The 62351-nt window shown below is 34.4% G+C and overlaps 3 protein-coding genes, 1 long non-coding RNA gene and 1 other non-coding gene across 6 annotated transcripts in view; 3 read left to right on the forward strand and 2 right to left on the reverse strand.

The window, feature by feature from the left end:
• The window catches only part of LOC127869820 (PDZ and LIM domain protein Zasp-like), a 17062-nt gene extending 16234 nt beyond the window's left edge, over window positions 1–828 (reverse strand). The window contains exon 1 of the mRNA XM_052412478.1: window positions 810–828. Within this exon, the coding sequence (XP_052268438.1) occupies window positions 810–828 (19 nt within the window). The remainder of the gene's footprint in view (window positions 1–809) is intronic.
• A 15289-nt stretch (window positions 829–16117) lies between these two features.
• On the forward strand, window positions 16118–16337 carry LOC127870514 (small nucleolar RNA U3). Its single transcript, XR_008044861.1, has one exon. It is a non-coding gene; the product is annotated as a small nucleolar RNA U3 (small nucleolar RNA).
• A 3254-nt stretch (window positions 16338–19591) lies between these two features.
• LOC127867620 (uncharacterized) lies at window positions 19592–35333 on the forward strand. The gene is made up of 4 exons (XM_052408920.1): window positions 19592–19717; window positions 23789–24193; window positions 28997–29149; window positions 32689–35333. Exons 1-4 carry the CDS (start codon window positions 19655–19657, stop codon window positions 33160–33162), a joined length of 1095 nt encoding a protein of 364 aa, XP_052264880.1. The 5' UTR covers window positions 19592–19654; the 3' UTR covers window positions 33163–35333.
• Window positions 26167–27764, forward strand: LOC127867631 (uncharacterized). Its single transcript, XR_008043586.1, has 3 exons — window positions 26167–26428; window positions 26719–27435; window positions 27575–27764. It is a non-coding gene; the product is annotated as an uncharacterized LOC127867631 (long non-coding RNA).
• Window positions 35334–39427: 4094 nt separating the features above from the next.
• LOC127867630 (cytochrome c oxidase assembly protein COX19-like) lies at window positions 39428–46205 on the reverse strand. 2 transcript variants are annotated; one of them, XM_052408937.1, is made up of 4 exons: window positions 46085–46205; window positions 42137–42248; window positions 40612–40732; window positions 39428–40085 (listed from the first exon to the last, which is right to left on the reverse strand). In XM_052408937.1, the coding sequence occupies exons 1-3, from the start codon at window positions 46152–46154 to the stop codon at window positions 40654–40656; spliced, it is 261 nt and encodes an 86-aa protein (XP_052264897.1). In that variant the 5' UTR covers window positions 46155–46205; the 3' UTR covers window positions 39428–40085; window positions 40612–40653. The 2 variants fall into 2 exon arrangements, with proteins under 2 accessions (XP_052264897.1, XP_052264896.1); XM_052408936.1 differs by having other exon boundaries at window positions 39428–40732.
• Between the last annotated feature and the right edge of the window lie 16146 nt (window positions 46206–62351).

Here is a 62351-nt window from a genome sequence, read left to right on the forward strand (position 1 = left end):
TACTGTATTTGATTAGGTTAGACACGGTGCCTCTATGATAACGAATGAGTCAATTTGCTTGTGTAAAAAGTTATACTTTTTATGCAAGTAATGTGTCATGGACGGATTTAAGTAAATGAAAAGTGATGCATTTGCTTCCAGGAGCAATCACATAATAGACTTTAGAATTAGCATTAATCTGGAGACGATTTAGCTTTTTTGTCATGACATAGAACATTAATCAGCTGACGGATAATAAAAATCAATTTAACCAATACAATAAAAGACCTCATGATTGCGTACTAGAACGATGCAAATTTTCTTTCGAAGAATGTGAAAAAATAAGCTTTATCAAGGTGAATGGAAGCGTATAGCCTATAAAGCAAGATGAACCAAACACGATGCAGAACCACCGAATAAATTTTCGTTCACTAGTCTGACAAAATATAACTTTCCTCAGACCATTTCTAATCTGCTATCTCAGGAACCACCTAATGTAAATGAGAAATTCAAAATGTTGAGTGTAGAAAAGAAACACCAGTTTTAATCTGGTTGTTAAAAAAAGAAAAAGGAACAACAACGAAACGCTGCTCTTGTAAGACATGATTGTAGCATTTGATGTTGGACATATTATATATATTAATTCTTAAAGACATTCGCATTCATGCCTTGCTTTTTGGGGATTGACCGTCAAGTTGTTTTTTGTAATTGATAATTGGTAGATTCTGCAGCGATACTTACATCTAAGTTGAGCTGAATAGTTGGATTTTATTGCAGGTTAGAATGGAAATCTCAATATGTGAAAGGTAGCATATATATGCTTAGCTCACCTGACCACAGCATGTTCATGTTGAGCTTGTTTGTTGCTCTAAAAAGCACATTTATTGCACAAACTTTAAGATAATTGGTAGGAATATTTTTCCAATGTAATATTGGCAATGTTCACAACTGGGACTTGTGGCGGTCAAACACATTTGTTCTCCTGAAATATCAGCTGAATTTGAAAATGATTCCGTTCAATTGAAAAACATAAGGTAGTGCATTTTGCTTAACATGTTTATTACGGAATGAACGCTCTAGACATCATATTATTTGTCGTATCTTCTAGAAACTGTTTCAGAAATGTGTTGTTAAGTCATCTCTTACAAGTGTTGTCTGTTAACAAAAATACGGCTGTTACAGGATGTGGCAGATTAGATTGAATGTTGCCAATTTGCAACGTCTTTTAACACTTGTTGATGTAGCTTTTTTCTGAATATAAGTAATACAATTAAGCTATATTTATGTTATAGTGATGTTTTAGTTGTTGTAATCCAATAATCTTCACATAAAATTTTAGTTTTTTAATTTACAAACATGACGATTAAATTAGAAATTCAACCATTGCAGGATTACTAATCTGACATGGTTCCTTTTCAACTGCGGCTTTGCTCAAATTAAAATCTATATAGCAACCATTCAGGCTTCATGTGCCACAAATCCTTTTTATTGTAATCTTAAGTGTGTCATGACAACTGAGCCAGGTCGCGCGGACTGGATAAAAATCCGCCAGGTGTGCGCCATTTGCCCCGCTGGCATCCTCAATCCAGCATGTTTTTACTATTGTGTAGGTTTCCTACACGTGGTTTTTATCCGTCCCTTTTTAATAAACAGTGTATCTAAGAAAATGCTATTCGGTGCAGGGACAATAATTCAATATTATATGCCTTACAAGATTTTAATTGTTGACAAATATCACATCACAATAGCCGTAAAAAACGCCCATTTAACCAATATATATATATTCTTTCTAGTCAAATAATACTATCGAGGCATGTTAAACCGAAATATGACTTTTGCAAACGAATATTAGACAAGGAAATACATTCGTAATTTTGCACGCAATAGTTTCTTCTAAAACCAAGACCTACTGAGGGGTTTGAACAGAGATTGTTTTCACGGTAAATTGATATTGAAAACATATGCATATAATTTGCTATTTTGTGACACTACCCTATTGGAAAAAGAAAAGCCTGTTGCGCTAAATAATATAATGCTATGTTCTTCACGTGATCGTATACAAATGACGTCATACCCGTAGCCAGGGGGGGGGGGGTGCGTTGGGTGCGTTTGCACCCAATCTTTTTTACAAGTAAAAAAAAAAGTACTATAAGTTGCACCCAACTTTATTTTACGCACAAACGATTATTTATTTTTCCAGGAACCCAGTGAGTTTTCGTATTTAAGCGTTAAAACAATGTATTCAATATGCAACCGACAGGTCACCATATAATTCCTATCTCAATTAAGTCATTTCCAAGATAGCGCATGATTTTTATTTACAATTTTTAACCGTAGAATTGTTAAAATCAACAAAAGTTTTGACAACAAAATTAGAGCAGATCTAAGAAGCCGGTCCGCGCAAAATGGAATTTGAATCTTTGTTATAAATTGATATTTGTTTTCTGTATAATGAAAAATTATTAACCTAGAACCCTAATCCGTTTAAAATCGATACTTATTTATGGATATTTGATACTGAATTATTGCTTTTTTTTAACTTTTGTCATCGTTAATAATGTCTATTAAAGCTATAACTTTAATAGATATCATAACAAAATGAAGAAGCCTACTTATGTGGGTTGAAATCCCAGTCCAATAACCTTTTTCGCCAATAATCTAAATGGCTTGAAAAACAATTTGATTTACTTGAATAAATAATCTTATGAAAATGAAAATACATTTAAGATGATTATTAACGGACTGTTATGTCAGCTTCCGAAAATGACTGAAATCAAAGGACACCCTTCGACTATTCGACTTATTAATTGATTCTCAATTTGGAAATTATCAGGTGCGCGAAACACCAAATGTTTGTTTCCGTCGAGATAATATTTCAGATGCCCCCATTGCGCGCCGAAATGCACACTAATGAAATGTGTTAAGTGCGCGAGTTGCGAAGGCAAACATAGAGCGGTGTACAATAACTGCCCGATTAACATAAAATCCATCTAAAAAATCCGGTAAAAAACATTGAAGACACTAATTAATGTATGAATACTATACCCGCGCTTCTAACCGCGGCGACCCGTGTTTTATTCCCGTTCCCGGCTAACACGATGTTGGGTTTTGGCCACAATGGGGTTTTCTCCGGGCACTCTGGTTTCCTCTACAGCAAAAGACCAAAACAAAATCGAATACATGTCAATTAAAACTAAAAAGCTAGAAATTGAAGCTACATTCCAAACGTCGTCCCTATTTTCGTGAGTTTAGTAAGAAAATGCAGTGTGAGCGTCCTTTAAACATCACCCTACTACATTTCCATTAAGCCCCTCCTTTTGTGAAATTATCCTATGAATGACCTTCCGATACCACATCTGTGGGACGTCATACAGAAAAATAACCATATGTGGGTTATTAACTCTGGGTGCCAAGGTAATTCAGCTAGAAAAATCCTAACCACAATTTGGCTCTAAGAAAGACACTTGCTAGCTCATACAGAAAGGCAGTATACATGCGTTTTATTCCTTACCCTAATACACATTGTTTTTTTTATTTAGTGTAAGAGTCAATCGCGTCGCGCTACGCCCTTGCAACAATAATAATACATTGTGCAGAAGTTTATTTATAGATCGCTACTGAGACGAGTTCATGTGCATTATAACTATGTTGACTGAATGTGTTGCCGACGCACTGGTATACATGAAAAAGCAGCATCAAATCAAAGATTAAACTGGATCTAAACAATTCCGAACTTCCTCAGATCTTGGGTTTATTTTTGGGCGTAGCTGTTTAACGTCACTTTTGACCTTACCCGACCTTTGTACGTGACCAATAAAATTCAAATAAAATTTCCCGCGGCTACACACGACTGAATACACTTCATTTATTCAATTGGCTGATTTGAGCATGCCACCAGAACATTGGAAACATGACCGCGTCTTTGTAACACTGTTTTACTGCGTGTTCAGCATGAAACAATTTTAACTCTAATGAAAAAGGCTTGATAGATAGAACAGTTTTACACTCAACTCTTGACATCATAACAGTTTGTGCGTGCACCTTTAATTTCCAGAGGATTGCCAGCGCCAGAGCGTTTGTACTTAAATGCTATGTTCTCATATTTAGTTATTACTTCCATATTCCTGTCTGTGCACTATTATATTTAAGTTCATAAAAGTATCGTTTTCCCTATCCTAATATTCGTTTCGGCCAAACCATTTTAAATTGTTTTCAATATTGAACATTAAACATGTAAAAGTATAAAGTTGTAAACAAGCCGTCGTTCCAGCAGTGGACGCGTGGCCTCACTTTAATGCATTGCATTCTAACCCGCAAAGTATCGGGGTCAGTTCGCGGCCAGTAAAATAATCGTTTTATAATACAGACGCTATCGCGTGAACTAGGTGCACTGGAATTTTCTTAAGACCAGAAATATGTTTAATGAAGATATTCAGCGATATAATTATGGTATGTCAATAATAGATTCTTAATGGGTTTTCAACAATACCATAATAAATATTATTTTTGATTAATTAAACAAGAATTATTCCACCATAGTGACTAATGTATTAAGCATGAGCGCGATGATTCTCGATACTGTTAATAATCAAATAAAAAAAATGCCCGACAAACCACTTAAACAGGTTTATTCGAAGAACGTGCGTATAAATATTTAAAATATGTACGGTAACTACACGTGTGGCCGGTTGACTCATATGTTCTTATTTCACTTCCATTCTTCTTTTGGTTTTCTGTTTTGTATCTATAGGTTTATGACCTGAAATATGTAATAATGTAAAATAAGCCGCGCAAACTCGCGTAACATCCCGTACTGCGTGTGATGCAGCTAAGAACTGCACAGACAAAGACATTCGCCATCTTTGATCTCATTCAATGAACTCTTTACCTTTCACCAACTCCGGCCACAATCAACGTCGTATATCTTAAAAAAAAAGATATTTCTGGTTAAAATTATTGCAATTAGGTTGTTTTTACTGTGCACTTAAGTATTTTATAAAGATTTTTGGCCAAGTGTGGTGTTCGGAGCTCCTATAAACCGGTTTTAATCCCCAGTGCTGTGGCATTTATCATTCCAAGGCGGTGGTCCCAGTTTTAGCCATGATTTTCGTTAATTATATACGTTTTGTCTTGTCTAGTGCATGTGTTTTTGTCTCACTGTTACACAATTGTTTAATTGCCATAAATATAGGACTGAATTGTGCTGCAACATAAGTTTTCACACTATGTGTATTTGACTCGTGACATACGAATAAAAAAATCGTATTGTGTCATTTTCCGACACAACAACAGCTTTGATTGATAAATAATATTTAACCACAAGCCTTCGAATCGATAAGTTTATCGTTGCAAGAACGAGTAAACTATTCATGTTCTCTGGTTACCTAACTCGTTTAATGAAATGTTCGACATCAACTCTCCGCAAACGTTTCGAACTTAAACCAGTTATAAGAGCCCCAGCCAGATTTGTGCAAGTCGGTTTTAGTCGTTAAACACCCGCACATCACAGCACGTTTGTAAATTCAGACAATAACATGCTTCGACGTAGACCGCATCACGTGCGGATGCATAATTTATATACCATACCGCATGAAATTTTGACACACAATATGGCGGGTAGGTAGTAATATTTATTTCCGGTCTGTGGACATCGAATTTTTCATAAATTTTAAACACTTTTCTTACGAAGAAATGGCTACGGAACAAACTGATCGCTTAAATGAACCAGCAAATGAAGACTTTCGAAAACACGAGCGCGCTGATCTTGTTTTTTAGAAGGGCAAAACTGAGTTGTATTAAGATAGACCAAATTACTTAATTGTTTGCACACATTCTGCGAAGCTTGCCTACAGACCCCATGGAGGCCCAAAGGCATGAGACGAAGATTCAAAACAAAAAAAAATCCAGCGACGTACAATAAAACGTGAGTTAAAGAAATGACATCCAACCAGGAAACGTTGACTAAAAACAAGAAAGAAGTAAACGAAAAAGACAAACATGACAAAGAAGCAAGGCCAAACTGAAAAGGATCCTCATAACTTAAATAAATTAAGTGAAGAAAAACTAGAGGGAAATTGTGTTTTGTCATCATCGCTATTAACATCTAGTCCTAGAGTGAATCAACCCGAGACTACTGAGCAAAAATCAATTAAGAACATAGAGTCTTATGTTTATTTAGTTACATCTTCAACTGCACATCTTAAATTATTGCATATCATAATCATTGTGTTTATGTCGGAGGATTGGAATTGCTGCCGTTTTTAAGTTATTAAAATAACGCATGTGCGAAATTGTAAACACTCTTTATACACGAAAAACGACCCTTTGTAAATTGTTTGGACACTCGCAAAATACCAGGCTGATTCGCTCCGTTTTTCATTGAGTTAGTCCTTTATATAAAGATGCCTTACCTTATTTAATCTGTTGGACTAATGATCAGAATTGTATGATATTCGGTACTTCATATGCAAGCATCCCAATTAGGAGAACAAGGTAATATTTTGAGGTTGTTCTGCTAACATTTTAGAGTATTACTTTTGCTTTGATTACTTACGTCTTTTATGCATTGCTCCAGCTAGGATTTGAAAAAAGTTGGTATTTCTTCAAAATGGCACTTGAATGCACATGTATATAATTGTCATGGAAGGCTGTCAATATAACATGTTTTTAAATATTATATATTTCATTCATATTTTAAAACATTGTTTCTGTAACTCATAAAATTAGTTCAATGAATAAATTTATATTAAGTAAAATGTTATCAGATCAAAAGAGCAATTTCCCAAACAAGCACTGAAACTGAACATTTCCCAAAATAAGGCGAGAAAAAGAATATTTGATTGAGTTTGTGCATGAACACGACCAACCAAATACCAATATGAAGATGTTAATGCGCTCATTTTCCCAACATAATAACCGGTATCAATTGTTTGAACTTTTTTCCCACTTGGGCCCAGCTTCCGGTACTTTTCCCAAATTGGGCTAACAAATTACTATACAGGGTTCCGAGACGGATCTTTTGGTGGCATGGTGCTGCGCTCTTCTATTTAGGTCTGGAACTCTAATGAGATTTTTTTTGTTATTTTGTTTTATTCTATGTCAGATCAGTGGAACTAATTAGACAGTGTTCTTTTCATCATTTTGGCCAGGGGGTCAGGTTCCTTTGCCTGTTTGAATTAGGAATAGTAACGTCATTTTGACTAAAATTGGGAAATAAGAGTTGTTTTTGTACTCCAAAAACATTAATATTGATGATATTGTGTTCAAAAGTATGGTTGTTTAGTTTCAACTTTTAGAGCTAGATGGGGGTGCACTTTATTATTTATATATATTTAGAAACCTTCAATTGGGAGTTGTTAGGTCCCATTTGGAAAAAAAAACGTTTTCCATCGGGAATGGTTCCCTATAAATCTCCCAAAATTGAACAAAAACACTGAATTGTTTTAACCGTGTATGCATTTTTTAGTAATTCCACTCGAATTTTAAGGTCCTTTAAGTGCTTATTTGCTAACACACAATATCCTTTAACACTACAAAATCCTCATTGGAAAAACATTGTATGGAATATCTCTACAGAGTGGACTACTGGATATGTCTGGATATGTCTTTGTCAATTAATTGTTAAAGATGTTTCACGGAGTCGTTTACTTAAATTTATAAAAAGGTGTTTGCGAAGCGAGATTTATGTGCGCTAATCGTATAGGATGTATATACGCACTTGTCTACAAAGGTTCAACTCGTCATAAAATGTTTGATAATATATTCATAAAATAATCTTATGATCAGTCGCATTGACGTTTGAAATAGGGTATTTTGAATCTTTGAATATCATTTCCTATTTAAATATGTAATTGTACTTATTTATTCACACTTACATACATTTGTTAAAAGAATGATAATGATGGTAGTTTGAGTGAATCATATGACTTAAACTGTCGAATTAAGTATTGTTTATTATATGAAATGGTAGGAACGGATTAAACAAAATGATAAAATTATTGAACGACATAAAAGATACAATCGCAGCGTCTTAATTAAATTCAATTATTTCCCTCATAAGTTTTATAGTTGAAAACACAACGTGATTATATAACAAGTAACATATTTCTTTATGTATTTGTAAAATAAAATCGTTTTTATCCCATTTTTCATTAAACAATACGATGAGCAGAAGACGCCTCAAACAATCAATTCTCAAATTATCGGACAGCTCTTAATAAAAAGGGTTTATAAACCGTACCATTCCTCGCTGTGGCATCGGACTCTTAGTGATAATTTCATATTTAAGCGTCGCGAAGTCATCAGGTGGATATGACGGAATCGAACACCACGAGGACGAGACAGTGCATCCCCTGCTGAGCGACGCAATACGACTCGGCCTCTGTCATTAATGAACGTTCTTATTCAACCTAAGAGAGGATTTGGTCTTCAACCTAAGAGAGGATTTGATCTTCAACCTAAGAGAGGATTTGGAGTCGCTTCCGATTGGAATTATTTCCTTGATCAAATTTAAAACAAAAAGCAACTATAATTAATTCTGAAATAAAAAAAAAAATAACTATCTGTTGTTTGCTAACTTAAAGCGGGTATATACGATTTTTTATATGTGTTTAATTGTAATATATTTATAAAATATGTTACAATAACACAAAATAGGCAAGAAAAATTATACATTAAAGCCGAATTTCATAAAATGCAGCAAAGACAAATTAGCGCCCCGAGCCGATTGTGACGTACATATTTTCCTACAATAACCGAAGCATTCGTCTTTGTATTAGCATCGGAGTTAGTGTTCGTGTGTCGTATGAATAGATATCGTTGCAGGAATTCAAATAAACCGTTAAACTAAGTTTAGATTCACATCGTACATGTACGGTATACATGCTGGCGAATTTGGCTGTACAGCCGTTTTCAATTTCAGAATTGAATATCTGGCTTATTTCACATTTTTCGACACATGTTCTTTTCAACTTTTATTTCAATTTATATTGAAATATATATATATTAGTTTTTTTACACATTTTATATAAATTCATAAATATTTGACAAAATCGTATATACCCGCTTTAAGAATGATCTTTCGTTGACGAGCCTGTGAACGTAATTTCTCATTCATTACTTCGATACGAATTATTGTTCTGTACTCGGTATGTTCGAGCACGTCATTTAAGTGCTAAACGACATTGTATATGTTACGTACAACCAAATTACACCGTGTAGAAGGATATCGGTCGCCTTTCTGTAAAAATGATGCCTATTTGTTCATTCTTCGCTGCCTCTCTGTCTTGAACAAGACACATGGATGCTCGGAATTCACAAAACAGGTAGGAAAATTTAAAATTAAAACCCGTAAACACATTTGTGCATAAAAAGAGGTGATCCATGAGTTGACGCATATATCCAGCTACAGGTACACAGTATTCCGCAGGTCCAAACACTTATCACAAACTCTATCGAACACGGAATGATGACGAGGGTGATGAAACAATCGTGCATACACGCCACTTTGATGACCTTTTAACATAGCTTTTCCGTAATATGTCAAATGTTTAATGTCATTAATATCATCGTTATGATAAAATCTTTACGTTCAATGTACGCTATATAGTAATTTTCATAAATTTAATATAAAGATGCCTACTTTCGCTTTAGTTGTTGCACGGAAAGCCTCTCGATCGGCTCACTTTTCTGGCACGGGAAGCCTAGTCGTCGAACTAAACCGCTTGATATATCAAAGTTCTCTTATCGAGTGGATATGACTTATTATAGGCTAGACTTTTTGAAAATTGAATCTTGTTTGTGTGCCCTTTTTTAGCTGTAAATGTTTCATGTTTAAATATTTCTGCACACCAATTTGTTTTTTTGAAAATTGGCGAAAATTGAAAGATAAAAATTGCTATCAAATAAAGACATGTTGATACCAGGCTCAGTGAACCAGGAAGCAACTAGTCCGAGTCAATGGACAGGGACGGAATGGTTCATCTACTTTTAAAAAGCCATTTAAAAGGACCAAATATAAAATGGGCCTTTTTGATAATCTGGGCCTAGCCGGCGAGAAATTACTTGGCTTGCACGAGAAAATCCACGAACTCGTTGGCAGTTTACCAAATCTTTGGTTTTTGCATTAAATACTATAAACACGTTTTCACCAATATGTGTTCATTATTTCTGCAATTTATCAACGCGATCTTCATTACTGGCGGATTTATATATATACCTTAAGATACTTCAAATATGTAGCCGATAGCGTAAGTCTAAATAATTACGTTAAAAGTCCCTTTTCGCCTTTGATATTTACATCCAATTTTAATATTCTGACATTTTAAATTTTTACTATCAATACTTTTAACAAGTGTTAAACTCATTTTACTGAGAAAAATAAAAATATCAATCGACGACTAGGCTTCCCGTGCCAAAAAAGTGAGCCGATCGAGAGGCTTTCCGTGCAACAACGAAAGCGAAAGAAGGCATTATTTATGTAAAATTGATGAAAATTACTATATTGCGTACAATGAACGTAGAGATTTGATCATAAATATGATATCAATGACACTAGATATTTGACATATTACGGAAAAGCTACGTTAAAAAGTCACAAAAGTGGCATGTATGCACGATTGTTCTACCACCCTCGTCATCATTCCATCTTCGATAGAATTTGTGATTAGTCTTAAAGAATTAACAGATAGGCAGCATTTTGGCAGAAAGGCGACCAATATGCATCTACAGCGTGAATTAATCGCTTTAACTCAAATCCAATGATGATCATCATTACGGGCGTATAAATCCTGCTAATGAATAATCACATTCGTGGGTGTCCGAGCCCAATACTCGTGGCACACACGTTTCCAACCTAAATGTCTGCCTTCTTATAACTTAACTACTTTTCATGACTTAAAATGGCTATTGGCTTTTTTTGCTTATGTTGCCTATATTTTCGTTTCGCATAGGTAGCAAGCAAGGGCTAATTCTCATGAAATCGATACATATATGCAGGGCTCCAAATAATTTTTCGGGCAGGGAGGTTTTTCACCCCTTGGTTTTTTTATAGCTGGGGGTATTTTACCCCTTAAGAATTTGTGTGGGGGTATTTCAAAATTTGAAAGGGTAATGAGAGGTACCGGCTTAAAAAAAGTCCAAACACAAGCTTTGTTACTCGAATCAATGCAATTAACAATCAATTTGTGTACCCAAAATAAAATGGCAAATTTGTGATGAAGTTATGAATTCATCTCTTTTAACTTAATTCGTGCTACTAGGAGCTGAGACTATGAGTATATTTCCCAATGTGTTGTCCATTTTTGCTTCAGTTTCGACGCCATATTTTTTTATGAATGGCACTGATTGCAATATTCCACAAGTTCCGTGTTTTCGCTTGACGCATTTTTATAGAGTTAAATGCGTAACCGATATTTTCAAGGCGTTTCGGTACGCTCTGGAAATATTTTTAAAGCGTTTTTCGGGAAAACTGATGCGTATTTACGCAAATACGCCCCTTATCTGGAGCCCTGCATATATGAGAATGAGTATAATTTATATGCAGTTAAGGACAGCTACATGTAAGATAGCCTAATATACGAAAACGAGTCTAGTACGTATTGTTCTATTACTTTTAAACATGTATAAACATAGTCTCGAAGCATATGCCACGTGAAACGTAATTTTGTTACTCCTTTCCTGATTAGTAAAACGTATTATGATTATTACAATTGTAATGTGAAGACCCAATATTTGAACAATACAGTTTATTTGATTTTTTTTATTTAATATGACCTACCCAATTACATATTGATAGTCATTAGTAAAAAAATACGTATATTTAGTCGTACACGCATGTATTGTTAAAGCGAGATTATACGATTGTTATATGTGTTAAATTGTAACATATTGATAAAAAATATGTTACAATAAAACAAAATAGGCAAGACAAATGATACTTTGAAGACGAATTTCATAAAATGCAGCAAATACAAATTAGCGCCCCGAGCCGATTGTGACGAAGATATTTCGTACATATTTTCCTACAATAACTTAAGTCTTCGTCTTGTTATAAGAATCAGCGTAAGTGTTCGTGTGTCGTATGAATATACATCGTTGCAGGATTTTAAAATGAACCGTTAAACTTAATTTAGATGCACATAGTACATGCATGATTTATCCCATTTTCAACGCGACATTGACGGTATAACACCTTATGGAATATACTAGCCTGTATTCAACCTTGTGGGATATACCTGTCGCGTGCACGGACTACTTTTTACTTTACCACTGAATGATTTTTCATAAGAAATAAAGTCGAGAAAACTTTAGCTTCAAAATTTTACGACCTTCAACCTTTAAATCTAGTCATATGACATAATTGTTCGCCATCCGTATACTGAATCCGCTGATTGATGGCGTCTTAAAATGACATACTTATTGCGTCATTTTCCCCATTTTTTTTTAAAGATTTATTTTAATAAACGCGACTTATTCCACATGTACATGTACTGTATATCGACATATTTGAATTGTCAATTTATCACACTTTCCTTATTTCGTGTAATCTGCATTGTTTATAATCCATGCATATACTTTTGGCATTTAAGAATGTACCAGCCATACAAATATCGCACAATTAATAAATTATCTGCTTTCCGATTTAATTCACGTTAGGCATAGAGCTGTGTAAAGTATAAGATGGTAAAAAAAGCACCACACTGGAATTCGGAACGTCCTATTTTGTAAACGGGTATTATCCACTCATTTATCTGTTGTGTAATGGAATGTTTTCCATTCTTTGTGTATTTATATATTAAATTATTTTCTTGTACAATAAGGGCATTTACCATAGACAAATAAAACATTGTGCACGTTTAAACATAATTATGTTTGTATGCAGAAATCTGCAAATGCAACCGAGTTTACCAACGGCTATTATTTGATAAACTGTCCCGGTTCATTTTAACAGCAGTAATGTACATAGAGTAGGCTACATGACGTAGCGTGTGACGAAGAAGAAAGTTTATTGAGTTCATAAACTCATTTGAATATAGTGATAGAATGGCATAAGGGTCTTTATTTAACTATGCTAAAATATTTATTAAAGACCCTAGATGCAAAATCGTCAATTATTGAGTTAAATGGATTATTAGATGGATTTTAAAGGATAATTAAAAGTAAGATACTAGTTCGAACGTGTTGTGGTTTTGTTTGTACTTTTGTCGTTCCCTGTTCTCGGGGAAATGATTTTAACATGGTCGCCATTGATGCATCGCATCACACACGGCATACCCATAACGTTATATAAAAACACGTTCTGCGCGTCCTTAAATTCGTCGTCCGAAGTCGGAGAACGTATTGCCCTGTATATTAAGTCAAATAAAGTGTCAGTCGCTGCAATTGTCTGTTTACTCGTCGAAATTGTCAAGGTCGTCGATGGTGTACATGTATGTTGACATCGACATCATTGTGTCAGGAGCAATCGCCATATTGGATTTTATCATTTTCTTTCGAAAATAAAATGCATTATCGCAGTCGTAATGTGTTACAATTCGCATACTGCGTAAAATTGAATCGAGGCATATGGTGATATTTTTACTTGTTTTACAGTTTGTGTGTGAATTCTTTTAAGACTATTTTGCGTACCAGAACAAATACATTTATATCACTACGCATTGTTACATTCGTAAGATTTTAAGCGCTTTTAAGACTGAATTAAAATTATTGTTCCCGGCGGTCTAAGCCTCGCAACACAAACTTCTCTGTATTCAACGCTAACCTAGTATTTTCTATATACATGCTGGCGAAATCGACAGTATAGACATTTTCGATTTCAGATTTAAATATCTGGCTCATTTCGCTTTTTTCGACACATGTTCTCCTTAACTTTTATTTTAATTGATATTGAAATATATGTATAATAAGTTTTTTACACATTTTATATAAATTTATAAATATTTGACAAAATGAGTCCATGGGGCATTATAGTCTGAAATAAACTTTTGTACATGTGACAACAATAAAGAATACCATTTATACAAAACATGTGGGACATTCAAACCTCCTTCCTTGAAAGGTAAGTATAATGTTTTCCTATTTACAGGTTCAAAAGTAGAAGACCAAATAAATTTAAAACATAGTTTTTGAAACAAATTGATATACACATCTGGGAAATGTCAAGCACATATATAATACAATATTTTTGAAAAGGCTAAATAATTCAGAATTGTACTTTTTCCTTTATATTATTGTTTAAAGGATCCGCATAAATTAATAACTTTTGTAAACTTTAAAAATAAGTTAGACCATATTTCATTATAGTCAATATCATAACCAAAATAATAACCTAAAACTTTGCAATGTTTTACCCACGATATATCAAAAGGGTGATCCGATCTAGTTTTCCACTTTCCCATAAATACTGCATTAGATTTAGCAGTCTGCAAAACTAAGTTTCTTGTCTTTATAGACAATGTGGCTATGAAACTTTGAAAATGCCATAGCCAGAGGAAAGTGTTCATAGCCAGAAAAAATCATGTACAGTGTCATTATCATGAAAAAACGACAACAGTCGATATATATAAATTGCAATTGGGGGGTAAGAGTGTAAACAAATCAGTATTCCAGGTTTCAAAGTTGAAACTTTTATTCCATCACATCTGACACTGAGAGGTTTTTTACAATATTTTGCAATGTTATTTTCATTATTAATCATATGAATGATTCACTGTTATGGTTATTTCGTAATTTCACGGTATTAATAAAGACATTCAACCGGTTTACTTAATTTATAAAAACCCTCGCACTATTATTTCATTTATCGGCGTAGAATGCAAGTTCAGTTTACCAAAAGTATTAGGACAATTTTAAATCCGCGAGCCAGACTGTACACTCTCTATAAAATCTAAGGGAGATCACTAATGATAGAAAACTAAGGGAAGTAATCAAGCGTTGTCACTAAGAATTTACACCTGAAATGCGTAAATTGATTTATTGGTTTATTTGCTCTGATTTTTTTCATCGCAATTCAGGCAATCTTTTTCAATTTTTCTATCGCCAGAGCCGAGATTTCATCGCATTGGCGATCAGGCTATGGGTTAATTTTGCAGACTGTATTTAGTATAATTTACCTTTGAGCCACTAATTAATTCAAAAAGTTTAATATCTTGAGAAATGAGAAATAGAAACATCATCTATTAAAATTTCTGTATTGTCATCTGCATAAGCTGACATTTTTATTTCCAAAGGTGAGCCTGGCACTTGTATGCCTTTGATATTAATATTATATTGGTTTTTTTAAATAAATGGTTCTAAACATAAAACATACAATAAAGGACTCAATGAACAACCTTGTCTCACAGATCCTGATAAAGGAAAAGGTTTAGATATATGATTATTAACAATAATTGATGATTCAGTATCTGTATATAAAACTTTTTATAAAATCAATAAACTTTGGTGCAAAATTAAAAGAATGCAAAACATTAAACATATATTCCCATTACACTCTGTCAAAGGTTTTTCTTGATCTAAATTAATAAAACATGCAGAGATTTCTTTTTGATATCTATTCATACGACACACGAACACTAACTCCGATCCTTATAAAAAGACGAATGCTTCGGTTAGCGTAGGAAGATGTGTACGAAATATCTTCGTCACAATCGTCTCGGGGCGCTAATTTGTCTTTGCTGCATTTTATGAAATTCGTCTTCAACGTATATTTTTTCTTGCCTATTGTGTGTTATTGTAACATATTTTTTATCAATATTTTACAATTGCACACAAATAAACAACTTGCATACCCAACTAAACATGCGACCTTTAAATTATTGTATATGTATGAAACTCTTAAGATAGACAACTCATAAACACCGCCGCCTTTCAAATTGTTTCCCCTATGACAGCCATGGTTTATTCCCTCCACGAGTAATCCTCTATTTTACAATAAAGCTTGAGGTAAATCATAATTTTAAAGATATATGTAAAATGCATTATATTTAATGCTTTACGTCTTTTAAAATCATGGTGTTTTATATCATTTTAAATTTAAAATGTATGATAACAAAGAACTCTCAAACATTGAGAATTAAAATTTATCCTCACGCGCTGGATAAAACAAATAAGTATAAATACTACAAATTTGATTATAAATATTAAGACCTTACTCTTAGGGATCATTTCTATAGTAAGTGTCGCCAGGACGTCAGGTAAAACTGACGGGACCGAACACCACGAGGACGAGACAAAGCGCCCCCTTCTGAGCGCGAAGCGGGCAGAGGCTGTTGCTAATCAGAGCGACTCGGCCTCTGTCATTGATGAACGTTCCTCTCCTCCCTAAGCGGGGAGTTGGAGGAAGGGGGCGCATTCTGAGTGGCGTTCGTTTCAAACAAATAACATAAAACTGGTGTTCATGTAACAAGTATGTCACAATAAATGATTAGTTGTTAACGAATTAAAAATATATTTTGGTTACTAAAATGTAACAAGAGCTGATTCATCACGTCCATGTGAGATATAGAGAATAACAGGTTACTGTCCCATCGTTTTGTAATATATCAGATGAGGCTTAGAATAATATAACGGCGAGACTTGTCGAGCCGTTATTTTATTCGTGCCGAGCCTGATATATTACAAAACGATGGGACAGTAACCTGTTTTTCTGTTTATCATACCACATTTTTCCTAAAAATCTGCAAAGCAATCAATTTTTTATAATTAAAATGTACGGATCACCGCTGATTTTGCTGATCCGGCTTTTACACGTTGACATACATGTAGCAACGGCGTTCGAAAAGACGACACGAATAATCGCTTATTTTTAACATCGTATAGAGAAAAAAATTGTTTGCATTACGAATGGAAAGAGTACACCCGCTTTAATTATAAACGTCTTAAATTTGAGATCAGGAATGGACTGCAGCGACAAATTTAATCGAAGAACAAACTTCACCGAATAGTTTGGAGATGCCATTTTGGAGATGTGTATTGAAATTGACATTTTGATTATGGTGTCAATATTGACATAAGCGTGTTAAATCGTTTGTTTAAATAGTTGAAGATTCGCATACAGTTATCATTTGTCTTGACTTTCTGTGCAACAATTGCGAGTACAATGACTTTATCGCTACTCAAGATTTATTGCCCCATTGATGACGTCATTAAACTTCTATAGTGCGGGCTTTGATTTTTTTTAAATAAACGTTTTTGTGATTTATGACTTTAAACTAATATAAAAATATGTACGTTCTTGGTATCAAATTGTTTGTTTTGTTGAACCTGTTTTATGTTGATAGAAACTGTTGACTTAATTGCAAATCCCACGTAATTCTAATCATTGACTGATATAAATACTTCCTGTTGACCATGATATAAAATAATATATCAGGCAACGTTATATCAGGCAGATATCAATGCGATGGTATGATAAAACGTTTTAACTCGCTTTGTTCGAAAAGTGTTCGACAACAATTTATATGTCAAGTATAGCCTTATCTTTCAAAAGCCATTGCTTGGTTACATAAAGGTGAAACAATTATTTTTAAAAATCCAGTTTGAAAGAGTTAGCTTACAAAAGGTTTGAATAAAAAGAAACAGCATTTATTAAGTGACTTACCTACCGCACTATTTGTCAATACCTACCGCACTATTTTTCAATAAAATGATCATCAGAGTATACTTTAACAAAACCCTTTTAAAAAATAAATTTTACCGCTGGAAGTTTTCGAACTGAATTTCCTTAACTCCATCCATTTAAAGAATTAAATACGTTCACTTACCGAAATTTATACAGGTAAAGTCTAATTTATCCGCTCGAAAAGTAAAATCGTATGCCAACATTGTTTGTCGACCATGACATTTTCGTTTCACAAGAATTGGAGAAAGTTGTTTTGTTTCTCAAAAAAAGAGAGAGTGCCTCTTTAACTTAGTCCACTTATCGAAATGTATACCGGTAAAGGCTAATTTATCCGCACGAAAAGTAAAATCGTATGCCAGCATTATTTGTCGACCATGACATTTTTGTATCGCAAGTATTTGAGAAAGTTGTTTTGCTTACCAAACGAAAAAAGAGAAAGTGATAATCGAATGACTAAAGCTTAACCTATTTTTGAATGAATACTGCATACATATGGCAAAAAACAAAATTCTATACCGAAAATTCAACACCTCAAGATTTTGCAAATTTATATTGCATGGCAATATTAAAGAAACATTATTTGGAAAGTCTTATGGATGGAGAAAATGAATTGTGAAATAAACTTCTGCGTCCGCCCCAAAACCAATATATTTAACACAAGTTTTATTTGAAATAAATTATTTGTCTTGTCCAGACTGTGTTTGAGTTTAATAAATATATCATGTTCTGTTTAAGGATGAAACTCTTAAGATAGACAACTCGTTAACACCGCCGTCTTTTTCAATTGTTTCTCCTATGCTTACCGTTGTTTAGTCACTCCTCATTTAAACATTATTTTACAAATAAATTTCACATTATAGATCTACACATGTTTTAACATATATCTACATGGAACAGATTAAATATAATACTTAATGTTTACTAAAATGGTGTTTTGTTTATTTTTTTATTTTAAACATATGTTAGAAAGATGGTTTTGAACACTGAACATTAGCATTCGTCACCACGAACTTTATAAAACAAATACTTATTCAAACCATATCACTTCACTCATTGCTTAAAGTATGTGATGATGTTATCATGATTTAACCATGATGTTTTCTATGTTGAATGAAAAATAATCGTTTATACTTACTTAAACTTGAACAAATCCGCTGATTCGAAAAGAGTGAAAGTTTTATATTAGTTCTGTGCGTGCACGTAATTCCAGTTTTAAACGACAATATGTGTTTGACTGGAATCTCTTCCGTCAGTTTAGCCTTAACGGACTTACAGTATATATTTAATCAGGCAAGTTTGGGATCATTTTGAATTAAATATCTTGTTGATATTAAACAATATGTTTTGTTTTGAAATTCGATTTTTGACACAATCCGTTGTTTAAACATCGAGAAACTATGAAAATAAGTTATGCGTTGAAAGCATGTATACTTTTTCTCCGTTGGGACAATTTGAAAAAGCCCAAATGTTTATCTATGTATATTTTCTGTTATTGAATGCTTCGAAAACGGTCACATTTATAATATGCTATGTGTGTTGCTTTCATTTTATCTTTTAATTAATTCCTTTAGGTGTATTACACAGCAATATTCACGACTCAATATGCATCTTGTTTCAGTTTGTTAAAATCAACATATTTAACCCACAATCAAAACGTCATCTTTAAGTTAACTAAATTTTATCAATCACATTCGCTGTACGTGCTATTTAACTGAATTATTAACTATGTTTAAATGGGTATGTACTTGTTGTAATTGCTAATAGAAGTGTGTGTCTGTCTGTCTAAAGATGCAAAGTCAGTTAATAGATTTCTGTCGAGCCTATTCGCTAAGAGATGCAGCCTTCTTTGAGATTTTTTAGCACTCTCTTACACTGCGGTTCATTAGATTCGTGTATGTTGAGGCACGAACAACAACTCTGCTAGGAGAATGCTTTTTTAGGTCTGATTGAGATTTTTTTAAAGGCGTCATCGTTTTAGTGGTAAGTAGCCAATGCGCGGATTTCACAAGCAGGTTATATTTTACGACGACAGAATATAAAAACAACAAAAGTTAAAACATGTTTTGTTTTAAGTTTCGACAAATCTCCTGTTGCAGAGAAAACCTTACAACTTATATAAATGTAAATTAACTGTAATAATAAATATATTATCTTTAGTATATTATTAATAAGATTATACATAATACGATGTAAATCCAAGGACATAGTTCTATCAAATTTACATAAAAGTTCGGTTGTGTATTTCGGATACAGTTGGGGATTGTTTTTTCTTTTATACTTTTATGTAGAACTTTCTTTCTTTTTATTATTATCAAGACTATCAATAAATGTACATTTATAGTAAAACTTTTCAGATCTTGAGTTGGTTTTGTAATGAATGAAGTCAGCGATTTTCCTCCTTCTTTATAAAGTACCGGTAAACGGTACTTTCCCAATCAAGCAAAAATTCCCAAATTCCCAAATCGGCATCTGAAAAAATCCCAATCGACGTCCGAATTTTTTCTCAAAACGACCGAAATTTTCGTAACAAAACCCAACTTTCGGCGAGCGAACAAAGAAAATCGTTTAGTTGTGTGTAACCACGCGCTCGATTCATTTGGGGTTTTATTATTCAGCGCGTGCAATCAATAGTGTCGTTACTGTTTCCGGTTCTTTTTTGTCAGGCAGCCAGCGTACTGTTTTATGTCGGTTTGTAACCTTGCCTCTGTGGAAAGGGTGTTCAGTCTAATGAACAATCTTTGCACAAACAATCGGGACCGTCTATCACACGACACATTGACAGCACTAATGATGCTGTGCAGAGAGGTATGCCAGCAACTGATAGATGATCAAACATCAAAGATTGTTGAAATTTTCAAAAAAATGAAAGACAGAGACATTGCTTAACAAGAGATTAAAACAACTTGTAATTGATTTTGTGTGTTCTTTATAATATTTTGTTATTTATTTCAACTTAATTACTTAATGGTCATTAAGGCATGCCTGCAAATGATTCTTTTAATGGGTATGTTCAATTAAGTATGAACTGTATGATGTATTCAATAAGACCCAAACTTCACGACGCGATTTTCCCAATTTAAGGATTTCACGACTCGATTTTTTCCCAATTTTGAGGTTTTCACGACTCAATTTTTCCCAATTGGACCGGTACGGGTACTTTTCCCAAATGGACAAGGAAAATCGCTGGAAGTTCAGGACGGTCAAGATCCCGGATGAGCAAGACCATAACAGCCAAGACCATGACTGCACAATTAAAATAATTATAACAAATAGAAACATTGACATCGATTGCACTATTATCCCCACGCTTTTTGAAACGCCTAGGGATATTATGGTTATCTCCGCCGTCTGTCCTGGCCACTATCTCCTACACTATTAGCACTAGAACCTTGAAACTTACACACATGGTAGCTATGAGCATATGTGCGACCGTGCACTATTTGGAATTTTGATCTGACCCCTGGGTCAAAAGTAATGTGGGTTGGGGTGGGGCCTGGTAAAAAAGTTTCACTCATTTTTATGCTCCCCCTAAAAATTTTGGGGGGAGCATATAGTCGCCGCTTCGTCTGTCCCTCCGTGTGTCCGTCCGTCTGTGCACAATTTTTGTCCGGGCTATTTCTCAGCAATTAATGACCGGAATTCAATGAAACTTTATGGGAAGCTTCACTACCAAGAGGAGATGTGCATATTATCAGCAGGTCCTGGTCAGATGATTTTTCACAGAGTTATGTCCCTTTGAAATTTTCAATAAAAAAATTCTTGTCCCCCCCAACTACTGTGCCCTCAAGACGTTTCTTTTGGGCAGCATCACCAGTCTCCTACGGTTTCTTGTTCAGGACTTTTTCTTACATTTTTGGGAAAAAGTACCTAGCAAAATTGGGATTTTTTGAGTCACGAAATCTTCCAAATTGGGAAAAAAATCTACAAAAGCATTATTTGGGCAGGGGGTTTTCCAGCCATTTTGGATAAAAATCATAAAAATTATGGTTATATAATTTTATAGGTTGTTAAAAAAAATAACATTGAGATTCTAATAAATATAAGTCTTAAGACACTTCTTTAACAAAAAATAAAAAAAATAATTAAGAATTGGGAAACAATATGCATATTTGGCATTGGGAATGGGTCCGACCCGATAGAAAGGCAAAAAAGGCCTGTTGTTTAATGTTATTTTGCATTAACTTTTTCATTTTTACACCGATTTACTTCAAATTGATACTGAACATCTCTTATGACAATATGGTCAACTTTGCATGGCCCCATTACCAACTCTGGGGCGCCCCCTGGGTCAAACATGCGGCATGGGGATACGCGTCAGCCTCAGCCGCGCCATTTCTAGTTACTAAGTTGAGTCAACTTTTCAATCCAACATCAGTAATACCAGGATCTTGATAAATGGTTGTTTTGGGAAGGTCTTATGTTAATGTGATACTTTTAACTGATAAACTGCTTTGAAAAATGTTCATTTTCATTAGGTCAATTGATGATACAATTGACAGATCTACAATAAGATATATGTGTTGCCATCAGTAACTTGTGTAAGGCCGTGTGAGCCAGGGATAAAATATGCACAATCTGCAAAATTAAAAAACAGAATTGTAGTTTGTATAGACAATCCCAAAAATTGATAACTCCCGGATTACCGCCCCTGAATACTCGCGCGCAAAACGGTACTGAAGAAAAACACAGGGACATATAATGTTTGTATAGGTCCCTGAACAAAACAAAAGGCGAAACGATTTTATCGAATATATTTGAAGATTTAAATAGTCTTTGTTACCGATCTGATAATCAAATAATAGTTCGTGTTTTTTTTAAGATAAGTTATTACGTAATTAGTAGAAATAAGGTTTGTCTGCATTCATTTAAGAGTAATAAAACTCAGCATGAACAGGGACCTATTTGTAAAGTTCCCTGGCAAGAATAAGGTCTTGATTGTCATTTAACATGTTATTTAAAGGCAACACGTGATATGTTATCTTAATTACGGTATATACACATGTGCAGACATATGGTGTCACAGGCATACCAATAAACGCTTTTAATCCACACTTAAGAGATCGCCTCCCATTTAGGGGATTCGTTCGCTCTTTTATCGCTGATGTGGTTTTTTTTCAAGACCTGTATCTTACTGAAATTAATCATGCGTTATAAACGAAGCACAATCACTTATTTTTTTTAGTGTTTTTATTTTTTTAATCGTAAATTTAGACTTTATTACAAAAATTAAATAAAGGTCCAAGTTTTGGAAATCTAAAGAACACAATTGGAACTATTCAAGTTTATTTAGGGCTCCATATTTTACATGTTGAACATGTTTATCGTGAATTTAAATGTTATTAAATTTATAAGAAATAATACAGGCTTAAACAAAGGCAGATATCTAGCTTTCAATAAATTTTTCTACCTCGAACTGAAATCTTTCAAAGTTTTGCCAACTAATATTTTCGGCACTATTTAAGCTAAGATCACAACGTCTACTTCAGACTTTAAATATTTCTTATTTTCATTCAATAATTTTATTCCATAAATAAATTATTAAATTTTATATTAAAAAAAAGCAAACTTGGCATTAAACATTACGTGTTTTCACTGAATATTGTTGCAGAGAGACATATTTTATAAATCTATCGTGTATATTTCTTATTTAACTTATATTGATTAACGATGTTTAACAAATCGACACTTGGTTTCATGCTTCAATTGTTTTCAATCCTACTGTGCGAAGTCATTAAGTACTGTTTATTGGAATAAAGCGGGTGTACACTATGATTACGCTGTCATTTGCCAAATTCTTCAGTACCGTTTTCAGTAGCTGGTCATGTGATACTAATAGCCAATATGGCGGCGGTCAATTTATCGATTCAGGGATTGTCTATATATAAAAGTGTACAATTAATATTAATCACTTTCATCCAGAATATTTAACAATTTAATGTAAGGTCCTATTTGTTTAAATGAAAATAAGGGTACACGTTGATAACTTGATATAAAGGTGTCCTGAGAAATCATACAATGTGAATGATATGTCACAAATAAGAATGCCATAAATAAAAATAAATATATTTTTGTTAAATAATAAATGTCATTTGAAAAAGTAAAATTGAATTGTTATATAATTTATATGTTTTTACGTTCACAGACTTTGATGTTTATTTTTGAAGTTAAGACTTGCATTTTTTCTATTGACAGAACTATGGGATACATCGTTGCATGGCAACCAAGTCTGAGACAAGAAAAAAGAAAAAAGAAGAAGAAGTTGCTGAAGCCACTGCAAGTCCGCAACAAAAAAGTGCAGTTCTGGACTTTTTCAACAGATGCGACATTATTACACTGAACAGACTTCTCATGTTTCGGCTAAAGGGCTGTACCAGTTTGATACATAACATCATCCCTGAGAATATCATCCGAGATAAGCTTTTCACAAAGGGATGTAAGCGGTTTGAAAATATAGAGGCGTTGTATCAAACAACCCATTTTGATGATTCCGATGTAGTGAAGCTTGCAAAATTCATATCTGAGTTCAAAAAGAAAGAACAAAATTCAGTATTGATAAAGTCCATGGTTCCGGAATTTGAAGATGCGGCAGAAAATCAGGTATCTTTTAATTTGAAATAAAACTGTTTTCAAGAGGTTAAGAACAGCATAAACCTCCTAAGTAATTTAGTATACACAAGATTTTGATTGTGTACTGTAAAAAAGATCTATTACAGTACATGTAGCTTATTGTTGAACTTATTAATAATGTGCGATTACATCAATATCATTATCATAATAGTTTTCATAATGATGATTCAGCGAATGTGTATGCGTTTGTCCAAGATTGTCAGGCCTGTCACTAATCATTCATTATCTATTAAAAAATTACTAACTTCAAATGTGCACAATGTGGAGACAACTTGTTGAATGAAAACCCACATCTCTTGCTCTGTTTTTAGCTCTACTATAATACACATGTATGAAATATATATAGTGGAGCTATCCTACTCACCCCGGAGTCGGCATGAGCGTCTGCATTAGCGTTAGTGTCTGCGTTAGCGTGCAAATGTGAAAGTTTTTGTACTACCCCAAATATTTTGTTTGTCCCTTGACATATTGCTTTCATATTTTGCATACTTGTTCACCAACATGACCCCAACCTATAAACAATAGCAGACAACTCTATCAAGCATTTTGTCATAATTATGGCCCCTTTTCCACTTAGAATATGCAGCAAATGATAAAGTTTGCATACTGCCCCAACTATTTTCAATGTCCCTTGACATATTGCTTTCATATTTTGCATACTTGTTACCCAACATGACCCCAACCTATAAACAAGAGCAGACAACTCTATCAAGCATTTTGTCATAATTATGGCCCCTTTTCCACTTAGAATATGCAGCAAATGTTAAAGTTTTCGTACTACCCCATTTATTTTCATTGTCCCTTGACATATTGCTTTCATATTTTGCATACTTGTTTACCAACATCACCCCAACCTATCAAGAGCAGACAACTCTATCAAGCATTTTGTCATAATTATTGCCCCTTTTATACTTAGAATATGCATATTATTGATAAATCTATGTTAAAGTTTGCATACTACCCCAAATATTTCCTATATCCTTTGACATATTGCTTTTATATGTTGCATACTTGTTTACCAACATGACCTCAGCCTATAAACAAGAGCAGACCACTGTACCAAGCATTTTGACATAATTATGGCCCCTTTTACACTTAGATAATTGAAAATTTTGCTTAAATTGCCATATCTTCTTTATTTATGATCACATTTTATTTTTATTACTTTGACCACACAACACTTACCTGAATTCCACAATTGTTTCCACCCAAACAATACCCCACGCCCCTACCCAGAATCCCTCCCCCCCCCCCAACCTCCCCCCTCCCGATTTTTTTTTTAAACATCTAATAAATTACCACACCCCTCATTATACCCTCCTCTCACCCCCCCTACCCCCCCCCCCCCCAATAAAATAATATTTTTTTCCTTTTTTTATTTTGCAAAGATCGTCTAATAAATTATTGAATATGAACAATTTCCCCATGATGGCTTACGTTATACTGTCAAGCACTCGAATAGTCAAGCGCGCTGTCCTCTGACAGCTCTTGTTCACTGTTACACTTAGAGGACAAGGGCTAATTTAATGAGACCAGATATAGCTTTTCCAAATAAGTTGTCATAGTATTTTTGATTTTCGAGTCTTAATACTAATTGGTTTGAACAGTCTGAAAACTGGCATTTGGTCCATCCACTTTAAGCTAGGCTGAGAACCAAGTGCTCATATTGAGCTATCTTGGTAAGTCTATGTCCTTTGTTCATCATTCTGTGTTGTGTGTTTTCAACTGTTAGCTCTGTATCACTCTACTTCCTACATTTTTTAACCAATTTTGATAAAACTTATTACTTGGCCAGAATTTCTGTTCCTAGACTGAATTCAAATCTGTGTCATCTGCATAAAAAACTAGGTCATGAGCAGGCCAAGTTTATATAAAAGCCTTGTTACCACCCAGTATTCATGACATACAGAAATGGCGGAAGATCTTCAGCCTGTAGGACTTAGCCGACAATAATTTAAATAGGTCGGCAGTGAAATGCGAGCTCACTAGACTTACTGTCTGGTAATTTTTATGCCCCCCTTCGAAGAAGAGGGGGTATATTGCTTTGCTCATGTCGGTCGGTCGGTCGGTAGGTCGGTCGGTCCGTCCGTCCACCAGGTGGTTGTCGTATGATAACTCAAGAACGCATACGCCTAGGATCATGAAACTTCATAGGTAGATTGATCATGACTCGCAGATGACCCCTATTAATTTTGAGGTCACTAGGTCAAAGGTCAAGGTCACGGTGAACTGAAATAGTAAAATGGTTTTCGGATGATAACTCAAGAACGCATACGCTTAGGATCATGAAACTTCATAGGTAGATTGATCATGACTCGCAGATGACCCCTATTGATTTTGAGGTCACTAGGTCAAAGGTCAAGGTCACGGTGACCCAAAATAGTAATATGGTTTTCGGATGATAACTCAAGAAGGCATACGCCTAGGATCATGAAACTTCATGGGTAGATTGATCATGACTCGCAGATGACCCCTATCAATTTTGACGTCACTAGGTCAAAGGTCAAGGTCACGGTGACCCGAAATAGTAAAATGGTTTCCGGATCATAACTCAAGAACGCATACGCTTAGGATCATGAAACTTCATGGGTAGATTGATCATGACTCGCAGATGACCCCTATTGATTTTGAGGTCACTAGGTCAAAGGTCAAGGTCACGGTGACCCGAAATAGTAAAATGGTTTTCGGATGATAACTCAAGAACGCATACGCCTAGGATCATGAAACTTCATGGGTAGATTGATCATGACTCGCAGATGACCCCTATTAATTTTGACGTCACTAGGTCAAAGGTCAAGGTCACGGTGACCCGAAATAGTAAAATGGTTTCCGGATCATAACTCAAGAAGGCATACGCCTAGGATCATGAAACTTCATGGGTAGATTGATCATGACTCGCAGATGACCCCTATCAATTTTGAGGTCACTAGGTCAAAGGTCAAGGTCACAGTGACCCGAAATAGTAAAATGGTTTCCGGATGATAACTCAAGAACGCATACGCCTAGGATCATGAAACTTCATAGGTAGATTGATCATGACTTGCAGATGACCCCTATCGTTTTTGAGGTCACTAGGTCAAAGGTCAAGGTCACAGTGACCTGAAATAGTAAAATGGTTTTCGGATGCTAACTCAAGAACGCTTTTGCCTAGGATCATGAAACTTCATAGGTAGATTGATCATGACTCGCAGATGACCCCTATTGATTTTGAGGTCACAAGGTCAAAGGTCACGGTGACCCGAAATAGTAAAATGATTTTCGGATGATAACTCAAGAACGCTTTTGCCTAGGATCATGACACTTCATAGGTAAATTGATCGTGACTCGCAGATGACCCCTATTGATTTTCAGGTCACTAGGTCAAAGGTCAAGGTCACAGTGACAAAAATCGTGCTCACACAATGGCTGCCACTACAATGGACAGCCCATATGGGGGGCATGCATGTTTTACAAACAGCCCTTGTTACTTTCAGTTTGTATATCTCTTACAGTTTTTACAACATTTGTTGTAGTCATGATTTGTGGACATATCATTTGCATCATTCTTAGTGTGTTATATTTTATTTTGCTATTGTTACAGAAATAAGAGAAAACTGATTTCTGGAACTTGAGTCAAATCAAAAAAATTTAAGCTAGGTTATGAAACTTTGTATTGTGGTTGCGATGGCTACAGGAATAATTGCAAACAAAAATCTTGGTCATGCTCTACCTTAAAAGTACTTAAGCAAGGTTGATGAAACTGGGTGCGTGTTGAGATGGCCATATAATAAAATTGCATGTTGTTTCAGCTTTTGGTCAGACCAAATTGTGGTTGCTATGGTTACATAAATAAGTTGTAACCAGAATAGAAAATGTAATTTTGTTCTTAACATAACTAAAAAGTAATTATGTTGAGTTCATGAAACCTATGGAGATCCTGTTCTTACCCTTAAAAATATTAACTAAGTATGAAAATGCAGTTTTGTCTTTGATAAAGCCATATATTTTTTTTTAATTAAAAAAAATGTTTCACTGTGCCGTTTTTGCAACAATGCACAAGTGGCAGGGGATCACTGTCTTTGACGGCTTCTTATAAATAGTATGCATTGGTCTAATACTTCTGCAATCTATTCCATTGTCAGTGGTTGAAATGTACACAATTCTTCTTTTTTGTCTTACTAGTCAGTCAGAGTAACTTGTGTTTGCATTGGTGTCCTTTTTGCTAGTCTGGATCATAATTGTGATGCCAAAAATATTTCTATGCACAGTAATACTCATGTTCACAGCACTTTCATTTACTGAATTCTGTGTAGTATGTATGAATTTTCATCATAGACTATGAAAGCTTTCAACATGAACATTCATTCATTGTACATAGATATCATAGAAAAGTGATGGGAAGAAGAATCATTACTCTGCCTCACTGTTCACATACTTTTGGAGTTTATGCCCTTTGTTTTTATGATACACTATTCAAGATCTGTGTGTGTGCATCACAATCTGACCATAAAGAACAAAATAAAATATTACTCAATGATATAGATGTGCATTTTGATAAAGCCACTCATAATTTAAGTAATTACATGTAAGATGGGCTCAGTTGAGATATCCAATGTCCCGAATTCTCTTAAGTATCATAACAAGCAGCTTTTCCTGCTGGTGTAATAACACAAATTAGAATTTTGGCATTGCTAGACTGACAATGAAGCAAGGAACATCAGCTAATATTCCTGTCAATCTTAATATTTGCTGTCATGTTTTAATGCCATACACTCTATCTTGTACAATTTTCAGAGTATCAACAAGGTCGTGTGTATAGACTTATACATGAATGAGATTGCATGGACAGAACAGGATGTGGACCGGCGAGAGATAACAGACTGTGGGTCTGAGAGGTTATTTGAGGGTCAAGTCCCCAAGTATTGCCACATAAGTAATGCAACCACTGTGAGTATATCATTATGAGCCAATCTCTGGGTAAAACGCACATTCTGCACTGGCTAATTTTCAATAATGTCCCTCTGCCTATAATGCTCTAAAGGGCGCTTGGCAGTATACACAGATAGATTCTGCACTGGCTAATTTGGGGCAACACTTTACGCGCATGCATGAAGCGGGGTTCTCTCAGATCTTTGCTGTAAATATCTTTTATTAAATTGTACATGGTTAGAATAAACTCTAATTTTAAGTCCCTAACTGCAAAGAAATCCATAGAATTTGAGACTCAAAAGTCTGATTCATGGGAAGAACCAGTTCTGTTTGTTATTTAGAGAGATCTTCAGGATGTTGTTAGATCGAAGAATGTCATTGGTTGGATGGTTGAGTTTGCAAGTTTAAACTGTGATTTCTTCAAAATTACTACAGAACAAGTTGAAATATTTGAATGAAACTTTAAGAAGTAAAGATATTTTTATAGAAACTTTATATAGAGGACCTAATTTTATATCAGGACCTTGTCTAGGGTTTGATTGGCGGGTTCAAGCTCACTTGAAATAGAAATAAATAGTTCCAGTGTAACTACATAACAACAAATGAAGTCTTTGTAATGAAACTTAATATATGTAAATAAATGCCTAAAATCAAGACCTTGATTGCGATTCATTTAAATGGGTTGGTTGGTGTCCCAGTTTACATTGATTTTAATAAAAGTAGAGCCAAATGGTTTGTGCTAAATAACTCCTGAATAAATTGAGCTATTGTAATTAATTTCACAATGTGAATTAGTTCAAATTCAGGGATCTGATTGATGATCAAGGTCAAATTACCTAATACAGAAAAAAATACAATTAATATAAGCTACGTGTTTTGTACTAACTTTGAGACTTCGGCTGGAATTTCATGTTGAACAGTCAGAATTGTCACGGTAACTGTTAAACAACTATTGGTTTAATAATGGAAAAAAATGAACCATAAGACGAATTGTGTTTTTGGTTTAAATTGCATTTTATTTTCATATATGTTCAGGACTGCAAATTTAAATGCTTAAATGCTTGGATTTTAAAGTCATTTACTTTAATTTAAAAGTGTTGCAGGTATTTTAATGAATCTCAAAATATGAATGAATTGAAAAAGTTACAGGTGTCAAGTTTCATGATATACTATAACACGGACTTGCAATCATTTCATGATTTGCAATATTTGCAAAACACATTAGATCGGCAGGGTTTAACTCCCCTTTTGCTTAACAAATTAATCTACTTAATTACCAGAAGAAGTGCATACTAGTATATTAGTTGCACTGTTTCTCAGTGGTTGAATGGTTGGATGGGTATTTGTTTGGGTGGTTTGGTTGGTCAGGGTGCAGGATCACGTGACTTTTTGGGTTTTCCCAATGAAACGTTACTGGATTAAACGGACTGGTAAGTGATGCTTTTTTCCCAATAACTTTTAAAAACAATTATTCTTAAGAATGTCAAGTAGTGCATAAAAGACAGATGTTTATGCTGCGTATGGCAATGCGAAATACACCAGAATTACTTCATCTAATAAGCATGTGTTGTTGTTCAAAAATTCTATTTTTACTGGGATTATTATGTATACGGCTATGCATCAGACAAGGTCAAATTTTGTAACCGATTTCAGACGTAATTAAGGTTTTATTCTTATACCTTAAGATACTGACACAAACTGCAAGAAAAACTGTCTTTTATGCAGCAGCACTAAAGATTTTTGCAAATGTATTTCAATAACTTGAGATGTTTGCAAAAATAAAGTTCTTAACAGTGTGTTTACATTCTGTCCAGCTCATGTGTAAGCCCCTGAAAACCCCGTTGATTCTGCACCCTGTAGTAGTTCTTTCAATCTTTTCATATTTTATTTATGCTCTTTAAATTTCCAGTGAAGATTTAAATGTAACTAGCAGTTAATATGCCTCATGACAAGGTGAGGTGTTGCCTGCAATTCCTATGCTCCTTGGTGAAAGGTCAAGGTGACAATTAAAGGTCATTGGTCATGATCATTCTCATAGCTCTTTAACTTTAAGATATATGGAGGATTGCCATGTATATAATATTGAGATTATTATGTTACATTACTAGAGGATGTAAGCATTAAATTTATCATGCTCCAGTGTAAAAGTAAAAAGTAACAATTCAAAGGTCTTTAATTTTTAAAACTCTTTAATGCCTTATAGGATGTTTATTTTATATTGGATTATTATTCTCCGTGACCATTGATGTGTTGCACACACTACTTATCACTCCTCAGTGAAAGTTTAGTGTTTTTTTTTCACCCTTTTGGGGTTGGGTCAGGTCCCTTTGGATTGGGAAAAACGCATTGTTAAGACTAAACTTGGGAAATAGGTGTTGTTGATTTTCTCGAACACATACTAAAATAAGAAACCGTCAGAGACGGGTGATGCTCCCCAAAGTTTTTTTTTGTCACAATATTGCACTATATATTCAGATAAGGGAAACGTCTTGAGGGCACAGTAGTTGGGGGACAAGAATTTTTTAAATAGAAAATTTCAAAGGGCCATAACTCTGTGAAAAATCATCCGACCAGAACCCACTGATAATATGCACATCTCCTCTTGGTAGTGAAGCTTCCCATAAAGTTTCATTGAATTCCGGTCATTAGTTGCTGAGAAATAGCCCGGACAAAAATTGTGCACGGACGGACAGACAGACGCACACACGAACAGACGAAGCGGCGACTATATGCTCCCCCCCCCCAAAATAAATTTCAATATTATATTCACTAAGGTTCAACTTATAGAGCTTTATTTGAGACTTATATATATTTTTGGTGCTATATATATTTGTTGTGCTGAAACCTTAAATTGGAAATGTCTAGGTCCTATTCGGGAAAAAATTTATACTTTTTCATTGGGAATGGGTCCTCCTACCGGACCCAAATATGAATGACAAAACACACAAATGTCCAAGGTCACAATTGAAGCTAAAGTGTTATTAATTTTAAGTTTTAAGTCTTGGAGGATATTTATATTTTTTACAAGAACACCGAATAATGGGTGCCAAGCTCGGCTGCGGGTGCAGTTTTGAATAAATGAAAGCTTGTAAGAATTTTTTTTTTAGGTCACAGTGACCTTAACCTTGGACCTAGTGACCCAAAAATGGGTGTGACATGTAGAACTCATCAAGAGGCAGCTACATATGAAGTTTCAAAGTTGTAGGTTGAAGCACTTTGATTTTAGAGCCAATGTTCAAAACCTTAAAAAATGTTAAGGTTTTAGCATGACGCGGACGGCGGATGACGAGCTGGCTATGGCAATAGCTGTATTTCTTTGAAAACAGCCGAGCTAATAAAATTATTCCCATAATTATCATAGAATGTTTCATATTAAATACTTATGCCCTTTTGATGAAAAGGTCAAGGTCATTTATTTTACATTTCTGCCTTGTTACTGATTTTACCAAAAATAAACATACTAATTCATATTGGAAAATAAAATACAATTTTGGTCTTACTGTTGGAAAAAAATAGCAGAATGCATAATCTTATCGTTGTTGCATTTGATGTTTCAGTTACAAAGAGTGATGCAGTCCATTCCAAGTGCTCCAGTGTACTTGTTCCATTCTCAGACTGCCAATTATCCTGAGACCAAATCATTTGATGTCGCAAAATACCAGACCATTCAAGAAGCCACATTCATGTCACACTTGTGCTTAAAAGCCTCTCAGTTCTCTCAGAGACCACTGGATAAAAGTGTGTACATGTTCAAGAAATCCACGTTGCATGAATTCTATACTATAAAATTTGGTCAGCAGTTTGTGCCGCTGCATCCGCTGTTGAAAAGCTGGTACAAGTTGGAAGAAAGTCCACTAGATGGACTTCAAATGCTGCCAAGGATTGAACAAGCAGTGCTCTCAAAGGAAAATGAAATGTTTGCAATCTGTATTTTGATGTCAGATATTTTCAGTAGGTGTCTAAGAAGAAGAGCATTTTCATTTCCCAGATACTTCTCAGTACATGATACTGGTACAGTTGATGCTGAATAATATCATGCTGAAGCCCTGATTTTTGTTGAGTTATTGGATACTTGATTGGTTAAATACTTTAATAATTTAATTACGGTCTCAACGGTTCCAATATTAAGGATAACTTGTTTCTTTGCTTAGAACAGTTAGTCTCCCTGATAATTGTCCCGTCTTTTAGAAGGTCCCTTTAAAATTAAAAGACTGCTGGCTCTGATGTCTTGTGAGACATTTTTGGTCATGTTCCTTCTTGTAAGCTTCAGATTTAGGAGTGCCCAGTGAAATGGAGTTTTGAAAGGAATTGCAACAGCTTGTAAAAGTAGATTCAAATACAACAGATGCTGCCCATCATAATAGGTAGCACTTTGTAATTAATGTTTTAAAGCAGAAAAAGGAGCATACATTTAGAAATGTGTAATGTTGAATATTAAAGATGCACATGCGCAGCTCATTATCAAGAGATTCAATGGATGCAATTTAAAATATTGTAAATAGTACATTATAGTACAGTGTATGAGTATATTGTCAAACACAAGTTTTTGTCTATGAACAAACAGACTGATGGTCATCCATTGTGTATACTGTAACCTCTCTCTACTTTGTTTATAATTAGTTATTATCAGACCATGTACATGTAACTGTTAATTTGATGAGCCTGGTGTTACCTTATTCTAGTGATAATGTTATCATCTTTATGCCCTTCTCCAGGAATTTATTAATGCATATCTGCACACAATTGGCGATAGTTACGAATTTTTTCTTGAATTTAGGTGTCCTATAGTTTAATTTCTATGTTACTCTAGAGCTCAGACAAGAACACACAGATAAGAAATGGAAATTTAGTTACAGTGGTGGTCCTGAATTGAAAATTCAGACACAGAGATACCTTTTTTATTGAAATTTCGGTTTTGGGGTACCTCTAATTTGGAAATTAAGACACAGGGTTGCCACTCAGCCTTCGGGAAAAGCCTGATCTTCAGCAAAAACAACCCCCCCCCCCAAGCAGACAGTTATTACAGTCAATGACGTCCTAAAACGACCGTATTTTAGGGGAAAACCAGGTTCCCAGATTTGTTGACCTAAAGTTAACACACAACAAAACAATGTCATAGTCAGCTTCAATTTTCAGGTTTTTATCTGCAACATATTTTGTATTTATAGTCTTCAAAATATAATATTTGAGTATATATTTGTGCATTTATATGTACTGGTAGGTACTTATTTTTCGAATGCAACAGAAAATCAGGCTTTAGTATTGATCACCTGGCATTGTATAGTTTTGATTAAAACTTATAATTCAGCCCAAGCTTTAAAATATATTGGTAGCTGTCAAGTTACAGAAAAAGAATGACTACTTTGTTATGCACCTCTTCGAAGAAGAGGGGGTATATTGTTTTGCACATGTCGGTCGGTCAGTCCGTCCACCAGATGGTTTCCGGATGATAACTCAAGAACACTAAGGCCTAGGATCATGAAACTTCATAGGTACATTGATCATGACTGGCAGATGGCCCCTATTGATTTTCAGGTCACTAGGTCAAAGGTCAAGGTCACAGTGACTCGAAACAGTAAAATGGTTTCCGGATTATAACTCAAGAATGCTTACGCCTAGGATCATCAAACTTCATAGGTACATTGATCATGACTGGCAGATGACCCCTATTGTTTTTCAGGTCACTAGGTCAAACGTCACAGTGACTCGAAACAGTAAAATGGTTTCCTGATGATAACTCAAGAATAATTAGGCCAAGGATCATAAAACTTCATAGGTACATTGATCATGACTGGCAGATGACCCCTATTGATTTTCAGGTCACTAGGTCAAAGGTCAAGGTGACAAAAAACGTATTCACACACTGGCTGCCACTACAACTGACGGCCCATATGGGGGGCATGCATGTTTTACAAACAGCCCTTGTTTAAGTGATAATTACCAAAAATGCCTTTTAGGTAAAAAGCATGCTTAATGTGGGAATTTATGATCTCAATAATAAAAGTACATGTACACTTTATGTACACAGAAATATAAATGACATTTATAATATATAAACATTTTATCTACCAAAGTTTCAATGTTTTAAAATGAACACCAGGATAAATATATTGGTAGTGCTAGGCTGTTACTGACAATTTTTCTCATATTTGTTGAAGACACAAGTTTTAGTGGTGTGAATTTTTATATGACTGTCTTTTAAGTCTTTTATTCTCAGTTTTTATTCCCCCGAGGTGGGCATATAGTGATCGCACTGTCCGTCTGTCTGTCCGTCACACTTTTGCGTTTAGGTTTGAAAAATGCTCATAACTTTTATGTCGCTTCAGATGTAACCTTCATATTAGGTATGCATGTGTATATGGACAAGGCCTTTCCATAGGCACACAAATTTTGACCTTGACCTTAAACCTAGGGTCCGCGTTGATGATTGAAATCTGCGTTTAGGTTTCGAAAAAGCGTTTTTCGGGGGAATATGTATTCCAATGGAGACAGCTCTTGTGTTATTTACTATGTATTTTTTCCTTTATTTTCTATGCTTTATTTGTGGGTACATAATACATATTTATCAATTTTAGTAACCAATGAGTAAAAAACAGTAAAAGATAAATGTTAACTACATGGTAACAATTGTTTTTTCCACAAAACCTGTTAAGTATAGAGCTACTTGTATAGGTTTTAAATAAAACTAGAAATGGCGGGGCAGAGGCCGACGCGTATCCCTACGCCGCATGTTTGACCCTGGGGGACCCCAGGGTTGGTAATTGGGGCCATGCATAGTTGAGATTGACCGTATTGTCATAAGAGATGTTCAGTATAAAGAAGTTAATGTAAAATAACCTAAACAAGAGCTGTCAGAGGAAAGCGTGCTCGACTATTCGACTGCTTGACATTACAACGTAAGCCATCATGGGGAAATTGTTCATATTCAATAATTTATTAGATGATCTTTCAAAAATAAAAAAAGGAAAAAAAATAATTTTTTTTGGGGGGGGGGGGGGGTTGAGAGGGGGTATAATGTAGTGTGTGGTCATTTATTAGACGATCTTTCAAAAATAAAAGGAGAAAAAAAAAATTGGGGGGGGGGGTGGTGAGAGGGGGGTATAATGTGGGGTGTGGTAATTTATTAGATGATGTTTAAAAAAAAAAAAAAATTGGGGGGGGGGGTGGTAGGGGGGGGGGGGGGTGGTGAGAGGGGGGTATAATGTGGGGTGGGGTAATTTATTAGATGTTTAAAAAAAAAAAAATTGGACGGGAGGGAGGTTGGGGGGGATTCTGGGTAGGGGCGTGGGGTATTGTTTGGGTGGAATCCATTGTGGTATTCAGGTAAGTGTTGTTTTGTCAAAGTAATAATAAAATGTGATCATAAATAAAGAAGCTATGGCAATTTAAGCAAAATGTTCAATTATCTAAGTGTAAAAGGCGCAATAATTCTGTCAAAATGCTTGATACAGTGGTCTGCTCTTGTTTATAGGTTGGGGTCATGTTGGTAAACAAGTATGCAAAATATAAAAGCAATATGTCAAAGGATATAGGAAATATTTGGGGTAGTACGCAAACTTTAACATAGATTCATCAATTATATGCATATTCTAAGTATAAAAGGGGCAATAATTATGACAAAATGCTTGATAGAGTTGTCTGCTCTTGTTTATAGGTTGGGGTCATGATGGTTAACAAGTATGCAAAATATGAAAGCAATATGTCAAGGGACATTGAAAGTAGTTGGGGTAGTACGCAAACTTTAACATTTGCTGCATACTCTAAGTGGAAAAGGGGCCATAATTATGACAAAATGCTTGATAGAGTTGTCTGCTCTTGTTTATAGGTTAGGGTCATGTTGGAAAAGAAGTATGCAAAATATGAAAGCAATATGTCAAGGGACAAAGAAAATATTTGGGGAGGTACGAAAACATTTGCATGCTAACGCAGACGCTAATGCCAACGCCGGGGTGATTAGGATAGCTCCACTATATATATATTTTATATATAATAGTCGAGCTAAAAATGAGTGAAAATCTATACCCTAATTTCTCCTCCTCATCCTGCTCTCCTAACAAATTTAATACTGAATCAAATTCACTGATGACCATTATGTACATGTCATCCTCATTGGAATGACTTATGAGATGGCTGAAGATGCTCTCTTATAGCCAATCTTCTTGCTTCTGTTTTGGAAAAGTTATGTTTTGAGGTTAAATGGTTGACTTAATAGAAGCGTCTCAGAAATTTTCTATCGCAATATTGTACATAACAATGAAAATGTTGAATTTCATGTCTGTCTTTACTGTGCCTTTTCAAAGTCCATCTTGCTTTAAATTGTTTCTCACATTTTTCCCACTTGAACATTTTGACAGATTTTCAGTAATGAGTCTAAAAGTGTAATTGAACAAACTGAAAGTTTCAGCCCTTTTATAGATTCTTGAGGCTCTAGTCCAGGAGTTTCTCATGCTTTTTATGCTTGACTGCATTCTATCTCTTCTCTCATATACAGGTGTCCCTTTGCACCAATATTTTATAATCCCTTGTATAAACATTAGATGGATGAGCTAAACCATTTCACAGATGAGTTAACACAAACAATTTACTACTAAATACATCTATGCACCACTACTGTGTAACTCTATATGTGTTTTCAATACACAAGCTTCATTGTTAAATAATTCCTTTGTCCGATGAAAATGCTTGCACTTCTTCTGATTGGGTAGATAACCATATGATAGTTTTCGAAATCTAAACGCGGACCCTAAGTTCAAGGTCAAGGTTACAGTGGTAAAAAATTTGATGCCCATGTAAAGGTCTTGTCCAGATACACATGCGTACCAAATATGAAAGCAATATCTGAAGGGACACAGCAGGTATGAGCCTTTTTTGAATCGCAGTTGCAGATTTCGAAACCTGAACCCTGACCTCAAGTTCAAAGTCAAGGTCACAGGGGTCAAACATTTTATGCGCATGGAAAGGTGTCGTCCAGATACACATGCATACCAAATATGAAAGCAATATCTGAAAGGACACATAAGTTATGAGCCTTTTTCGAATCGCAGTCGCAGATTTCAAAACCTGAAAACTGGCCCCAAGTTCAAGGTCAAGGTCACAGAGGTAAATTTTTTTATGCCAATAGAGTGTTGTCCAGATATACATGCATACCAAATATGAAAGCAATATCTGGAGGGACACAGTAGATATGAGCCTTTTTCGAAACGTGGTCGCAGATTTCGAAACCTGAAAACTGACCACAAGTTCAAGGTCATAAGGGTAAAAATTGTGTGCGCATGGAGAGGTGTTGTCTGGATACACATGCATACCAAATATGAAACCAATATCTGAAGGGACACAGTAGTAATGAGCCTTTTTCAAATCGCGGTCGCAGATTTTGAAACCTGAAAACTGACCCCAAGGTCAAGGTCACAGGGGTAAAAAATTGTTTGGGCATGGAAAGGTCTTGTCCAGATACACATGCATACCAAATATGAAAGCAATATCTGAAGGGACACAGTAGTTTTGAGCCTTTTTTGAATCGCAGATTTTCAAACCTGAAAACTGGCCCGAGTGTAAGGTCAAGGTCAAAGGGGTAAAAAAATGTATGCGCATGGAAAGGTCTTGTCCAGATACACATGAATACCAAATATGAAAGCAATATCTGAAGGGACACAGTAGTTATGAGCCTTTTTTGAATCGCGTCGCAGATTTCGAAACCTGCAAACTGACCCTAAGTTCAAGGTCAAAGGGGTAAAAAAATTGTGTGCGCATGGAAAGGTGCTGTTTAGATACACATGCATACCAAATATGAAAGCAATATCTACAGGGACACAGTAGTTATGAGTCTTTTTCGATTCGTGGTCGCAGATTTCAAAACCTAAAAACTGACCCAAAGTTCAATGTCAAGGTCACAGGGGTAAATTTTTTTATGGGCATGGATAGGTGTTGTCTAGATACACATGCATCTCAAATATGAAAGCAATATCTGAAGGGACACAGTAGTTATGAGCCTTTTTTGAATCGCGGTCGCAGGAAAATCTCTGACCTGGCCCCGCCCCAACCCCCATAACTTTTGACCCAGGGGTCAGATCAAAATTCTGTTACTGTCACTGTCGCACATATGCTCATAGCTACCATGTATGTAAGTTTCAAGGTTCTAGTGCTAATAGTGTAGGAGCACGTGGCCAGGACGGACGGACAGACGCACATCACCACAATATCCCCACTTTTTCTCAGAAAAACATGGGGATAATCACCTTAATTCTCATCTTGTGCATGCATGCATGAACGCAGTTTAGAAATACAGTGAACATGATAAAAATACAATCACATTTTATATACAAATTAAGCAAAAATGCATGCATTACACAGACACTAAATATATATACATAACACATATACATAAGTAACAAGAAAAGCACAGATTTTTTTTTCCCAAGCGAAAATCGCAATTATTTCATCTAACATTTTTTGTATTCATCCAACTTCACAAAATACAGTGTTTGAAGTAGGAAACAACAGTAAAGCATTTTCATTATATTAAATCATAAATGTGGTATCTTTTCTTGTGCAATAACAACGTATATTCACCCCACAAGGAGTCAAACTGATAAAAATAATGCCGCAAATATTTTGCTTTCAAGATCATGATGATACGACTTGCTCATCTAGAACACTAGTAAACCCTTTACCACATAGGTACGTATTTTTAAGCATTTGTAGTCCCTTAAAAAGTTAAAAATTTAATTAAAGACCTTTCTTATTAGATTCAAGTTTTAAAGGCTTCAAGTCCAAACCTTAGATACTAATGAATAACAAAAAGCAAGTAACATGAACAGACTGCCAAATACTCGCAGGATGTTCTGGTTTTATGCTGTTTGCACATAGCGATTTTCACTTTGCTTATGAGAGGGAAAGGGTGAATGCACATGCATGTAGCCCAGTTTTCCAGGAGACCGGCTCATATTTTTGAACTCTAGAAAACAATGCAAAAACAAGTCACAAAGAATTAAAGGCAAAGATAGAAAAAAAAAGATTTCAAAAGCATTTGTCATATAATGTTGAAATCAAACTTTTTTAGGCATTTTGTTAATCAGTCAAAACATATCTTATCTCTTACTTGGTCATTGTCTGCTCAGGTACGACTGAAAAGTTCCCCATGGTACTCTTAAGTATATTACAAAGTACCGGCAGTACAAAAAATATACCGGTACTAAAAAGACCCCAGACTGTGGCTGGGGGCCTTTAAGCATATTTTTAGTACCGGAGGTACATTGCAGTATACTTAAAAGAGTACAGAGGGAACTTTAAAGTAGTACCTGAGCAGATATTGATCGAATAAATGTCACACCAATGAGAAGGTCTTGAACCATTTAGAGCTTATAGCCTCATTTTTCAATTTCTATGCATTGTATATTGGCCAAAAAACGAATACAATCCAAACATATTCCTTCTTCAAATCAAACAACAGAGAGATTTACAGATCATTCCTGTTACACAACCTTCACTATCAGGAGTCCCCGGTCTCTGTAGTCAGTAAATCTCTATCGCGAGTCTCCAGTCTCTGTAGTCAGTAAATCTTTAAAACCGAGTTTCTGCCATGGCTCCTGCTGCATCAAGTTACTGAAATTAACAAGAACTAGGAAATATATTTTCAGTTATAAAACACCCAATATAAATTGTTATGGCCTTTACATACCAAATAAAAACTGTATGCCAAATAAAATCTGTATCATACAATATTACCTATACTTAGATACATAGCATATATAAACCAAAAAATGAATGTCATGGCTGCTGGAAAAGGAGGTTAATCAAACAAAAGGAAACGCACATCATCAATTTTTAATATATCTCGTGTTTTTCAGTTTCAAGTCGACTGTAATAACATTATTCGTTATGCATGATAACGTCATTTGATTAACATAATATAATCTAGAAATATTTGCAATGACAAATCAAATCAGTGAAGCTATATAATTTGTTCATGTTTCAGTAAGATTTAAAATTTTACAAAATATGAAGTGGATGTTTAAACATTCTTATCCCTACACTCTACATTGGATAAATGGATAAAACGGCCATAATTCTGCAAAGATTGGCTCCAGCAAAAATCAATTCTTTTTTGATCATCAAAAAGTGAACATCATTTAGCTGTGAAAATTTAACCTTCAAATTTATTGAGACCTTAATAATGTTGATCGATCGAAGTGGATTAGGAAATATTCTTACAGGATCTTGTAAAAAGACCAAACAACAATTGTTGCCTTATTGAAAGTTGTATGCTTGGAAGATACTTTGTAAAGCTTTTGAACCTTGTCACGTGTAATTGATGTCATCTAAAAACATGTATAAAAAGCGAATTCGCAGTCATAAACCGAAAGTTCAGTATAACTTTTGTTTTCACTCGGAGTAAAAGACACCAAAACCTTGTAAAAATTTATTTGTACACAAACATAACACAAACAGCATGTTCATTCAAACAACCTCATTAGAAACACAAACAATCATTCTTTATCAAAACAATATAGGTTGTAAAATTGAGGTGTACGCTAGAGAGCTCTTTAAAAGAATGATCCGAAAATGTTATTTTCTAATCCATATATAGTGATGTAATTACTACCTCAAGGTTGTAACTTGTAAGTACAATATACTAATTAGGACTCATTAAATAAGCGATATATAATTACTTAAAATGTGGTTACATACTCTGACATATTTTATTTTGAAGATATCCCCAATAATTATCCCGGGAAAACAAACCGTATCAGCATCCTATTATTTGTGTTCTTGAAGCGGGCCGCTTTTATCATATCAAAGGCAGTTACTGCAATCAGATTCTTTACCCCCAAATTAGACGCCATAACAACCTCCCACTAACGCCTCCCACTTTGTAGGTTCACATAGAAAATGAAGTGCTTTGAGTCAATGCCACTCTATAATTATACATATTTAAAGAAGGAATGTTAAACAATGCAATACAAAGTTTGTTGACATGTTTAGATGTCGAGTAAGCTAAGTACCTACTTATCCATCCGACATTGTAAGTATTCTTTTGATAATTCCCGGCATAAATTGTTATCGTACTCCTTTCTTCTCAGGCAGTCCATGTACCTCCTCATAGGGACCTTACATTTTCCTAAAATATATTAACGTGAAATTAAAATATTGTTTTTATGGACTAGGGCTGTAATGAATACACTAGGTTACGAATACGATATGTATCACGAATGCAGGGTGGCGAATACGAATATTTATTTGCGAATATGAATTTCAATGAACAAAAGTAATACTGACAACTTGACATGACATTTTATAGTATGAAACTATGAGTATTTGTCAATTTGAGTAATTGAGTATCATTGCAAACTGAAAATATGAAATAGAACACTTTGAAATAACAAAACACTGACTAGAACTGCTTAAACTATTAACACAGTTTAAAAAAAACATTACTAGTACCAATAAAATCCTTGAGTAGAACAACTAAGAAACTTGACAATCTAGGCTCCATGTTTGTTGATAAGTTGCACAATCATTGTCCTAAAGATAAACAAAAAAGAAATTCCATCTGCTAATCCTTTGTTTGTATGTTTGAGCATCAAATCACTTGATATACCTAAACAAGAGCACCGCCTTGCGGGTGCAGACCGCTCATCTATTTTCTTTTTAAAGGTGAAGGGACTCTCATTTTCAATCACAAAGGAGGGAGGGGTGGAGTGAAGAGGGGTGTATAGTGTGGGGGCGTGGACATTTATTACATTATCTTCCAAAAATGCGAAAAACAAATAAAACAAATGCAAACAAAAAAAAAAATAGGGGGGGGGGGGGCGGGTATAGTATAGTGTGAGGGTGTGGTGGTCATTTGTGAGATGAATTCGGGGGGGGGGGGGGGGGGGGGGGGGGGGTATATTCTTGGGTTTTGGGTTTTTTTTACCGTTTAAAAAAACAATTTGGGGGGGGGGTGGGGTGGGGGGGGGGGTAGGATAGTATAGTGTGAGAGTGTGGTGGTCATTTGTGAGATGATCTTAAAAAAAAATAAAAAATAAAAATAGGGGGGGGGGGGGTAAATTTGGGGGGAGGGGGGGGTGGGGGGTTGGGGGGGTATTGTCGGGTGCGATGGTTGGAAGGTATTTCAAACATAAAATAATAAAATAAATATTTGTGATTTTAAACAGTTTCAAAAAAAAAAAATGGGGGGGGGGTGGGGTAGGGGGGTATAGTATAGTGTGAGGGTGTGGTGGTCATTTGTGAGATGATCTTTAAAAAAAAAAAAAGTCATTCAAAGGTCAAGGTAAAATTCAACTTGCCAGGTACAGTAACCTCATGATAGCATGACAGTATTTGAAGTTTGAAAGCAATAGCCTTGATACTTTAGAAGTAAAGTGGATCGAAACACAAAATTTAACCATATATTCAAAGTTAGTAAGTCAAAAAAGGGTCATAATTCCGTAAAAATGACAACCAGAGTTATGCAACTTGTCCTTTTACTGTACCCTTATGATAGTTTGCGAGTGTTCCAAGTATGAAAGCAATATCTATGATAGTTTAGGGGTAAAGTGGATCAAAACACAAAACTTACCAAAATTTTCAATTTTCAAAGTATAAAAGGCCCATAATTCTGTCCAAATGCCAGTCAGAGTTACATAAGTTTGCCTGCACAGTCCCCTTATGATAGTTAATAAGTGTTGCAAGTATGAAAGCAATAGCTTTGATACAGTAGGAATAAAGTGGACCTAAACACAAAACTTAACCAAATTTTCAATTTTCTAAGCATAAAAAGGGCACATAATTCTGTCAAAATGCCAGTCAGAGTTACATTACTTTGCCTGCACAGTCCCCTTATGATAGTTAGTAAGTGTTGCAAGTATGAAAGCAATAGCTTTGATACTTAAGGAATAAAATGGACCTAAACACAAAACTTAACCAAAATTTTCAATTTTCTAAGTATAAAAAGGGCACATAATTCTGTCAAAACGCACGCCAGAGTTATCTAACTTTGCCTGCCCAGTCCCCTCATGATAGTAAGTAAGTGTACCAAGTTTGAATGCAATAGCATTGATACTTTCTGAGAAAAATGGACCTAAACGCAAAACTTAACCGGACGCCGACGCAGATGCCAACGCCAAGGTGATGACAATAGCTCATATTTTTTTTTTTAAAAATAGATGAGCTAATAAAAATTAAACAACCATCGAAAGATTTTTCAATTCAATGTCGTAAATATTTAACAGGTGCCCGCCATTTTTGTTGATAATCTCACTGTGTAAAATAGTGGGTGGGGTAAACATGATGAAAACTGCTGGAATAAGGACAACATTTAAATTTAGGGGCTTATTGTATGAACCTTCATTTGTAAGGTAAGGGTAAGATAAGATGATTAAACTTTCAAACTCAAACCACGTTGTTTGTATTCGTCAAATATTCGGTACGGGAGGTGGCGAATAACGAATACGTTTTGTCCACAGCCGTATTCGAGTAACTCGAATATTCAAATGTATCGTTACAGCCCTATTATGGACATAGGATAATTTAAGGCTTCAACTTCATGCAAATACTTTGAAGTCATATCACAAGCATGACACAATTATTGATATTGTTAACATATGAGAACAATCATTTAAAATTATCACATGTTCTTAAATGAGGACAGGATTCACCTGGTGGCTGGTCCTGGGTATTAATAACACTAAAAGTGAAACAAAACGCATGGACAGAAGCTAGTATAACTAGTATCCCTTATTCTCATAGTATTGGCCCTCCTCATAGTATCGTGACTTTAACGAAAAACCCTAAGGAAGAGCTGGAACATAAATGTTTTTGTTTCAATTTTCTGAAGTTTTAATTTATTTGATGGTTATCCATGACTATAATGCTTATTTAAGGTTGATGCAATGATTTTTTTAAATTATGTAACACACAATTATGAAAGTTAGTTTTTATGCCTTTGGATTAATAGTAGCTTAAAGGGATCTTTTCACGTTTTGGTAAATTGACAAAATTGAAAAAAGTTGTTTCAGATTCGCAAATTTTTGTTTTAGTTACAATATTTGTGAGGAAACAGTAATACTGAACATTTACCATGGTCTAATATAGCCATTATATGCATCTTTTTACGATTTAAAAACCTGAAAATTATAAAGCGTTGCAACGCGAAACGATTGAATAATTTGGAGAGTTCTGTTGTTGTCGTTTAACTACGAAGATTGCTTATATAAATATAAAATACGTAGGCATATATAATTGGCATGATGGCCGAGCAGTCTAATTGGTTTTTACTCCAGGATTCCGGGGGTCACTGGTTCGAACCCTGCTGCGGGCTACTCTTTTTTTCCTTTTTTAAATTTTATTCTTGATTTTTTACTGGAGCTTTTTAGATCCAATGTTTACATTTATCAATATAAAGCATTTAATGACAAACTTCAAAACATGCCAAAATCTGTGAAAAGGCCCCTTTGATAAAATGTTTTATACTCTGCTACTTATTTTTTAAATAAAATGTTTAATAAAATAAGAACAACATGAGCAAGAGTTTCATTTTCCCATTATGACAACTTGTTTAAGAACAAGCACATGTGCATAGTATAAAAACCTAGCAACCAATCAGAGGGACCGATATTATGAGAACCATTGTAGATTAATACAGATTACTACAGGGAGCTAAGTGTAGCCCATATTTTGTCGATTTAAATGCAGTTTGCGTTGTTATATCCAAGAATACACATTTGACTATAATTGACATATAAAACATGCGTGTTTTTGTATTTGTTCACTTCCAAAATACATATGTATTCAATAAGAGGGCCGATACTACGGATAGACATACTAGTAGTAGTAGTGTAGTGTTGCCTGACCTGACGAAACTCATGAAAATGCTTAATAAACAAAGTCCTTGGAAATGTTCGCTTTAGAATATTTCATACAAAGTTCAGTCTGTAACAAAGTTAAGTGTATACATGTACAATGTCATGTTACCCTCGTGATCTATTGGAAAACTGCCTTTATCTGGTGGTGTCGGTGTAAACCTGGCTGCTGGAGTAGCCATTTCAAATTATCTCCCTTAAGGCTACACGACACTATATAATAAAAAAATGGACTGTAGGTTACAATATACTAAATACTCGTTTCATGTAGGGCTGTACTCTCTAAAAAGATATCATAGTTGACTCAAAGGCATGTTTTACATCTTAAACTATTGTTCGGGTTTTATCTTTCGGAGATAATGGTAGGGCATAAATAGGTGTTCACGACCGAATCCCTGAAATATGATAAACTTGGAGACTTTAGTAAAGCCTTGCACTAAAAAAGGTTACATTCCACTAAGAAACGGCCGAAAAAAAAGTTGCAAAAACAGTCGATTTTATTTAGCGTCAAGTTCTTTTTCGGTTTGAACATGACATATCTTTTTTATTGCATAAATCGATTCCGCTTAGAATGGCCTTTAAGAAAAGGTATGGTTATGGGGGTCTCTATGTGCAAAATGTTGCATTTATTTTCGCTCAAAGTTGTCGCTTTTACATTGAATTATATAGGGAAACTATTTAGTATATTGTGACCTGTATGGTCCGCAAATCTGGGCCGGATCGTATGGGCGGTATTGTGACTGGTCCATGGTCCGTAAGTTTCGTTTACCTTAAAAAAACTACGGGGTTCCGTGCCACAGGTTGTTAGCGTTTGGCTATGATATTAATGATATTATGATATTATTGCTGAAAACATGATTGTGAATGATACATAAATATTTCTACATCTACATTTACATCTATGGTATACTGCTGACACTCGATCGCGATTATTATTAGCAGGCACGTTGTCTCAAACAGTGTTAGAATTTTTGTTATGTGCAGATTTAAATCAGGAGGTAAAGAAAGGATAACACTAAGTCTAATATACAAGGATAAAAGATAAAAACACAGTTATAATTTAGAATTTGAAGGTTTGAGGAAGCTGCTCGGCAATGATGTTAAAGCTGGCGCGTGATTGTATTGAGATAGTTAAACTGTTCCATAGACGAATGCTCCTAGAGAAGAAAGAATTTGCAAGGTAGTTCGTCCTAGAATGAGGTATCAGAAAGTTCAGGTTTCTGGTTGGTATTAGATGCTTATGGTCAACCTGTACAAGGTTGTGGTGGATCTTGAAGATGAATATGACTTCCCTTAGTTTGCGGCGTTGTTCAAGGGTTTGCCAATTCAGTGAAGTTATCATGTTAGGCACACTGCTGGTGTAGGTGTAATATAGATAGATGTATCTGACAGCTGCATGACCGTTGAACCTGTTCTACCTTATAGATAAGGTACTGTTGCCAGGGATCCCAAATTGTTGATAAGTATTCTAACTGTGGTCTTACATAAGTTTTGTATGCTCTTTCTTTTACTGTTTTTTTATGTTGCGTTTTATGAATCTTAGGGCGTTGTTTGTTTTTGAGGTGATGTTGTTAATTTGTTTGGTTCATGTTAGATCGTTTGTAATTGTTACGCCTAGATATGTTACGGCGTCAGTTGTTTTGAGGCCTATACCGTGAAGTTTATATTGGTGAAGTATGGGCTTCCGTTTGCGAGTAATTCTAAGTACTTTGCACTTGTCCGGATTGAATTGCATGGGGAAATCTGACTCCCATTTTTCGAGGCAATTAAGGTCATTTTGGAATGTATGAGCGTCAGTGGAGGATTTGATTATGAGATATAGTATGGTGTCGTCCGCAAATAGTCCTGTTCTGTCTGCTTTTGATGTTATCAGGAAGATCGTTTATATAGGATAGGAATAAGCAGGGCCCTTAAGACTGACCTTTGGGGAACACCTGAGCGGACTGGGAGATTTTCAGAGTTCTGACCTTCAACGACGACTTGTCGGGTTCGGGCTTGGAGAAACGAGTGGGTCCATGAGGTAACATGGTCATTTATTTCTAATCTTTTAAGTTTATGGATAAGTTTATGGTGGTCTACCTTGTCGAATGTTTTACTGAAGTCCATGACTTCAACATCTGTTTGTTGACAATTTTTGGGACGGTCATGGACTGCCTGTGTGAAACCAATCAGTTGCGTCTCACTGCTGTGTTTGGATCTAAAACCATGTTGGTTGGGGTAAAGGATGTTATTTCTGTCATAGAAGGGCATGATATTAGACGTGATGATTTGTTCCATTAATTTTAAGGCTATGCAGGTAAGGGAGATAGGGCGATAGTTACTAGGATTACATTTTGGACCTTTCTTGAAGACTGGGGCTACTACTGCAAGCTTCCAGTCTTCTGGGACAATACCTGTTTAAAGCGGTATCTGAAAGATATGGGTGAGGACAGGGGCTTTTTCTCTGTGAAGTTCTTTCAGTAATCTTGGGGATAGTTGGTCTGGCCCTGTGGCTTTGCTCGGATTTAGGGCTTGAAGTAGCTTGTCTACACCGTCCTGAGTTATGTTGACTTGGGCCATAAAAGGGCGATCAGGTGGAGTAAGGACTTGCTTGCAGGACTGGAGTAAACTCATAGGTTGGGGTCTGAAAAAAGCAGACTCAAATTGTTTATTGAGAATGTTGGCTTTGGCTTTTGGGTCTGTGAACGTTTGGTCATTACTTAATAGGGGGGCGACGCCGCAGTTTTCAGTTTGGTTGGATTTAATAAAGGAGTAGAATTTCTTGTTTCCTCCAGGTTGAGAGTCCTGAGAGAAGATGACAGTGTCTAGGTAGTTCCAGTAGGCATTCCTGATTTCTTTTTGGACGAGACACATTGTGTGCTTAAATTTATATGCTAGGTTAGGGTTGCTGGGATTTGACCTTTTCATTCTTTTTTATAGTTGGTCGCGTTTCCTTATCAGTTTTATGATTTGGTGGTTGACCCATGGTAGATCATGACGGATTTTTGTTATTTTGATTGGAATGTGGATTGAGCTGAGACGTGTGAGTTCGTCCTTAAATAAAGACCAAGCAGTATTTGGATCAGAGTGGTTTGCTATTACGAAATAGCTCGAGAAGGTCTCAAAGTCTCTTTTGAGGTAATTCCACTTTGCTTTCCCAAAGCATTTGATGTTCCTGATTGGTTGAATTGGGCGACCTCAGTAAACCTTAATTTCGTGGAATATGATGTCGTGATCTGAGGAGCTAAGGGGTGGTGACATTGTAGTGCTGTGTACTTGGGCTGGCATGTTTGTAAGGAATAGATCTAAGATATTGGAACCTCTAGTAGGGAAAGTGACCATCAAATATATGTATAACAAGGTATTCACCTCAAAATGACCCGAAAACGGGGTGCATCATCGCTGTGAACAGCCATAACTTCATCAATTGTGCAGCGACTTTCACGAACTCGATCTTACTAAACGCAGAAATAAATTTCTTTTCTGGAAATGTATATGTTTTGCAAGATTTCTACAAATGCTGGCTCAAATTTTAAGAAATAACACGGTACACAACTCGTGTGACTTGATCGTTGTCGAGCAGACCCGATCAAAGACTGAAATCCTCACGGAGTAAAGGGCATTTTACCTGCAAAGTTCACGGACCTCGATAATTCAATAAAACGTATGACAAAATATTCTTACCGTTACTGCCGTTACATTATTTATCAAAGCTAAATGTCCATCGCCGCTTGAAACCTTTGTTTACATACATTTCAACTGGCCGACATTTTTTTAACACACGAGCGATTTAATTGGTCCAACGCGAAGTTGTGTCTTTACGTTGTGAATATATCATACTTTAATCGGGTCTGATCGACAACGAGTAGGTCATGCGAGTTGTGTATCATGTTATTTCTTATAATTTGACTCAGCATCTGTTACAATCTTGCAAGATATGTATTTAAATTTATTTACTTTTTATTATTGAAAATTGCGACGATTATTTTCATAATTTCCGGTTTTACTTAGGTCATGTTTAGTCCAGGATGATGCTATGATTTTTAAATAACGTAACACATAATTATATTAGTTCATTAGTAGGTTTATCAAATGTTGTATTAGCCGCTTTGAAAAAATCTAAAAATATTTTAGGAAAAACATGTGCACGAGTTTCATTTTTTCATCGATAATCTCTTTATAGAGAAGCACGTGCGCATAGTCACAAACCTTAGCAACCAATCAGAAGGGCCGATATTATGAGAAACTGTGTACATGAAACAGATAACCACAGGGAGCTAAATGTAGCCAGTATTTTGTCAAAACATTGCCGCTTTAAATGAAGTTGTTTGTTGGTATGTCCAAGAATACACATTGGACTATATATTGACATATAAAACCTGTGTGGTTTGTAATCTTTTTTCTAAGAATTTTATTATTAGTTACACTGTTAGTAACCGATGGTGTATGGGATATACACCCTCAGTAATTTCATACCATACGAGAGCGAAGCTATGTCTATAAAATCGAGTTCAATCAAAATAATAAATCATAACCAACACAATAAATGTTACAATCGACATCAATTATCGCGTCATTTGTGGAGAAATATTCAAACAAAATCTTGATAAAAAAACGTAATCAAACCGAAAGCCGAAAATTTGAATTGACGATTCGATCTATCTTACAAAGGTTCCGGATATAGTCTGTTTATTACGATTGGTTGATAAGCCACGAGAACTATCTCGCGGAGGATTCCCGAGGAAGTCGATAGCGTATTTTCGGATTCGAAACACTCGGCTTTTTCCATCGATAAAACTTACACGTTTTCATGAACAGTTGACGTATTTGAAACTTTGGATTAATATCATTATCATTTTTATGCGAGCAAACCATATCACATAAGTTGTTTTAATTTGCGCATAAGTGAAAAAGCGGTTTACAGTTGCAACTCCCTAGCTGGTAGTTGGATTATTGGATTATTGCCACTAAAGGGCGAGATTGCAAAGGAGTGAAATCACGATGTTCAAACATGAGATGACGATGTGACAACGCAAGATCATGATGCGAGATCCCGACAGTATTATTTGGATTTCATTATAGTACTAGGGATGTAGCGCCACTGCGTTCGTCCGATCTCTACCCGGATTCGTAAGCACACTTCCCGACTGTTCGCGGACTATGGTCCGCGAATGAAAGAAGTTATTTTTAAACAAACATTATTTCTTGCATATTTATCATGCGTTTGCTTGCGCTGTCATGTTTCTACTTACTATGTCGTCTGATTATGTATTTACGCATTTACAATTGAGCTGAACACGTTTATTTATTCATCAAATCGAGCAAATAAGAATTTTAAAATTGATTTTACAGATGCACAGAGTGATTGCTTGAGCATACTTACGTCAAGCCAATGTACATAATGGTGATTTGCGCAAATTTCTAATGGAAGCGTCTTATTCACGTTTTGAAAATAATTGAATACTACATAGAAAAAATAGTTAAATAGAAAATAGCGCTCAATTTTTGCCTATCATACAACGCGAAAAAGATTCGCGTTGGTTGAGAAGTGACACCTGTGGACAAAATGACATCTATCGCGCATTCGTATCGCGTGTCTTCGAATTGTTTTCTCATGTTCTCTCTGTAGGTTTTAAAAGGTCGAAAATGCGAGAAAACGATATTAGTATTAAAATGGTTCCGGTTGATTAAAAAAAATGGCTGCCATGCAGGCGTGTCATTTTTCCTTGTATGGCTATATATGGCTATAGTAAAATATTGTTAATACTCTAGAGGCCACATTTATTGTCCGATCTTCATGAAACTTGGTCAAAAGATTTGTTTTAAATATATCTTGGACAAGTTTGAAAATGGTTCCGTTTGGTTGAAAAACATTCAAACATTAAACGTGCTTCATGTATGGGACGATAATTTCAGTTTTTAGTAACATTGGCCTTTCGGTTCTGTTGATGTCGTCGACGGCACATAAAAACAGACGCCGGAAAGCAGCCTACCACAATAAGTCACCATGATGGGCACGTTGTGCTCAGTTGAGGAAAAAATGAAACTTGTGTGACGTAGTTTTAACTCCAGTGACCTAATGTGAGCAAATATAATGTAGGTCGACTATCTGATATCACACACCAAATATCGAAACTCTAGGCGTTTTGGTTTTAGTTATTTTATCCGAATAAAGTGTAAAATATATACGGATGTACACAAAGTATAACTAAAGCTGCATCACCATGAGAGAAATTAAGGGGTGTTGCTGCAGTTTTGCTGATTTTTTCCACCAAATAGATTTTGTTCAAAATTTATATTCAAGTACTATATACAAATACTATATGAAAAATGAAATAAAAATATAGGGTCACTGGCCTTGATTTGATTTTATTCACCATTTTATAACATGTACTTTTTCATTTGAACTGGAAAATCTCTAATTGCCTCAAACCAATTAATAACCTATGAAATAGACAACCTATAGATATTATATAAGCTAAGACACATAAAATACCATTTAATTAAACAACACAATGCCAAAAAAATGGAGAACACAAGTTAAATAAAAAAAATATTTATTTTTTATTTTTTTTTGTCACCCCAAAAAACATCAATTTTTTACTTTTTTTTACACCAAAATGTAATTTCAAAAATTATGTCAAATAGAATTCTGCAAAACTGCTCAAATATGTTCATCTACGTGTTGTCATCATAAAACACAAATAAAAAAGGGGTCATCGCACTTTTAACCGAGATTTTTTGTTTTAACTATCCCTAGCCTCTACGTCAAATTTTATAAAAATACATCAATTAGGCAAAACCCAAGTACCGGTACATAGATTGTAAGAAATATGCATAAACATTAGAAATTGTTTACAATCTTAATTTGGATCACAACAGCTTACCAAAAGACATTAATATAAACAATATTTAAACACAAACATAATACCATACAGTAACAAACTCGACCTTAATCATTAATAACTTACATGTACTTGTTCACAGATTTCGGCTTGTTTTAGAGTTTGTGATTAAATGCTTTAAATTGATAAATTTAAACGACATGACTAAAAAGCTCCAGTATAAAACAAGAATAAAATTAAAGAAATAAAAAAAAGTAAAAAAAAAAGTTGACCCCAACTGGGATCGAACCACTGACAATTGAATTATGAACCAACTCGGTCATTTCTGATGATACTGATAACAAAAATATTGAGTTGTGATAATAGCATCATCGGTGTTGCTATAAATATATTCTCGGTTAAATATACTGCCGCAACACCCCTTAACCTAGCAGTATGCGAAAACGATGCGACCCCGGGATATCGCAAGTTTTCAAAACGGACACAGCTACATGTATGTCATGCCTGTTTGACTTTCAAAAAGTAGTCAATACAATAATATAAATATGTGCGGGAATATGAGTGTTGATAAAACATAATTTTACCTCGTTTTTAGTGTGAACCATACGGATTTTTTAAGAATGGGTTACTTATCAGATAAACAATTTACTGATACAATTTACATTGTGACATCGTACTAAAGAACTCGATTTGTACTTGTATTTTTAGTTGATTTTTTTTTTAGAAAACTTGTTTTAAAAAGTGATTTGAAAGAAAGCACCGCTTACCGTCGTGTTAAATCTATTAAAGTTAAAAAGTAGAACCCCCAAAAGTCACGCAATCAACACCCTGTTTATGCACATTTGTGACAAGTGCGAACGATAAACTCGTGATCTCGCATCTTTTTTTTTCATGGAGAGTACGTTGGTTCCTTTTTCCTACTTCCTTATTCAAATAAGGAATAAGCAACAGTTCATGTTTTCTTATTCAAGCTTAACATATTTGATAAATAGAGTTTTGCAGAAAAATAATGCATACAATTCGTAGGTAAATATAAACAAAATAACTCGAATACATTTACTTAATGTATTACGTTACATTTATCATCATGTTTCATCTTCGCGCTTGCATATGATTTATTGTTTTAATCGAACTGACATTTTCTATTTCGAATACTTACTTCACATCAACAAAACCTAAAGCAGATAACACTGCGGTTATATATATATATATATATATATATATATATATATATATATATATATATATATATATATATATATATATATATATATATATATAACGAAGATTAAAACTCTATTTTAACTATTATTTTATTAGCTTCATTTTTTTTTGGATTTTAATAAATAAATAGCTGGTCACTTCTCCAGCTTCTCGCCGATCATGTTGATTTATTTGATTGTGTTGGTTTACCGTTCAACATGATCTCCATGATCTGCGGGCTAACCTGCTTCCCGTATGCTCCTGATGATGGTGAGGTGTTCGAGTGCACTGCTGGAGCCACTCATGAGATTAATGTCATCAGCAAATCTCTAAATAGAAATGGGTCTGCCTCCGATGGAGATGGATGTGTGGTGGTCTATGATGGTCTCGTGCCTTTTCAATCAAAGGATAAACAGACATCCCTCACAGACGCTCACTGATGTCCCATCAGTCCATTTATAAGAACTGTGCTGCTGGCGTTTCTGTAGAGTTTTTTGAAGGCTAACACCAGCCCTTCGTTAACCTTGAATCCTCTCAGAACCTGCCTTTAGGTTTGTCAAAAATGGCAAACGAGGTCGAATGCTTTATGTCAAGTTGTTCCACTGTGTTTCGTCCATCTTTGAATCCAGTCTGCTCTTCCACCAGCAGTTCATCGGCCTTACTTTTCAGCCGGTTGAGGATGATGCGTAGCATGACTTGGCTAGGATGGCTGATAAGGCTGATGGTGCGGTAATAAGCATAAATGCATAAAATTAAAAGCAATTTGCTATTGATAGTTCCATTTCCTATTAGCTTATTCTAAACAACAAAAAAGAAAAGACACCATTTAGACGTAAACAATCTAAACATTTCTCAGTTGACAATTTTAGGCATTCACACTATGAGGTCAGGCAAAACCATCCTAAACTCAAAACCTAGTGAAATGGCTGAGCAAAGTTGAACATTTACATTTGCAGAAAACAAACATTATTTTGGAAACCATAAAGAAGTGTTGCATGTTTGAAACATCGGTCGGCGAACCCTAGACAAGCGTGGTCTTTTAAGCATAGTCAATTATGGGAAGAAATTGCCACAAAAGCAACAGACCATGGTTATATTTCACCATGGTTTCGTGATTTTCTATCATCCTTGTTGGGCATGGCTTGCCAGAGTGCAAATTACTGCACATGACCATTATAATCCCTAATCAAAATGGAGGCATTTTGATTAAATATGTTTAATATTAATGATGATTTGTTGAAAATAATCAATGATTGTTGTGCACAAATATAGTAAAATATTATATAAGACCGACATCATTGACTTCTGTTTTGTTAATATCCTATGGAATATGAATTGTACTTCAACGTCGCCAGTTTACATTTTCAACATCAGCAAATAATTGTTTTATGCTTAATTATTTGTTTCTGAATTTGATTCTTTCTGTTGTTTAAATGGTTTATGTATATACACTGCCAATATATTATTACATTACTTAACAAGTTTTTAAATACAGTGAGTGTATCAAAATACATTAAATAACATTTATAAGTGTACATTTTTATTTTGCAACTAAAAGTATTTAATATATGCTTTATCTTGCTTACTTAAAATATGCGATCTCGTAAAACCCAGTTGTATTTTATATCTCAAATATCCAAACGATCATGCCAATCGACTTTATGCTGAATTTAATAATTTAATCTAAAACTAAATAAATATCATTAGCATAAATAAAACTAATACACCAAGATTAAAGGTGGCTTACACTTCAACATCAACTGCTGTATTTCCTTTGACTATTAACAATATTATTCAGTTATTAAATGTTAACCAATGTATTTATTTTAGACAGAAATATATATCATTATACGGCAATTATTATATAGATTGTGTGGTCCTTTACAATATCTTATGAAGATCATTGATGTAAAAGATATATCTTCGTATGTGACTATTTTAAGAATTTGAAATAGTTTGCCTAAACTTGCAAATTGAACGATGGAATGAAATCGTCCTAATGGTACGAATAAACTATTAACACTCCCTAATAATAAAACTAAAACATTGACTTTCTGCAAATATAATAAATTTTTGTTTTTTTGTTTATTTTTTTTTGAGAAAATTACTGAATGGTTATCAAGTCTCCAAAATGACTTAAAGGGCCTTTTCACAGATTTTGGCATGTATTGAATTTGTCATTAAATACATTATATTGATAAATGCAAACATTGGATCTTAAAAGCTCCAGTAAAAAATCAAGAATAAAATGTAAAAATAGAAAAAAAGTAACCCTCAACAGGGCTCGAACCACTGGCCCCTGGAGTCCTGGAGTAAAAGTCTAGACCATTCGGCGATCCGTTCTTATACAATGAGCGATGTATTTCAAGAAAAACAATTTTAAAAAAAGAAGAAAAAAAACTCAGCAGGGCTCGAACCACTGACCCCTGGAGTCCTGGGTTAAAAAAAACAACCACTTAGACCGATCGACCATCCGTCCTAATACAATGGAAGATGTATTTTATACTTTATATAAGCAATCCTAGAAGTTTCACAAAATATAACGACAAGAACAGAACTACCAAACTATTCAATCGTTTCGCGTTGCAACGCTTTATAATATTCATGTTTTTAAATCGTCAAAAGATGCATATAATGGCTATGTTACGGCATGGTAAATGTTCAGTATTACTGTTTCCTCACAAAAAGCATAACTAAAACGAAAATTTGTGAATCTGAAACAACTTTTATTAATTTTGTCAATATACCAAAACGTGAAAAGGCCCCTTTAATACAAAAAGAAGTATGTAATTTTTTTACTTTCGCATGAAGAGAACTATCAAAAGTTAAATGGGAGTGAATTTTGAAACATTTACTGAAATGTGTCTTTTTTCCAAATGTTTGAATACCAGTTTTAGGAACCTAAAAACTAAATTGACATAACTTGTGTATGAGTATCATTATTTTTTTGCATCAACGAATAATATATATTTTTATAACAAATTATAATTGAATGTGTGTACAACATTAAAAGTTTCGTAATTTTTGATAGCCTATCAATTTGCTAATTTAAATCAACACTTGTATTTTAATCAACTTAAATTCAGTGTGTTCCAATATATATTTCACTCTTACATGCCAAATTATTTTTACCCTCGTTGTCACGCATTTGATCCATTATTGCTTAACTCATGTACTTATATCATTCCTTCAATAATTGACACATCTAAATACACATATAAACCACTATTTTAACCAGACGGTCCATAAATGAAGTTTTATAGTTAATATTAATGCTTTTACATTATTTGTATTTTACAGTGAAATGATATACCAATACAACATGAGGTCGCAGCAGTTATTTTACATTAAAGGTTAAATTGGCCCGCTTATAAATCAGTTTATTTTAACACAAAAAGAATACAAATTTACTGTTTAAACATAATTGTTCATAGTGTTTGCTTCTCAACTAGCGTGTATGATTCAATGTGGTGCATGATATATTTAAATTACTTTCATAAAGGAGGCAAATATGCCGGGAAACGTAGTTTCGTAAAGTATTGTTGTGCTCCGCTTCATGTTCAAGTCTTATACCAGGTATAAATAGTAGCTGTCTTTCAGTAAATAGTTATGGCAGTGTGGCTTTAAAATATAAGATGTTTTTGTCCATGAAAGTAAGTCATTCCAGACTTAAGTTTTTTTTATGTAATTTATTGTCCAGCAAGGAACATAAAGAGTATAATATAACATGTATGATTAAATATATTCTTTATTATTTACTGTAAAGAAGCACTGAACAAATTTCACTTACAATGTGTTAAAATATTAAACTTCAAGTTGGCACCAGAGTTCTGAACAAAAAAATTCAGAACGTAGTTTTACTATCAATGGAAGGTTGTTTTTACAAAGATGACACAGTGTGCCATACACATGACACAGTGTGCCTGCAACAACAAAAATTGTGCCCAACAAAATATAAAATGTGCCTTTTCAACAAGTGCTCAAATAGAATGTTCTTAAGTATAGAAAATTGGAAACGTTAAAACATCTGAAAATGTGCAACAACATATAACAACATAATAATACCTCAAAGGAGCGTTTTCTGCATTGCAGTGAATACATTTCAGAACTTTAAATAAAATTAATTCAAATATAAATGATGCTCAAGGACTTTAAAAATCGGCTTCACATAAGTTGCTTAGCAACGGGCACGGTTAAAATCAAGATGGCTGCCGTCGGTTTCTAACAAACAAGTGTGACAATTTAAAGTCGAAAAGCAAATGATGTAAACAATTCTTACTGTTAAAAATTGGCAGAAATGTGCACAATAGGAATACAATTTGATAACTGCTACTTATTTTGTATGAATTCTTAAATAATGACATAAATTGAAATTATGGGCATTTTTCAGTGTTGAATTGAGCTGAAAGGAATTAACAGGTCAAAATAGTTTGTTAAAATGTGGTTACTGACCAATTATCTGCAACTCATCTTGCTACCAGTTGTTTATAAAATATATTTTATATTCGACTGGTGAGTCGTGTAAGCCAAAATGATCCTTAAAACAAAATTGTGTCTTTGTATCGTATGAACGAATCTGCACTAAAACTTAATTTAGTATCACATCGTACATGCATGATCAGTTGTCAAACGAAAGTACGGTTGATATTCAAATGCATTATTTTTTTCTTTCCGGAATATTGTTTTAGTATGTTGATGCTGCATTAACAAATATAAGTGTATATGAAGTGAAAACACCAAAAATAAACAACGGTTGCGATAGACACCTATAAACTGTTAGATGCGCAAAATATCACTTTAAGAAACAAACATCTATCTTCAAACCGGAAGAAGGAACATTTTAACAATAACAATGGCGTATAAACCGAAAGTATGAAGGAAAACTAATTCTAGCATAAACATGTGATATTAGTGGCTGGTCTGTAATATATAATTGGTCAGCACTATTAATTATATGACCAAGCTAGGAAAAGCAACATAATGAATGAACAATAAAAACAACTATGCTGTTGACAAGGAAATTAAGGTAATACAAAAACACTACAAGTTAGGTATTAAATAAGCAATTTACACAGAATAAGGGCAATCATCATCAATAATATTCAGTAAATTAAGCGTTTAAAAAAATACTTCAACTCACCTATCTGAGAATTAAAACTGTTCTAATTGATAGTATTCCTTCTCACAACTCCAGAAAGTATTCATCCCTTATTTCTTATCATAAATAGGAATGCTACGGCAACAACAATCTTAAAAAGATCTCTACCCCAAAGATCAATATTTAAAAAAAATACATCAATTCAACGGACACAATTAAGAATGCACAATTCAAACAATTTCCAAACAAGACCACTTTACTTTTAACGATATCATTACGTCTTAAATAAGAAACCTTTTAACGTTGCACACAAGTCTCACATGAAATGTATATAAAAACATGATTTGTTTCGGCCACAACTGTAAAAAGGAACGACTGGATCGATTTCGTTGGTTTGGCATTAATCATTATTTTATGAGAAGTGTTGGAAGGCATTCATGGAATAGTTAACTTAAATTACCGATTTAAAAAAAGTCGAGTATTAGAATGACACGGTTGAGCTGTCATTAATACAGATTTTTAATTACGTTTTGCAGTTTATCAAAATTGTATATAATAAATAACCGATCGCTGTTTGTTAACAAACAACCGTTACGGTAAAAATACGCCATAGCTGTCAAATGTACATCCAAAGGACAATTAATGTAAGACACGACTGTTTGAGCAAAACACTGTTAAAGTAACATATGACATGTGTCAGATAATGGTGTAAATATGCAATACTCAAGATACAAAGCAGGTAGAAAGTTAAAATGCATGACGTGGCTGCTGCAAACTGAGGTACATATTTTGTCCTAGGTTATCATGATATAATTATTCGTTAATATTGATTGACTTGTCGGAGTTGTTTACATTTACCAAGGACTTTCGGAAAATATTCTCAATAACCTGTATAAAAAGTGAAAACAATATAAATTTCTATTTATGCTTTATGCACTTTAACATATTTTGCAAAATATTTACAACGGTAACTAGTAATATTCAATGTATTGAATAAATTTACGTCTGATTTGGCTAGATTTGTTTAAACCCACTAGTTTACGAACAAAGCTGGTAAAATAAGAATATTGCCAAGCAATATATGTTCCCTACCGGCTCCACCATTGTCAGATTTTTTTAATATATTTTTTTTATTTGTTGCCATAGCAACCAGAATTCGAGACGTAGGAACAAAATGAAAATACGTTTATAATCTCCATATTGCCATCTGACCATGTTTGAAGTTTCATGAAAAAATATGAAGAAGTTTTTAGTTATCGCAGGATCCAGAAAAGTGTGACAGACAGACAGACAGACAGACAGACAGACAGACAGACAGACAGACAGACAGACAGACAGACAGACAGACAGACAGACAGACTCACAGACACACAGAGCGCAAACCATAAGTCCCCTCCGGTGAAACCGGTAGGGACAATAAAAAGCATTTTATATTAATGTGTTTTCATTGTGTAACCTCTTATTTCAATGTTCAAATTCCGTATACACAGAGAACAAAATATGAAAATGCAATTATACTACATTGTGAAATGTAAATAGAACTATACAGTAATTTTCTACCAACATATAACACATCAAATAAAAGAAGAGGCATATAGTCTTTAAAATATGTTACTTATAATGTTATTAAGGGTATAAACACAAGCATGCATATACATTGATTGAAAGTATTTAGAAAATCGACAAAAGCAAATGCGACTGAATACGATAATGTCTCATTTAGCGTAAGGATTACATGAACATGAAATGAAGTATAATTTCTTATGATAAGTGTTTTATTTTTTAACCAAATGCTTTCCTGTACATTAACTAAATGTTTTCGCTCACAAATAGTCAGAGACTGAGATGCTGCTTCTATTTCCGATACTTTAAATAAATTATATAATTTTTTGGTGAAAAAGTTATATTTTAAAATAACGTAGTTTTTTTTGCTCAAATTAATCGTTTCTACATTTAAATATGAATCTTTTCACTTCAAGACATTAAGGATGTAAAGATATTATTTTATGTTTCGGTACTATTTAACATACAAATTATGCAGTCAGTTTCCGACAATCAATTTGATTATGTTTAAGTGAACACTTTCGAATTAAGAACTCGTTTCATCTTAACAGTCGTAATATATATATTAGTAAGAGTTTCTTTATAAAAAAGGATCACGTTCTTATATTTTTAACAATTTAATTTCTACATGGAAGAGTTTGTACCTAGAACATATTTTTTTATATATTTTACTGGTTACATTTGTACGTAGCTGCAAACTGTAAGGTTGAATACTGTTCTAAAACATTTTTCCATTCTTCATCTGCAATGACAAAGTCGGTCCATTGGCTTTTACATATCGGCTCCAAATCACATTGTAAACAGGTATAATTAATTGAGCTGTCGTTAGTATCATGCATGACACACAATACACTTTGCATAATATATCAGAGATTAACCATATACTTGCTCGTATAAAATTTAGCTTTAATTTATTTAACAGTGTTTTTACGGATTTTACTAGTCCTTCATTGATGATAGGTAATTCATAGCTTTTCCTGTTACGATTTTAACTGGTGTTTTATTTAAAAAGTATTATCAATCAAATAATATATCCGCAATAAAACGAACTATCACTGTCACTGTGGTGGCATTCATCTGAACTCAACTCAAAATTATAAATGGAGCTTTTGTTCAACAGACTCTGAAATAAAACAAATAATTATTGTCAGGGAATCTGTTAATCTAAGTAAATCAAACATATATGTATTGTAAAAAAACATTTTCTACGATATAAATATGTGCATGTTTATTGTTCACTAAAATATAGGCTTGATGTAAAGGCTAAAAGTACATAGCCCTTTAACTTTACTGAAATTTCCATTTCTAATTTGTTGAAATATTATTTAAATATACCCGTTTTCACTTTTGAATGTTATCAAAATAAATAAGACAATAAATCAAATAACAAATCTTCCATTATATTGTGTGTACATTTTTAATTTGCGTTATGAAACAACGGCAAAATGTCAAGTGACATAATACATTCTATAGAATATCTTCTTTACTATAAACTCGGTATAAGCTTTAAATACAAAGATAGATAGTCATTTTATATGTGCTATCTGACAAGGCTTAGAATAATTAAGGCGATTAATTGTGTGCTGGTGACGAGCATTTATTTTGAGCTATGCGGTGAATGAGTGGAGACTACCTGTAAATGAATCATTTCTTGGTCGATTGAGATTATATTGTGTAATCATTTCGCCCAG

Source organism: Dreissena polymorpha, chromosome 2 (assembly GCF_020536995.1).
Source record: "Dreissena polymorpha isolate Duluth1 chromosome 2, UMN_Dpol_1.0, whole genome shotgun sequence".
In the NCBI taxonomy this organism is placed as follows: domain Eukaryota; kingdom Metazoa; phylum Mollusca; class Bivalvia; order Myida; family Dreissenidae; genus Dreissena; species Dreissena polymorpha.

Coding starts and splice junctions, on each gene's coding strand:
- LOC127867620 (XM_052408920.1), top strand. CDS start 19,655: ATGTTTTGTTTTAAGTTTCGACAAATCTCCTGTTGCAGAGAAAACCTT. Junction 19,718..23,788: donor ACCTTACAACTTATATAAAT/GTAAATTAACTG, acceptor TTCTATTGACAG/AACTATGGGATACATCGTTG. Junction 29,150..32,688: donor ACATAAGTAATGCAACCACT/GTGAGTATATCA, acceptor TTGATGTTTCAG/TTACAAAGAGTGATGCAGTC.
- LOC127867630 (XM_052408937.1), bottom strand. CDS start 46,154: ATGGCTACTCCAGCAGCCAGGTTTACACCGACACCACCAGATAAAGGC. Junction 42,249..46,084: donor TTTTCCAATAGATCACGAGG/GTAACATGACAT, acceptor AATATATTTTAG/GAAAATGTAAGGTCCCTATG. Junction 40,733..42,136: donor TTACAATGTCGGATGGATAA/GTAGGTACTTAG, acceptor TGTTAATTTCAG/TAACTTGATGCAGCAGGAGC.